The following is a 72,089-nucleotide window of genomic DNA, read 5'->3' as shown; positions in this document are numbered from 1 at the left end:
ATTTTAGAGAAAAATAGGAGAACTGCTTTGGAAAATAGGGAGAAATGTTCAGAAACATACAGGAAGTTTTAGAGAGAAATAGTGAAAATTTTATATTAAAACTAGAAAAATTATGACAATTTAAGGAAAAAATAGGAGTATTTTAGAGAAAAATAGGAGAAATGCTTGGGAAAATATGGAGAAATGTTCAGAAACATACAGGAAGTTTTAGAAAGAAATAGAGAAAATTTTAGTGTAAAACTGGATAAATTATAAAAATTTAAGGAAAAAAGCAGAAATTTTATAGAAAAAAAGGAGAAATGCTTCACAAAACAGGGAGAAAGGTTCAGAAACATTCAGGAAGTTTTAGAGAGAAATAGTGAAAATTTCAGATTAAAACTAGAAAAATTATGACAATTTAAGGAAAAAATAGGTGATATTTTAGAGATAAATAGAAATGCTTGTGAAAACAGGGAGAAATATTCCAAAACAGAGAGGAAGACTTGGCAAAAAATAGTGAAAATTTAAGTGTAAAACTTGAAAAATTATAAATATTTAACTAAAAAAGGAGAGATTTTAGAGAAAAATAGAAGAAATGCTTGGGAAAACAGGGAGAAATATTCCAAAACAGAGAGGAAGACTTGGCGAAAATTAGTGAAAATTTAAGTGTAAAACTTGAAAAATTATAAATATTTAACTAAAAAAGGAGAGGGAAAATAGGGAGAAATGTTCCAAAACATAGAGGAAGTATAGAAGAGAAATATTGAAAATTTTAGTGTAAAACTGAAAAAATTATGAAAATTTAAGGAAAAAATAGGAGAGATTTTAGAGAAAAATACGAAAAATGCTTGGAAAAATACGGAGAAATGTTCAGAAACATACAGGAAGTTTTGAAGAGAAATAGTGAAAATTTTAGTGTAAAAGGATAAATTATAAAAATTTAATGAAAAAGGAGAAATTTTAGAGAAAAATAGGAGAACTGCTTTGGAAAATAGGGAGAAATGTTCAGAAACATAGAGAAAGTTTTGGGGAGAAATAGTGAAAATTTTAGTATAAAACTAGAAAAATTATGAAATTTAAGCAAAAAAAAATAGAGATATTTTAGAGAAAAATAGGAAAAAAGCTTGGGAAAATAGGTAGAAACGTTCGGAAACATAGAGGAAGTTTTAGAAAGAAATAGAGAAAATTTTAGTGTAAAACTGGATAAATTATAAAAATTTAAGGAAAAAAGGAGAAATTTTAGAGAAAAAAAGGAGAACTAATTCACAAAATAGGAAGAAATGTTCAGAAACATATAGGAAGTTTTAGAGAGAAATATTGGAAATTTTAGATTAAAACTAGAAAAATTATGACAATTTAAGGAAAAAATAGTAGATATTTTAGAGAAAAATGGGAGAAATGCTTGGGAAAACAGGGAATAATATTCCAAGACAGAGAGGAAGACGGCAAAAAATAGTGAAAATTTAAGTGTAAAACTTGAAAAATTATAAATATTTAACTAAAAAAGGAGAGATTTTAGAGAAAAATAGAAGAAATGCTTGGGAAAATAGGGAGAAATCTTCCAAAACATAGAGGAAGTATAGGAGAGAAATATTGAAAATTTTAGTGTAAAACTGAAAAAATTTAAGGAAAAAAAGAGAGATTTTTGAGAAAAATAGGAGAACTGCTTTGGAAAATAGGGAGAAATGTTCAGAAACATACAGGAAGTTTTAGAGAGAAATAGTGAAAATTTTAGTGTAAAACTGGAAAAATTATAAAAATTTAAGGAAAAAAAGGACAAATTTTAGAGAAAAAAAAGAGAAATGCTTCACAAAATAGGGAGAAATGTTCAGAAACATGAAGTTTTAGAGAGAAATAGTGAAAATTTCAGATTAAAACTAGAAAAATTATGACAATTTAAGGAAAAAATAGGAGATATTTTAGAGAAAAATAGGAGAAATGCTTGGGAAAACAGGGAGAATTATTCCAAAACCGAGAGGAAGACGGCGAAAAATAGTGAAAATTTAAGTGTAAAACTTGAAAAATTATAAATATTTAAGTAAAAAAGGAGAGATTTTAGAGTAAAATAGGAGAAATGCTTATGAAAATAGGGAGAAATGTTCCAAAACATAGAGGAAGTATAGGAGAGAAATATTGAAAATTTAAGTGTAAAACTGAAAAAATGAAAATTTAAGGAAAAAATAGGAGAGATTTTAGAGAAAAATACGAGAAATGCTTGGAAAAATGCGGAGAAATGTTCAGAAACATACAGGAAGTTTAGAAGATAAATAGTGAAAATTTTAGTGTAAAACAGGATAAATTATAAAAATTTAATGAAAAAAAGGACAAATGTTAGAGAAAAAAAGGAGAAATAATTCACAAAATAGGAAGAAATGTTCAGAAACCTACAGGAAGTTTTAGAGAGAAATAGTCGAAATTTTAGATTAAAACTAGAAAAATTATGACAATTTAAGGAAAAAATAGGAGATATTTCAGAGAAAAATAGGAGAAATGTTTGGGAAAACAGGGAGAAATGTTCAGAAACATAGAGAAAGTTTTGGAGAGAAATAGTGAAAATTTTAGTATAAAACTGGAAAAATTATGAAATTTAAGGGAAAAAAAGACAGATTTTTGAGAAAAATAGGAGAACTGCTTCGGAAAATAGGGAGAAATGTTCAGAAACATACAGGAAGTTTTGAAGATAAATAGTGAAAATTTTAGTGTAAAACAGGATAAATTATAAAAATTTAATGAAAAAAAGGACAAATTTTAGAGAAAAAAAGGAGAAATAATTCACAAAATAGGAAGAAATGTTCAGAAACATACAGGAAGTTTTAGAGAGAAATAGTGGAAATTTTAGATTAAAACTAGAAAAATTATGACAATTTAAGGAAAAAATAGGAGATATTTTAGAGAAAAATAGGAGAAATGCTTGGGAAAACAGGGAGAAATGTTCAGAAACATAGAGAAAGTTTTGGAGAGAAATAGTGAAAATTTTAGTATAAAACAGGAAAAATTATGAAATTTAAGCAAAAAAAAATAAGAGATATTTTAGAGAAAAATAGGAAAAAAGCTTGGGAAAATAGGTAGAAACGTTCGGAAACATAGAGGAAGTTTTGGAGAGAAATAGTGAAAATTTTAGATTAAAACTAGAAAAATTATGACAATTTAAGGAAAAAATAGGAGATATTTCAGAGAAAAATAAGAGAAATGCTTGGGAAAACAGGGAGAATTATTCCAAAACAGAGAGGAAGACGGCGAAAAATAGTGAAAGTTTAAGTGTAAAACTTGAAAAATTATAAATATTTAACTAAAAAAGGAGAGATTTTAGAGTAAAATAGGAGAAATGCTTATGAAAATAGTGAGAAATGTTCCAAAACATAGAGGAAGTATAGGAGAGAAATATTGAAAATTTTAGTGTAAAACTGAAAAAATTATGAAAATTTAAGGAAAAAAAGAGAGATTTTTGATAAAAATAGGAGAACTGCTTTGGAAAATAGGGAGAAATGTTCAGAAACATACAGGAAGTTTTAGAGAGAAATAGTGAAAATTTCAGATTAAAACTAGAAAAATTATGACAATTTAAGGAAAAAATAGGAGATATTTTAGAGAAAAATAGGAGAAATGCTTGGGAAAACAGGGAGAAATGTTCAGAAACATAGAGAAAGTTTTGGAGAGAAATAGTGAAAATTTTAGTATAAAACTGGAAAAATTATGAAATTTAAGGGAAAAAAAGACAGATTTTTGAGAAAAATAGGAGAACTGCTTCGGAAAATAGGGAGAAATGTTCAGAAACATACAGGAAGTTTTGAAGATAAATAGTGAAAATTTTAGTGTAAAACAGGATAAATTATAAAAATTTAATGAAAAAAAGGACAAATTTTAGAGAAAAAAAGGAGAAATAATTCACAAAATAGGAAGAAATGTTCAGAAACATACAGGAAGTTTTAGAGAGAAATAGTGGAAATTTTAGATTAAAACTAGAAAAATTATGACAATTTAAGGAAAAAATAGGAGATATTTTAGAGAAAAATAGGAGAAATGCTTGGGAAAACAGGGAGAAATGTTCAGAAACATAGAGAAAGTTTTGGAGAGAAATAGTGAAAATTTTAGTATAAAACAGGAAAAATTATGAAATTTAAGCAAAAAAAAATAAGAGATATTTTAGAGAAAAATAGGAAAAAAGCTTGGGAAAATAGGTAGAAACGTTCGGAAACATAGAGGAAGTTTTGGAGAGAAATAGTGAAAATTTTAGATTAAAACTAGAAAAATTATGACAATTTAAGGAAAAAATAGGAGATATTTCAGAGAAAAATAAGAGAAATGCTTGGGAAAACAGGGAGAATTATTCCAAAACAGAGAGGAAGACGGCGAAAAATAGTGAAAGTTTAAGTGTAAAACTTGAAAAATTATAAATATTTAACTAAAAAAGGAGAGATTTTAGAGTAAAATAGGAGAAATGCTTATGAAAATAGTGAGAAATGTTCCAAAACATAGAGGAAGTATAGGAGAGAAATATTGAAAATTTTAGTGTAAAACTGAAAAAATTATGAAAATTTAAGGAAAAAATAGGAGAGATTTTAGAGAAAAATACGAGAAATGCTTGGAAAAATACGGGGAAATGTTCAGAAACATACAGGAAGTTTTGAAGAGAAATAGTGAAAATTTTAGTGTAAAACAGGATAAATTATAAAAATTGAATGAAAAAAAGGACAAATTTTAGAGAAAAAAAGGAGAAATAATTCACAAAATAGGAAGAAATGTTCAGAAACACACAGGAAGTTTTAGAGAGAAATAGTGAAAATTTCAGATTAAAACTAGAAAAATTATGACAATTTAAGGAAAAAATAGGAGATATTTCAGAGAAAAATAAGAGAAATGCTTGGGAAAACAGGGAGAAATATTCCAAGACAGAGAGGAAGACGGCGAAAATAGTGAAAGTTTAAGTGTAAAACTTGAAAAATTATAAATATTTAACTAAAAAGGAGAGATTTTAGAGAAAAATAGAAGAAATGCTTGGGAAAATAGGGAGAAATGTTCCAAAACATAGAGGAAGTATAGGAGAGAAATATTGAAAATTTTAGTGTAAAACTGAAAAAATTATGAAAATTTAAGGAAAAAAGAGAGATTTTTGAGAAAAATAGGAGAAAGGCTTGGGAAAATAGGGAGAAATGTTCAGAAACATACAGGAAGTTTTAGAGAGAAATAGTGAAAATTTTAGTGTAAAACTGGAAAAATTATAAAAATTTAAGGGAAAAAAAATAAGAGATATTTTAGAGAAAAATAGGAAAAAAGCTTGGGAAATTATGTAGAAACGTTCAGAAACATAGAGGAAATTTTGGAGAGAAATAGTGAAAATTTCAGTGTAAAATTATAAAAATTTAAGGAAGAAATGGAAATTCTAGAGAAAAATAGATGAAATGCTTGGGAAAACAGTGAGAAATATTCCAAAACAGAGAGGAAGACTTGGCAAAAAATAGTGAAAATTTAAGTGTAAAACTTGAAAAATTATAAATATTTAGCTAAAAAAGGAGAGATTTTAGAGAAAAATAGAAGAAATGCTTGGGAAAATAGGGAGAAATGTTACAAAACATATAGGAAGTATAGGAGAGAAATATTGTAGTGTAAAACTGAAAAATTATGAAAATTTAAGGAAAAAAAGAGAGATTTTTGAGAAAAATTGGAGAACTGCTTTGGAAAATAGGGAGAAATGTTCAGAAACATACAGGAAGTTTTAGAGAGAAATAGTGAAAATTTTAGTGTAAAACTGGAAAAATTATAAAAATTTAAGGAAAAAAAGGAGAAATTTTAGAGAAAAAAAATTAGAAATGCTTCACAAAATAGGGAGAAATGTTCAGAAACATGAAGTTTTAGAGAGAAATAGTGAAAATTTCAGATTAAAACTAGAAAATTATGACAATTTAAGGAAAAAATAGGAGATATTTCAGAGAAAAATAAGAGAAATGCTTGGAAAAATACGGGGAAATGTTCAGAAACATACAGGAAGTTTGAAGAGAAATAGTGAAAATTTTAGTGTAAAACAGGATAAATTATAAAAATTTAATGAAAAAAAGGACAAATTTTAGAGAAAAAAAGGAGAAATAATTCACAAAATAGGAAGAAATGTTCAGAAACACACAGGAAGTTTTAGAGAGAAATAGTGAAAATTTCAGATTAAAACTAGAAAAATTATGACAATTTAAGGAAAAAATAGGAGATATTTCAGAGAAAAATAGGAGAAATGTTTGGGAAAACAGGGAGAATTATTCCAAAACAGAGAGGAAGACGGCGAAAAATAGTGAAAATTTAAGTGTAAAACTTGAAAAATTATAAATATTTAACTAAAAAAGGAGAGATTTTAGAGAAAAATAGAAGAAATGCTTGAGAAAATAGGGAGAAATGTTCCAAAACATAGAGGAAGTATAGGAGAGAAATATTGAAATTTTAGTGTAAAACTGAAAAAATTATGAAATTTAAGGAAAAAAGAGATTTTTGAGAAAAATAGGAGAACTGCTTTGGAAAATAGGGAGAAATGTTCAGAAACATACAGGAAGTTTTAGAGAGAAATAGTGAAAATTTCATGTAAAATTATAAAAAAATAAGGAAGAAATGGGAATTTTGGAGAAAATAGAAGAAATGCTTGGAAAAATAGGGAGAAATGTTCAGAAACATAGATTAAGTTTTGTAGAGAAATAGTGAACATTTTAGTGGAAAACAGGAAAAATTATGAAAATTTAAGGAAAAAAAGACAGATTTTGAGAAAAATAGGAGAACTGCTTCGGAAAATAGGGAGAAATGTTCAGAAACATACAGGAAGTTTTAGAGAGAAATAGTGAAAATTTTAGTGTAAAACAGGAAAAATTATGAAAATTTAAGGAAAAAATAGGAGATATTTTTGAGAAAAATAGGAAAAAAGCTTGGGAAAATAGGTAGAAACGTTCGGAATTATAGAGGAAGTTTTGGAGAGAAATAGTGAACATTTTCGTGTAAAACTGGAAAAATTATGAAAAGTTAAGGAAAAAATAGGAGAGATTTTAGAGAAAAATAGGAGAAATGCTTGGGAAAATATGGAGAAATGTTCAGAAACATACAGGAAGTTTTAGAAAGAAATAGAGAAAATTTTAGTGTAAAACTGGATAAATTATAAAAATTTAAGGAAAAAAGGAGAAATTTTAGAGAAAAAAAGGAGAACTGCTTCACAAAACAGGGAGAAAGGTTCAGAAACATTCTGGAAGTTTTAGAGAGAAATAGTGAAAATTTCAGATTAAAACTAGAAAAATTATGACAATTTAAGGAAAAAATAGGAGATATTTTAGAGAAAAATAGGAGAAATGCTTGGGAAAACAGGGAGAAATATTCCAAAACACAGAGGAAGACTTGGCGAAAAATAGTGAAAATTTGTGAAAATTTAAGTGTAAAACTTGAAAAATTATAAATATTTAACTAAAAAAGGAGAGATTTTAGAGAAAAATAGAAGAAATGCTTGGGAAAATAGGGAGAAATGTTCCAAAACATAGAGGAAGTATAGGAGAGAAATATTGAAAATTTTAGTGTAAAACTGAAAAAATTATGAAAATTTAAGGAAAAAATAGGAGAGATTTTAGAGAAAAATACGAGAAATGCTTGGAAAAATACGGAGAAATGTTCAGAAACATACAGGAAGTTTTGAAGATAAATAGTGAAAATTTTAGTGTAAAACAGGATAAATTATAAAAATTTAAGGAAAAAAAAGGAGAAATTTTAGAGAAAAAAGGAGAAATAATTCACAAAATAGGGAGAAATGTTCAGAAACATGAAGTTTTAGAGAGAAATAGTGAAAATTTTAGACTGAAACTAGAAAAATTATGACAATTTAAGGAAAAAATAGGAGATATTTTAGAGAAATATAGGAGAAATGCTTGGGAAAACAGGGAGAAATGTTCAGAAACATAGAGAAAGTTTTGGAGAGAAATAGTGAAAATTTTAGTATAAAACGGTAAAAATTATGAAATTTAAGGAAAAAAAATAAGAGATATTTTAGAGAAAAATAGGAAAAGAGCTTAGGAAAATAGGTAGAAACGTTCGGAAACATAGAGGAAGTTTTGGAGAGAAATAGTGAAAATTTCAGTGTAAAATTATAAAAATTTAAGGAAGAAATGGAAATTTTAGAGAAAAATAGAAGAAATGCTTGGGAAAATAGGGAGAAATGTTCAGAAACATAGATTAAGTTTTGTAGAGAAATAGTGAAAATTTTAGTGGAAAACAGGAAAAATTATGAAAATTTAAGGAAGAAAAGAGAGATTTTTGAGAAAAATAGGAGAACTGCTTTGGAAAATAGGGAGAAATGTTCAGAAACATACAGGAAGTTTTAGAGAGAAATAGTGAAAATTTTAGTGTAAAACTGGAAAAATTATGAAAATTTAAGGAAAAAATAGGAGATATTTTAGAGAAAAATAGGAGAAATGCTTGGGAAAACAGGGAGAAATGTTCAGAAACATAGAGAAAGTTTTGGAGAGAAATAGTGAAAATTTTAGTATAAAACTGGAAAAATTATGAAATTTAAGGGAAAAAAAATAAGAGATATTTTAGAGAAAAATAGGTAGAAACGTTCGGAAACATAGAGGAAGTTTTGGAGAGAAATGGTGAAAATTTCAGTGTAAAACTAAGAAAATTATAAAAATTTCAGGATGAAATAGGGAAAATTTTAGAGAAAAATAGGAGAAATGCTTTTTAAAATAGGGAGAAATGTTCCAAAACAGAGAGGAAGTTCTGGAGAGAAATAATGAAAATTTTAGTGTAAAACTGGAAAACTAGGAAAATATTGAACATTTAAGGAGAGTTCTGAAACATAGAGGAAGTTTTGGAAAGAAATAGTGATAATTTCAGTGTAAAACTAAGAAAATTATAAAAATTTCAGGATGAAATAAGGGAAATTTTAGAGGAAAATAGGAGAAATGCTCTTTAAAATAGGGAGAAATGTTCCAAAACAGAGAGGAAGTTTTGGAGAGAAATAATGAAAATTTTAGTGTAAAACTGGAAAACTAGGAAAATAGGGAACATTTAAGGAGAGTTCTGAAACATAGAGGAAGTTTTGGAGAGAAATAGTGAAAATTTTATGTAAAAACTGGAAAAATTATGAAAATTTAAGGAAAAAATAGGTGAGATTTTAGAGAAAAATAGGAGAAACGCTTGGCAAAATAGGGAGAAATGTTCAGAAACGTAGAGGAAGTTTCAGAGAGAATTAGCGAAAATTTTAGATTAAAACTAGAAAAATTATGACAATTTAAGGAAAAAATAGGAGATATTTTAGAGAAAAATAGGAGAAATGCTTGGAAAAATAGGGAGAAATGTTCCAAAACAGATAGGAAGTTTTGAAGAAAAATAATGAAAATTTTTGTGTAAAACTGGAAAAATTATGAACATTTAAGGAAAAAATAGAGATTTTAGAGAAAAATAGAAGAAATAATTGGGAAAATAGGGAGAAATGTTCCAAAACACAGAGGGTTTGGAAAGAAATAGTGAAAATTTTAGAGTAAAACTGGAAAAATCATGAAAATTTAAGGAGAAAATAAATTTTAGAGAAAAATAAGAGAAATGCTTGGGAAAATAGGGAGAAATGTTCAGAAACATAGATGAAGTTTTGTAGAGAAATAGTGAAAATTTTAGTGTAAAACAGGAAAAATTATAAAAATTTAAGGAAAAAAGGAGAGATTTTAGAGCAAAATAGGAGAACTGCTTGGGAAAATAGGGAGAAATGTTCAGAAATATAGATGAAGCTTTGTAGAGAAATAGTGAAAATTTCAGTGTAAAACAGGAAAAATTATAAAAATTTAAGGAAAAAAGGGAGAGATTTTAGAGAAAAATAGAACTGCTTCGGAAAATAGGGAGAAATGTTCAGAAACAAACAGGAAGTTTTAGAGAGAAATAGTGAAAATTTTAGTGCAAAACTGGAAAAATTATGAAAATTTAAGGAAAAAAATAGGAGATATTTTAGAGAAAAATAGGAGAAATGCTTGGGAAAATAGGGAGATATATTCCAAAACATAGAGGAAGACTTTGAGAGAAATAGTGAAACTTTTAGTTTAAAACTGGAAAAAATATGAAAATTTAATCAAAAAATAGGAGAGATTTTAGAGAAAAATAGCAGAAATAATTGGGAAAATAGGGAGAAATGTTCCAAAACATAGAGGAAGTTTTGGAGAGAAATAGTGAAAATTTTAGTGTAGAAAAATTTAGTGATTCTGATGGACTAATTAGATTGAAAACTAAAATTACTAGACGAGATGATGAAGAAAATTTTAGATACCCTCTAGTATTGCCTTGTAAGCATCCATTAGTGGAGAGATTGATTTTCGAACATCATTTGATCTCTTCCCATGCTGGAGTTCAAGTTGTCCTACAGATATCCGTCAAAAATTTTGGAATCTGTAGGGCCGAAAAACTGTCCAGAAAGTGCTCTCAAGGTGTATAAGATGCAAAACATATACGAGCAAGAAAATTGAATCAATTCCTGCGCCACTCCCGGAAGATCGTGTACGGGAAGCCTTGATATTCGAAGTCACTGGAGTGGATTTAGCAGGGCCGCTTCATTTAAAGGATGGGAAAAAGGCCTGGATCTTGCTTTTTACTTGCGCTGCATATAGGGCCATTCATTTGGAATTAATAAAGAATCTTTCAACTAATGGATTCCTTCTAGGTTTTAGAAGATTCGTCGCAAGACGAGGGCGACCCAGGACTATATACAGCGATAACGGAACAAATTTTACTGGAACAAATAATTTGACGGGTTCTCTTGATTGGGACAAGATTGTCAATGACGCTTCCGTCTTAAGAATTCAGTGGAAATTTAACCCTCCAACAGCTGCTTGGTGGGGCGGATTTTTTGAGAGCTTGATTAAGATGGTGAAGAAGCTTTTAAGAAGAGTTTTAGGAAAGGCATCGCTTCATTACGAAGAAATGTTCACTATTCTTTGTGACGTAGAAGCCAACATCAATTCTCGACCTCTGAATTATCTATCGGAAGATCCGAATGATTAAATTCCCTCGATGTTCATTCAAGAGACTACAAAGGTAGGAGTTCCCGATTTGGATACTTTGGATAAAGTAAATATCTCCAAACGATATCAGTATCAACAAAAATTACGAGAGGACTTGAGGAAAAGATTTCGAAAAGAATATCTAAGCTTGTTAATCCAGAAGAAGCCAAAAAGAAAGGAATCTAGACCAGTGCAAGTGGGAGATATTGTTATATTTGAAAGTGATATCAAAAAGCGACTAGACTGGCCTTTGGGATTGGTAATCGAAGTGTTTCCTGGGAAAGATGGCTGCATCCGAGTAGTGAAGCTGAAAACAGCGAGTGGGGAACTTGTGCGTCCAGTGCAACGTTTATACCCCTTGGAATTAGACAATGACGATCCTGTGGGTGTGAGAAAAAGCGAACCGGTTGCTTCGTATGAAGAAATCGAAATCCCGAGCTCGGAAAATAACGACTATGAAACAAAAACTAGAAGTGGAAGAAGAGTGGTTAAACCTTCACGTTTTAACTAACTTTTGAACTTTATTATGTACTTTTCAAATATGTGCATTTCATGTTTTGATTTCTAAATATTTTGAATGCAATATTTTGTTAATTTTGATTTTGTAACCTCCTAATTTAAAAATCAAAAGGTGGGAGGATGTTACGAGCGCTTTTGGTTAAAAACTAGTTTTAACTTTAATCATACTAGAGCTATAACTTGCTTTTACAACTCTAAAATCAGAATTAACTGCGCGCGAAACCAATGTATGTTTTTGTATATGGCAACTAAATATAAATATAGCATGTAAATAGAATGGTAATATGGATAGATAATAAAATGGAGTCAGATTAATAACGAGTGGATTATTTCACATTACGATCCCACATCTTTGAATCTTATTAGCGGAGAAACGACTGAATGAAATGAAATTCAGGTAGAGTCTCAACACTAACAAACATTTAAGAAAGCAATGAGGTAAAATAAGAAATGCACAATTGAATATAAATACCATCTTGATAATAAGAAACTCACTTATCAGTTAATATACATTAATGTATATAATCACTTATCAACTAATAAACACAATTTATAATGAATAGAATCACTTAGTAAACATTTGTTGCTACTTGCGATAGGCGAGGATCGAACTCGCAACCTTTGGGTTCGTAGCCGAGTAACAAGACCACTAGACAAAAGAAATTTCTCATGTCTCGTAGCTGTTATCTGGCTTATAAAGCGTCACCACATTACTCCCCCTCCAGTGCGTCGGAAGTGAGACGAACGATTTTTTGTCCTGTTTTTGCTGTTATTAGTGGTGATATATTGGCTGTTGCGCCTTATCCATTTTTTTTTATTGGCTGATTTTTTATCAGCTGCATTTTTTATTGGCTGACTATTTATCAGCTTCATTTTTTTTTTTATTGGCTGATTGTTTATCAGCTTTATTTTTTTTTTTTGTTGTCATCGTAAATTGGTTGCGAGTTCGATCCTCGCCTATCGCAAGTAGCAACACATTAATACATAATTAAGAAAGGATTTCACTTGATAAACATTACTCAAGTGATATTGCAAATATAACCAAAACTGCTGAATGAAAATTTATAACAAACACTAGAAAAAGTTATATTCCTGTAACTAATCCTATTTCAAACAGTTTTGCACATTATACTCTTAAACTTGCGAATACCAATTATTCAACATATTAAGAAAATGATAATCAAAAAAAAACATTAAAACAAATATACATAATATCAAGCATAAATTATTATTATTTTATAGTCACTAATCCCATATTGATATATAAAACAGAAAAATGATATTAGTACTAAAAAAATGTTTTTCAGTCTATTTTGGTAATAAACGGGACAAAGCATCAGCATGCGGCATTTTAGAACCAGGGCAATGTTTTAATGTTATGTTGAATCTCTGCAAGGCAAATACCCACCTTTGTAGTCGAGATGACTGAGGAGCGCACTTGGTCACTAGGTCAGATAAGGAAGGGGGTTATGATCGGTAAAAATGTGGATCTCGGATCCAAACACAAGGGTTTCAAACTTTTTCAAGCTCCAAACTATAGCAAATGCTTCCCGTTCGATTGTCGGCCAAGATTGTTGGCTTTTGTTTAATTTTTTGACTTGCATAAGCGATAGGGCACATTTTTCCATCAACAGTCTGTGATAAACAGGAGCCAATCCCGATTGATGAGGCATCACAATGAATCACAAAGGGTTTGCTCATATTCGGGGTGTGTAGAGTAGGAGCGTGTAACAATGCTGATTTTAATTTTTCAAAAGCAACACTATGCATTTCACACCATGGCAACACATCAGGGTTTCTTTTCTTAGTTAGTTCCGTTAATGGAAAGGCAATCTCGGCGAAATTCGCAATATAATCACGATAATAGTTGAACAGGCCAAGAGCACTACGTAGTTGTTTCTTGGTTTCAGGTACGGGCAAACGAGAGATCGTTTCTAACTTAGCTGGATCAGCTTGATGCTTTCCTGAGCCAATTATATGTCCCAGGTATGAAATTTCAGATTTCGCGAAAGCACACTTTGAAAGATTAACAGTGAATTCCAACTCTTCCAATCTATCCAGCACCAAATGAAGATGTTTTAAGTGAGAAGGAATATCATTGGAGAAATGTTTATCAAGTGAAATCCTTTCTTAATTATGTATTAATGTTTACTAAGTGATTATATTCATTACAAACTTGTGTTTATTAGTTGATAAGTGATTATATACATTAATGTATATTAACTGATAAGTGAGTTTCTTATTATCAAGATGGTATTTATATTCAATTGTGCATTTCTTATTTTACCTCATTGCTTTCTTAAATGTTTATTAGTTATTCGAGTTAACTTTGCATTTGTGTTTATTTTTATTTGGATAATTTGATGTTATTAGATACCTTTTAAAATCCAATTCATAATTTTAATTCAGAGGTATGTTTATGTTTTCATATAAACACTACTCTTATGTTGGGGGTGTAGTGATTGGATTTTGAACCGTAAGAAAATAAACGTTCATAGATGGCGCTAGACAACTAGCGCGAGTGTAATTAAAAGAGTGATGTCATTCGAGTGTTTGCTCTTGGAGGAGGAGTTACTGAGCAGAGTAACTCGAACGAATCTGCAATAAATTTGTTCTTCTTTCTCTTTTCTATCCTCTATGATAACTATCATTTGTTTCTTCACAAACTCTTCCTCGTAATTTTCACTTCCAGTAATTAATTTTTTTAAGTTCACAATTTTCATCTCTAATGAAACAGTTTCACCCAGCTCTTCCGCCAACAACTTCAAATCTTCCTTTTTCGCACTGCCTAGGAAGGCCATATCGATACCAAAAGCACACACCTTTATCGAATAAAGTTCGATTTCAAGTTCGTCAAAAATAGCACTCGATTCTCAATCTGGTCGACTGCGCCAAATGTCGTGGCTGGTTCGTGAGTGCTTTAAAAAAAATTAGGCAAATAGAAAACTTAACAAATTTATTGCAGATTCGTTCGAGTTACTCTGCTCAGTAACTCCTTCTCCTCCAAGAGCAAACACTCGAATGACATCACTCTTTTAATTACACTCTCGCTAGTTGTCTAGCGCCATCTATGAACGTTTATTTTCTTACGCTTCAAAATCCAATCACTACAGACATAAAATTTTATTTTAAGAAGTATGAAAATTGAACGATTTTTTCGTAACATTAGAATTAGCATGGAGAATATTAATGAAAGAAAAAAGTATTTAAATCTATTCCTTGGTTTCAAGACTCGAACTCGAGACGCGCAAAAAGCAGCCGAAAGCAGAATCTCGTTTTATCCACCAGGCCACGCACAGCTCGGACAGAATTGCTGAAAAAGATTCTGAATTCTATTTACCCAGTTTCAACTGAGTTGGAAATCTGGTCTTAATGCACAATGCTAAGAATACGAATGATATCTGCGCATGTGCAGTATCCCGTACTTAGGTTTCAACTAAATTTATAGCTATTTTGACATAAAATTTTATTTTAAGAAGTATGAAAATTGAACGATTTTTTCGTAACATTAGAATTAGCATGGAGAATAATAATGAAAAAAAATATAAATAAAAAAATATTTAAATCTATTTATTTTTTTGAAGATTCGAACTCGAGACGTGCAAAAACCAATCGAAAGTAGACTCTCTTAGCCACCAGGCCACACATAGATTGGCCAGAACTATTGACACCGATTCTGAATTCTATTAACCGAGTTTCAAATGAGATGGAAATCTGGTCTTAATGCACAATGCTAAGAATACGAATGATATCTGCGCATGTGCAGGATCCCCAACTTAGGTTTCAACTAAATTTATAGCTACTTTGACGTAAAATTTTATTTTAAGAAGTATGAAAATTGAACTACTTTTTCGTAACATTAGAATTAACATGGAGAATAATAATGAAAAAAATAAATAAAAAATAAAGTATTTAAATGCATTTCTTTTTTTGGAAACTCGAACTCGAGACCTGCAAAAAGCAGCCGAAATCTCTCTCGTGTTATCCACCAGGCCACGCATAGCTCAGACAGAACTGCTGAGAAAGATTCGGAATTCTATTTACCCAGTTTCAATTGAGATGGAAATCTGGTCTTAATGCACAATGCTAAGAATACGAATGATATCTGCGCATGTGCAGGATCCCGTACTAAGGTTTCCACTAAATTTATAGCTATTTTGACGTAAAATTTTATTTTAAGAAGTATAAAAATTGAACGATTTTTTCGTAACATTAGAATTAGCAAGGAGAATAATAATGAAGCCTGGTAGATAAACTGACAGGATGCTTTTTGCTGGTCTCGAGTTCAAGTTTTGAAACCTACGAATAGTTTTATATATTTTTATTTCTTTCATTACTATTCTCTATACTAATTGCAGTCCGAAATCGTCCAATTTTCATAAAATGAAATTTGACGTCAAAATAACTATAAATTGAAATTTAAGGTCGAGATCCTGTACATGCGCAGAGATCATTCATATTCTACGTTCAGACGAGATTTTAATCGCTTATGAAAATTGGTTAAAGGTATTCAGAATCTCAGTACGCTGCTCTACCCGAGATATGTGTGGCCTGGTGGATAAAACGGCAGGTTGCTCTGCGCTGCTTTTTGAAGGTCTCGAGTTCGACTCTTTAAACCGACGAATAGATTTAAATATTTTTAATTATTATTTTCCATACTAATTCACCAGTTACGACGAAATAGTTAAATTCTCATATTTTATAAAATAGAATTTGTCGTCAAAAACCTATAAATTTAATTGAAATTTTACATCGAGATTCTGCACATGCGCAGGGACCATTCGGATTTTTAGCAATGTGCAATGAGACATCTTTTCCTCGCATTTGAAACTTGGTTAATCGTATTGAGGACAATAAAACAAATATATTAAATCATTTATTTGCAGGTCCAGGATAATATTTTTTTTTTTTAATTTCATTTTCAAGAGCATGTTATGTTTATTGAAGATATTAGTCGAACTACGTTTATCCGGAATTCCGAACTCACATTGTATTATTCATATATATTACATGTGGTTAAAAATTTCCTGACCATATACTGACTAGTCGTAATTCGTAAGGGACACTCAGGGATGGTCAACTATCTTACTCTTTTAATGTTGTAATTGCTCGATAATCCTTGTTTATTCACTGTTGGCATTTGTTTTTATGTGAGGAGGTCGCATATCTCGAGACCTATCAATGTCCTGCTCAGGTCAGACATAGCATTAGAAGTTTTCAATGTTTTAAAATGTACCAATGAAAGAAAGCCACATTGAACAGAAAATAGTTTATTACAAAATAGAAGAAAAGAAACAATGCAATGAAGAATAAACAAATTTTTCTTTAAACGCAATCAGTGGATTTAAAATGATCTTCATCAATGGTAGAATAAATGTGTCCTTCGTTGCTCAGGAAATCCAGAGCTTCCCTAAAATGGAAGAATAAATAAATAAATTATAATAATACAAATTACAAGGAATTGAAATCTCAAAAAGGAAAGTCACTATAGTTAAAGGCAGGTTAATTTGTTATCATGTAAAAGATTCTAACAAGGTGCACATGTAGAAATCATTGCAAAAATTAAGCACCTTTTTATATTCATGCATATATAAATCTGCATATTTTCTAAGCATAAAATGCTTTCTATTTTAAAATTATGCAATGTTTTAATTGAAATTTCTTTTGAAAAATTTAAGTGTGCATTTTTTAAATTTTAATATTTATTTCTGAACACAGTAGAAGCACTTCTTCTATTGTAAAAAAATTGTTTTTTGGTTTTGATAAATGGATAAAAATGAAAAAACTATTATTACCAAAAAGTTACAGTCTATAAAAGTAACAATTAAGATTCTCAACAGTTCTTAAAATTAACAAACAGCCATTTAATTTTTACAAATACATCGTTTCTGAAAATACTGACATTAATATAGAAGCAAAGACTGAATAAAATACATAATTAAATGTGCATCCATTAATAAAATGCGACATGGCTGGGACAGAAAGCAAATTTTCCCTCTTGCACTTACCATGTTCAGCAATTCTAGAACATTTTATTTGCAGCCTTCTAAAGATAAGGCAAATTTATCTCTAACAGAAAAGAGTGGCAGTGTTTAGAAAAGGTCAGATTATAAAAAAATTATCTTATTACTGCTTACTGCTGAAGTTTTATAAAGGGTCTTTTTGAACGTTTCACATTTAGGAAGTTTAATAAGCAACCTGCATGCAAAAATTAGTTTTTAACCTACATGTAAAACAAAATAAAATCCTATTCCAGCCTTAAAAACAATATCGGAAAACACGATTATATATTTTATGAAAAAATGAAAATGAGAAGTGTGATGTTTCAATTTTTTTTAAATTCTATTATTAATTATATGAAATGTTCATAAAATTAAAATATAAAATTTTGCAAGAAATACTGAATACTTAAGTAATAATCGATAAATAAATTTAATTAATAAATTTAAATATGAAATGCCATTACAAAATATGCATTTCATAAGCATTAATAATTAAGAGAAATAATTTGGTCCATATGCTTGTAAAATTAAACAATTACAATCATACAAGTATTTATTAAGAAATAAATTCTTATTTTTCAGTAATTTGTAATGTTTTATAATGAACAATATATGAGCTGACAAGAAAAAAATTCTAGGTTACCATACGGAATATAAAATATTCTGGCAATAGAAAACTTTTTAATGACATTTTTTACATATATTTTTATATTACAGAAACATGAAAAATGACATGTGGTTCAAGAAATACATGATCATTATCACTGGATGCCAAATAAAATGCCAACAAAATTTTGAAATTTGTGAAATGTATCATTTAGAGACAATACCAAAAACTAAATGAAATAGAAAAACTACTTGCAGGAATGAGTTGAGATTCTGCATGTGCCCATAAAATGGCCATACTCTTTGATTTGTGCCCAAACTTAAGTATGTTGCAATTTTAAAAATGTTTCAATCTAATTCCGACATTTTTATTCACATATTAAAGATAATATAGAATAAAAAAAATATGTGTGAAAAAATTGTAGAATACCTTATATTTTCTTAATAAAAAGAATTTGGGTCAATAACTATATTACTTCTTTAAAATATGAATAGAAGTTCTGATTTTTATTTTAAAATTAGTGGGTGAAAATTTTGTTTACTCCAATATTTTTTTTAAAACATATATAAGAAAGTAAAAAAATGAATTGCATTAATTATCAACTTAATTTTGGTAAGAACAGTCAATGAACTACAGATAACTTTGTAGCATTATAAACATTTTGCTATTCTTTTATTTTTGGAAGCCTTGAATCATTTAATGTATTCACTTTTTGAAGTCTACAATGAATGAAATACATAATTTCCTGTATATTTTAAAAAAGTTCTAAACTTTTGCACAAAAATTATTAAAAATAAAAATACATTAAGTACAAACAACTAGCTAACACTCAATCACTAAATGGTGTTGATATATTACTAACGAATGCTCTACAAACAAATAATCACAGGTATAAAAAGCAACAATGAGCTGTAGTTACTATTAATAACTAAGACACAATTTTTTTATGGATTATCTCTAAAAAGAAAGGATCCCCCCCCCCTAGCTAAACATGCATAGAAGATAGAAGTCAAGAAATGAAAAGGATTGATTCTTCCCAATCAAGTCAAGAAAATGAAAAGCATATTTTGTCCCTATACTATCAGTTTTTCTCTAAACAGAGATAAAACTGTTCCAGTGACCTTAAAATTCATGAAGCTCTGAAGGATTAGACATCACAAAGAATATACAGTCAAATAATCAGGCAGATCTAACAAGATGAAATGATTTTTCTTCTATCAGAAAGAGAAAAAAAATGTCACTGGATAAAAACTAAGCATTTTTGAGGTGCTTATATAAAGACCATAAAAAAAAACCCTCCAATTTTTGAGGACTATCAATACTACGCACCCTATTGATGCTTCCGAGAAAACTTTTAAAAAGTTAATTTGTTTAAAAAAACTTCAGAAACTGAACAAATTTCTTTTAGTATATTTCTTTGCAAAAAAATGTTATGGTTGTCTTATAAGAGCAAAAACAAGTTTTTTTGGTATCATTTAAACATTGACAGGGAGCTAGCTGTCATTAAACTTACAAGTCTCCAGTGATATGAGATGACTGATAAAATTGTCTTGAATGTCAGCATCTAGGTTATGAAACAAGTTGCGAACTGCTAATGCAATCAACAGGAAAACTACCCAGAGTCAACCATAAACTCTAGCACTTAGTGATGGAATTAAAAGCAAAGCTTTACAGAAAGCTAATAGCTAAAGAATTCTTTGTTGACACAGATAAAATAATGTCTAAGTAAGTTCATAAACAAAGCATTGATAAGAATTTTTATGTATGGAGATGGTGAAATCTATTGCCTTTAATATCCCATTTTAATCCAATTATAGCAAGTAACAATAAAAAAGAGTCATCTGACTTCTAAAAAGAGTTATAGTTGCATACAATAATTGCATTAAATAATGACAGTAATACTGAATTGAATAATAAATAAACTGCAGAATAATTTGTAACAGAATTGAAGATATGTTCTATAATAATACCAAAATTCTTCATATTTTGATATAAAAGAAGCAAATTTCACAAATATTTTTCAAAAACTAGTATCATAATGATATTAAACAAGAATTCATTTTACTAGAAAAGAGAAACTTTTTTTTATTTCAGAAACCTATAAATCTGCCATTGTGTTGTCAAATAATGGCCCTCAAATACCAAGATATTTTCTTTTTGTATTTGACATCCATTCTTACAAGGTTATGAATTCATTACTCGTGTTTCTTTTTGAAAACAGGAATTTAAGTAAAAGTGTTTACTTATGATAAGATGTTTAAACTATTTTCAAAAAAAAGTATGGGAATAATTTTTTTAAAATTTTATATAAATTTATATATTGATTTAGTCAACATTAATTAATTAAATAAATAATAATAATAATATATAACATTAGGAGAAAGCAATTTTTCTGTATGATATTTTTTAAAAGCTTGATAATTTCACTACAAATTTAATTACTCAGCAAAAGCTTAGACTATGTATCAATGCATTTCCTTAAAACAAAATATTAAAGGCAGTTTTCACAATTTTTATCCATTATCCATCTGACCATATTCATGTTTTTGGAAGATGTTTATAATTATTATTACTATTATTATTATAAAGAATATTTAATAGAAAAAATGACTACTTAAAAATGGGACAACAAAAGCTTTCTATTTTATTTTTAAGCAGTCATTATGATTGACTAAATTGTTAAAAATCTTCAAAAGTTCTCATTTGCATAAATGCCTTTTTTTTTTTTTTCACTTTTATACGAAATATATATATATATATATATTCTTACTGAATGGACTGACGACTGAGAGATTTTAAGCTATTATACAGCTCCATTACATTTATTCCTTGTTCATCTTTACAATTAATGATAGCCTGCTTCACCTGAAAATAGAAATAAATCACAATCAATACACTTTGTGGATAAGAACAAAATTGTTTTAAAATCACAATATAATTAAAGTAAATAAAAATAATGACAATTATTTACTAATCAGAAAACTCAATGAAATAATTACAGCAATTTTCAAAATTATAATTAATCACAAAAAAATTAAATAAATTTATAGAGATATTAAAGAATCTGTTAATCTTCATAGTTTGGATGCTGAACAAATCACATCTAAATTATTCCAGCTCTACTGTTGTAGCAGTGCATAAAAATAGACATTTCAATTGTTCCCTAAAATGGCAATTTAAGATAATCTTCAATTTTACAGAAAAACGAGGTGATGAAATTATTTGATTGGGGTTAAAATAGAAAGTGTTCATAACCCAAAAGCAGAATTCACAGCAATTAAAACAAATGTAATTATGTATTAAAGAAATGAACCTATTTGAAACTGTAAAAATAAAACATAAATATTTAACAAAACTATGAAGGAAAGTGTAGAAAATATATTTTCGAAGGATATCTTTAACGTAATATATAAATACTTTTCAAAATTGATTGAAATTTTATGAATATTGAAAAATAATTATTATTTTCGGGATAGATAAATGTATCATATTAAAGAAAATAAACTACATAAGATGAACTTTCAACAAATGCTATATTTCCATAGTGCATAGAGAAAATATAAATTTTATCCAATTACGAGCAGCTACGAAAAGTGCGATGTTATTGAAGGGATAACAATTGATGCTAAATAAAAATTACCTATGTGTAGATGGACAATTTTACAGTTTAAGAATTATGATAAAAATAAATATTTTAACAAATTATGTCATATTTCAGTGCTTACATTCAAATTCTATTTAAAATATTTTAAGAGAAAAAACAACTAAATACTTTACTTGCAGAAATTACTTTTAAAAAACAAGCATAGTAGCAGCATTTATTAAGTAAACATTTAAAAAATGTAAAAGCCATTACAAATGAAAGAGTAAAATTAAATTCTTAAATCAAATAAAAAATAAATGCAAATTTTGATAACAGAACTTTAGCTATCTCAAGTATATTACTAAAAAATAACAACAGCGAAAACTTCTTAGATAAATGTTATATATATATATATATATATATATATATATATATATATATATATATAATGTTTTTCGAATCCTGTCGGCTAAATAATATTTAACATATTTTTGGTTGAAGCAGAATGCAAGTTTGAAGCAGTGAAGAGACTTGATAGTTTTAATTTTGTTTTATTCTCTCTTTAATATCCATTCAGGGAAGCATAATTATTAAAAGACGCAGTGCGACACAAAAGCAGAAGTACGAAAGAAGTGAAAAAAGGGACGAACAAATGATCACTACTTTTATATAACATAGGATTTCTGGCCACGCGGCAATTCAATACACATGGTGACTTTTGACACCTTTTCAAGGGTACCGAAGTATGACTTCCATTTGAAACGTAGTTCTGATGGCACATTATTTTTTATAGAGGAATTAATTAAACCGAAAGTGGAATTGGATCAAGAAATAAGAGAATATTTTGGAATGAAGTTACAATGGGCTAAATCAAGATAAAGTTTTGGAAATTAATTTGGATTCAATCAAGAGTTAAAATGCCATTACATATATTTATATATATATATGAATCATTTCATTAAAAAAAAATCATAAATCAAATTTTGATCAAAACTAACTAATTGCTGAGGCTTTGTGAGTTTCCTGGAGTTGCCAGCATCAAAGGTGTCCATGGCTGATTCTGTCGTGCCAGAAGTCATCATAGAACTTGAACCAAGACCTGAGGTAGCACTCTGAAAAATAAAGTAAAATGACGCTCAGATTTAACGTCTATTATGTAGAGACAGTACTGTTAATTATTTTTTTAATGATGAATTAAAGGAACCATTAGTAATACTTCTTTTAAGAACATAATATTTTGTCACAACTTAAAAAATTTACAACCATCAGTAGATTTATAATTAAGAGTTAATATAAACTTTCAAATGATGTTAGATACATAATTATAGGGACATATGACTAGTGATCTATGGTTGACAGGAAATAAAATTTAAATTATTCACTTCACAATATTTTTGAATTTAAAAAGTGTATCCATTTCATTCACTACTATACTGCCACATATGCTATTAGTTATAAGATAAACATAAAAAAAATATTGCACACAAATAAGTACATTAATATAAGCAATTTTTAAATTTAGAAACAAATATAAATAATCCTTGCACTTTTAACAGCTTTTGGGATGACATACGGCAATAAAATATTATGACAAAATAAAGAACAATATTGGAAATTACAAAATAACATAAATCAGAATGTAAAAATAAGAGGAATTGTTACCTGTTTGTCCATAACAGCTACAGACATGGAAGTATGTATTACTTCTGCAATGTGCATTGTGAGTTCATTGAGATGCTGGATGGGTTGCACATTGAAGGCAATGACATGTCGTTTTCCTTTCATTGATCGCACAGCACCTGTCACTCTTGCATAAGACTCCTCAGGAATCTCGTCCACCTTCTTTTTCTGCTCCTACACATTGCAAAAGACAGAAGAAATAAATACATTTTCATTTTTATAAATGTATTTGTATGGGGAAAAAAATAGAACTAATATCTATCCATGTTGTCAAATAAAAAATATTTCATCAAAATGTAAACTAAAAAATCAATAACAAAGAATTAAAACTATAAAGAAAACAGGATATGTAAATTATATCAAATATTTTATAAAACAAGGATTGCATATGTTTTCAAAATTAACAAAGAACATCGACTTATAACCATTTACCACATTTATGGCAAAGAAAATGAAATAAAAACATGGTAAAATATCATTTATCCAATAAATAAGACATGGTAATATTGAATACAGGAAAAGTAGATAAAAAAATAAAGTGAGGGAGGACCCTTTATATATAACATCATATTAAACATCTGTCAAAAATATATAAGATAAAATGTGAAAATATATAGCCAATAAATAATCTTCCTTATAGTGAAGAAAAGCTAAGTAGTATTAACAAAATAATTAATTAATTAATGATAATAAGTCATACTCCCTACTTCTATGTAACATACCCAAATGAAAGACATTACATTTATGCTTAAAAAGGTTTCTCTGAAGCATTTAATCCATCTTTTTGAATCATTTTTAACATAACCATCTTTTTTAATCACTTTTAACATAAACAATCTCATTTCACCACAGAAATTACAGTTCTTTTCTAATAATAAATACCCAAACAGGTAAATAATTAAAGCAGTTTTACAAAACAAAACTAAGAGATAGAGAGAGGAGGGGGATGAAATACAAACTACAATGTTTACATATACAAAAGAAAACTTTACTTGGAGTTATCAGTTACACTTACTGCATAACATTCATATTTCTGATACTGATGCCTCTACAAATAACAATACTAAAACTCACACACACAAAAATTAACGTACCAAGTATATATCAGAAATTTGTTTTATTTTAGATTTATTCAGACAATTAAAAGAGAATTTTCTGAACTCACATTTAAGTACCACAACATAAAACTGTTTGTCTGATTTTCTAAAGATTCATAATACCTCACATGCTATAATTTTGCATACTAAAGAAAATCTCTTGAGATCAGAACATTTAAGACACCTTCATAAAAATTTATGGCATCATATATTTCTTAGACCAATTAAAGATCTTTCAATGTTTCAAATATACACTTATTGATACTGAATCCTCTTTCCACAGCTTCATTACTATGTGATAGTACAAGAATTATTTTTATGAATTCCCGAAAATAAGACAATTTTTGGAACCTCAAAACAGTAGAATAAAAATCATCCAAACCAATTTCTTTATTAAATGAATCAAGATATTCTCTGTACTTGCTTTTTAGTTTTTAGGAAAATTTCAAATTGGATCTTTGCACATTTGGAACATGCAGTGAAAATTTTTGCTTTGAAATAAAGAAGCTGAAGTAAATCAAAACTTCCACTTTTCACATAATACTGCACTGTTTTTCAATAAACAAAGATTTAAACAAGATGCGGCTTTTAAAGCAGCAAAATTTTTGAATATGCATCCAAATTTTCTTTGGTAAATTTTTCTCAAATATACAAAGCTGCTAAAAATTATCAATTTCAGTAACTCCACTTGTATTCATATAGCTTTAAATACAATTCCAATATCAGGATTTTTTTCAGTCTTGGAAATTGAATTATCCATGCAGAAAAAAAGGAGAGAAAGTAGAAAAGATATAAGCTTCCATTCATTGTTTAATAGTTGTGAATAGTGAAAAAATTTTTAGGCTTTTAAGGAATATTTCAAAATTTCCTGCATTTTCACTATTTTATTGATAATTTTTAAATTCCCTATTTTTCCTGATTTTTTTCAGTGGCAACTTAAATAATTATAAGTGCAGTAAAAATTACTTTCTAATTAATTTTTAATTAGAAATCTAGTTTTATTTATATCAATTATTGTAATAACTTGCTTTAAATTACTTACATCAGTTTCCCCCAACCACATCTGAACTTCAATGGCAGGGCCTGTATGGTCAGTGACTATATAAGTTATTTTAGTAGTCTGAATATCAGCACTCTTTACAAACCCAACAAATGTTATCTAAAATGAAAGAAATCCAGAAATAATAACAAACTGTTTTCCAACTGTAATTTTAAAGTAATATCAAAATAATATTTATATATCATTAAATAAAACAAAAACTTACAATTTTTGCACTTAAAGATCCAATTTTTAAACTATCATCGGATTCTGGCATAGAATGTATTTGTGCAATAGTGCAAGGGACAACATTCGTAATTCTATCAGGCTAAAACAGAAAGAAACATTGTTCTTTAATTTGAAATGAAGTAAATGGGGGGGAAATATCAGAAAAATTACAAGAACAGAAAAGTTTATCAATATATTTTCATTTTATATAATAAATGAAATACAAATTAAAAATAAAATTGTAACAGTAAATAAAAAAATTATTAAAAAAAATTGAAAATTCATACTTTTTTCTTATCTGAAGTACTGGGAGAATTTATAGCCGATGTATTTAAAAAGCCACCACCTGACTGCTGATCAAAACGACTTTTACCAAAGCCACCATCATCTGTAATTATAACAAATTGTAAAAATTAAAACAAAAGTGAATCAATATATTCATTATCATAAAATAAGGCTTCTTTAAACTTTTCCCACTTTAGCATCTTTTTCAGATTAAAAAAAAAAAAAAAAAAATTGCCCACAATCCCATTCCATATGAAAAATGTTTTGATTGTCATGCTGAGAATTAAATCAAGACAAATTTCTTAAAGTTTTATTTTTATTTCCTTCCGCTGAAATAGAAGGTTGTAACTGTATACTGGTGATGCTGCATGTGTGATATTCCTCTTTAAATTATTTGTTTCTTATAGCTGTCCACTTGAGGATGTTAAATAAGTACAAGGGGAAAACGATAAGCAAAAAATTTTTTTAAAAAATCAAGCGGTAATTAATAATAAATTTTTTTAAATGCAGTTTAAGTCAATAAATTTATAAATAAAACTCTTTAAGTCAAAATTTTCTTTTGTAAAGAAATACCAAAGAAATATAAACTACAAGTCAGGTTGTCCCAATATTGTTTTAGATAATTCCACTATGGTCTGAAATTCAAAGTTTAACCAGCAGAAGTGGTTTCCCCAAAACTTCCTCACACAGTCTTTAAGAGAGGTGTTATTCCCCTTTCCTGCATAAAACTGTGGATTTTGGATAAGGCCATAAATGCCTTTCATGGCATTGGCGAACAATAGTTACGAAATATTAATCAACATGAATTTAGCATTTTTGATGAATCTATAATATGATCCTTGGTTATTAATTACACGCATTTAGCAATAGGCACCAGAAAATCAAATTTGTGTTTTAGACGCATTGTTTCCAGCCCATTAAAACCAAAATTTGATATAAAATTACAAGTTGTAGTCACAAAATCACATACCAAATTTCCTGTATTGTGTTTACATGCTTGTGAAAGTATAGATAAAGGGAAAGTCATTTCTGTAAAATATATTATACCTTCTACCGTCTGTGAGAATTTTAAATTAAAATTAGGACATTAATCAAATTGGTCAATTTTTCAAAAAATGCCGATAATTAATTTCCTGCATAAGTTATTTACATTTGTTACATTAGTGATGCACATTTTTTTCATAAATGCTGAAATATAAAGTAGGTTTTAAAGAACAATTTGAGACAATTAATTAATTTATTTTCTATTAATATAAAACATGGAAATAAAACAAATCAATTGCTATTTTTGTTATAAATTTTAAGCAACTGCTTTTAAAATTTTCTTTAAGAATTTCACTAAGATCATTTAAGAATTTTCTACTGTGATCTTGCTCTTCAACAATTAAAAAAAAATCATTTGCTCAAGAAAGCTTTACTTTTCTTGCATTCATTTGAATCTGAGCGATTGACAAAGCTAGAGGCATTAATAAATGACAATTTTAATACCAATAAAACATTATAAAAAAATATGTATTAAAATAAAAGAGAAATTTGAAAAAAATAGTACTGAATTAGATCACAGTTTTGATGTTACTAACAAAGAAATGCATATATATATATTTCCTTATTTAAAAATTGTTGCATTAAATTTTTTTTTAAATTAATAGCAATTGAAGAAAAAAATTACACAAAAATGGAATTGGTATAACTAAAAAGGTAAAATTTTGAATTTTAAGATGATGTAAAAACATTTCTTGCGCTCTAAAGATAATGAGAGAAAAAAAAACCATAATTTCAATTAATTTTTAATTAACTGAATGTTTGATTTTTGTAATTTGAAAATTTGATAAAATTCTTTCTCTTGTCTTAAACAATAAATGAGCATAAGTTGGTCAAACTTAGCTCAGATATTTAAAAGTGGAACATATATAGAGAGAGAGCCATGGTGACTTTTATTTGTATTAAGATGATACACAACATTTTCTTATTGTCTGCAACTTCATTTCTCATGAGAATTATTGCACACATAAATTAATTTTTCAATCTTACAGCTTTTTGAAAAATTATAAACCGTACTGAATGTTTTTTTTAACTGCTAAAGGCTAACTTTTTCAAAAAATTACTAAAAATCTTTACAGAATTCTACTAGTCTTGATTAAATACTACAAATAGGAATTTGAAAATTAGTAAATATAATTATTTAAAATATTTATATTTACCTCAAAAAGACTGACAACAGCTAATAAATATTTTTAAAAAATTCCAATTATGTTAACAATTTTTAATTATTTTTTAAAGCAAAATTCAAGGAAATTTCTTTAGATGTGTGCATTTCCACAGTATAAAAATTATTTATGAATTTTCAACTTTAATTATACGAATATACATATAAAAAAATTTTAAGCTCTCACAAGATTTAGATATGAATAAAATTTATAAGATAACAAAAGTTGTCCAAATATTCTTTTGTTGCCAATTCCTCAACATTTGCAAGTATTAAGAGCTAAACAAATCATTTTAGTTAAAAATATTCCTTTACAATTTTCCCAATAGCTATTTTTAAAAGAATTTCTTAGTTATCATCAATTGTGGCTTCATTTTCTTATTTATAATCAAATTAAATCAGCGAGAAAAAATTTAAAAAAAAATAAAATCGAGATTTAATTATTGACTAAAAAGGAGTTGAGACAAGAAAAAAAAAAATCTCATGCATAAATGATCGGAGAAATCAGTAATGATAGATGCTATTTATAACGATGTACCTAGATGTCAATCGATAAACATTATAAAGAATTTCGTACAAATAGCAGTTTCTTGAATTGCAGATTTCAAGTCACAAACAGGTTTCTTCGAGTTTCTATCATTTTTTCCCCTTAATCAAACAACACTGCAAGATATTACGTTTTCAGTTTCATTTTCCAAGAAATATTTTTTGAAAACAATAATCGATTATTGGATCAAAACTGGAGGGAAAAAAAGAAAGAAAAAAAACCAAATGTGGCCTTCAAGTAACAATTTGAAGCGCAAGAAAAGTACATTGTTAATGGCTGCTAATAGATTGATTTGAATCAAGTCCGTTCAGAAATGACGAATAAGGCAATGCATTTAAACGTCGTTTACCAAGATTTTCTCCGTATGTAAAAATCAATAAAGAAAAAGAAAATATAGTGCTTAATGAGCGTAAATATTGCGCAAAATACATCGATGGAAAATTGCATAATGAAAATGCGTGGAAAGGCTGTTTAAATTAAATTCAAACAGCTGTTACGCTACTAAATTAATAACAAGCTATATACAGTGGGTAAAAAAAGTTTCCGTACGCAGTTATGACTGCTAATGAAAGTTTAATTTTTGACATATAATATTTTATTATGAAAATGAAAATTTGAAATTTGGTTTGACACAATTTAATTTATTATTTATGAATATTATAAAGAAAAATTATGGAGAAAATTAAATACGTAAATTGAAAGAATCAAAAAATGCCTCAAATAAGGAACAAAAAAGTTTCCGTACTCTATTTACAAAGTACATGAAAGATCTTTTTCATGTTGATAAACTTGCATTTAATGATCGGTAGGCCTTCCTCTGGCCTTTATCACTTCTCTCAAACGTTGTTGTATAACCCCCACAAGTTTTTTGTTCTTTCTGGAGAAATATTGCTCCAAATGTCTTAAATGACCCTTTTGAGTTCAACCTTGTTCCTTGTGTCATATTTTTTTTTAGTTCAACACTAAATTTTCCCCATAAATGTTCTTTAGGGATTAAATAGGGAGAATGGGGAGGGCTATGAAACTGTTGTTTAACATGATAAAGACATTACTCTTGAGAAATCTTTGAGATGTGCTTAGGATCATTGTCCTGATGAAAAGTAAAGTCAGTTCCAAGGGACAATTTTTCTGCATTAGTTAAAACTTTTTGTTTTATAAAGTCAAGATACATGTACCTTTCCATATTTCCTTCTATGAAACATACATTTCCGACACTAACGGCACTCGTATACCTCCATACCATGTTTCCGCCATTACCGTGCTTCACAGTTTCACATAAATTCTTAATTAACATAGGCTGCTTTCGTTTTCTCCAGACCATAACTCGATCATCTGACCCACGGTTATTAAATTTTGATTCACAACTAAAAAGGACAGATCCCCCAAAAGATCGAGGCTTGCTTATATACTTCTTTGAAAACTCGAGACGCTTTTTTCTGTTGCAAAGACTTATAACAAGCTTCTTACGGCCCGCACGTTCATTATAACATTTTTTAATATTATTTCTCACTATTAGAGATGCGACTTTAATGTTGTAATCAACCATTAAATCAGTTGAAAGTTGATGCGCACTAATCCGCTGGATTATCTTGCACCTTACACATGATATTTCTTTTATGCAAGCGATTTAACTCCGGGGGTTTTCTGGATTGCAGCTCATGGTATCTTTCAATAATATATTGCACTGTAGACTTTAGTTTACTATAAATTTCACTAATTCTTTACATAAATAATCCATTTTTTCACAACCGAATCACAAACTCTCCAATGGCTCTCAGAACTTCCATTTTAAGATCAGATGCAAATTGAAATTAAACAACTGTTGCTATGTCGTGTTCTTCACTCTGACAAACCATCATCAAAGTCCGAATATTTACTATGGGTCAGTTGTAAAACACGTCAGAAAGCATTTGCATATTGCGTACGGAAACTTTTTTTGCATGATACAAACTTTTTTTGCATGATCAAAAATTGCAAAAAGATTAGCTAAATTTTGTAAAAAAGAAAAATTAATTATGAAAACCCCTTTTAAAGATTCATATTAAACATATATAAGTAATTTATAAAGATGAAAAGAGAAGAATAGAAATTATGCTAGTTTATTTTTATTTTAGTCTTCCGTACGGAAACTTTTTTTACCCACTGTATATATAAACAAGAGTTTCAGAGTTTCGAGAAATACACCACCATAAGATGAATTAATTTGTTCGATTAGTTTAGTCTGTAGACATTTTATTGAATTTTGACTCAAATCCAACATTATGTTGACTGTCGGTCTGCACTTTCAGAAACATATAAAAAAGATAACTCAAAATCGCAGACTTAAATTCATCAAATTTGGTATGCGATTTTAAGATTACAAGTGTAGTTTTGAGTCAATTTTTTGTTCCAAAAGGTTGAGAAAAACGCGCCTAAAACATACATTCGATCTTCGGATACTATTAACCGAATGCCAGGAATTAATCGCCAAATAACTCGTTAATGATATGATAGGATTACACGATACACTTAGCAAAAGTACTAAATTTATGCCAAAAGTTAATATTTCGTAATTATTGTATGCCTTGACCATGCATAGCGTTCTCTAGAATAACACTTTTATTAGATAGTGTGTGCAAAAAAATTTGGTTAGACCACTCCCAAAGGTTTGAAATAAAGTTTTCTATAAAAGAAAATCTATATTGAAATAAATACTATGTTAAATGAATTTTGTCCAAAATCTCATGCATATCTATAATTCTGTTAAAAAGATAAAGTTTGATTCTCAAAAAGAGAATCGAAATTTTTTTTAAATTTAACATAATAAAAAAATTTTAAAATACCAAATTAATTGTTACAAAACTTAATACAAAGTCATAATTTCAAATAAAAATTTTGGGCAAATTCGGAAAACATCAGTCATTCAAAATATTTCATCAATAGATCCTACAAATGTTTCTTGAGAATAAAAAAAAAAAAAAAAAAAAAAAAATCGAGCAAAGCGATAAATGAGCACACAATTCAGTTATGACATCTGAATGAGTTTAAAACGATGGGAATTCCTAGGAACAAAATTATAAGAAATTGCACATTTTAGATCAAAAACGCACTTTTTTAAGGTTGGAAGGAAGTACTAGATTGTATAGTTCAGGAGTTAGCGAAAGAAAAATAGTGATACTTATTCTCTTGAATATACATTAGATAACTAAAAAAAAAAAAATCGAAACTTTTAATTGAATGGAATGATATATTATATTCAAAGCAATCTTTCAAAATAAAAATAATGTGCAAGGAAACAAAAAATTGAACCGATACCAAAAGAATCATCCATCTTATATCCCACTGCTTTTTAAAACCAGTTGACAAAAATGTCAATCAAATATATCACTTCCGGGCGCAACAAATGATGAATAAGTACGCAATTACAAGCCAAAACACATCCGGTAATTTCTATATTTATTTTATTTGGGTTGATGCCGACGAAAGATGCAAAATAAGGTTAAAAACATTTCGAAAGTTTATTTAAAATAACTTCGGAACTTTCGCTCTCGGTAAGCGGAAGTAGCAACTACAGGTGCGAGACACAATAGTTCGGTGGGTCGAAAGTGGGCCAAACAGGAACAAAGCAGCAGGGGAGATATTGGCTTATTTTTGTTTTCGATTTTTCTAACAGTCGATGCAGAACCGAATAAAATCTCTAGCTGGAAAATCTAAAATAGTCGAGGTGCCCAGAACCAAATGTTTTTATAAATTAAAACTCCCATGTTATCAACAAATGTCGAAATGCCTTTTAAGGCAAAGCAAAAAATTGTCAAGTGATGAAAATGCAACTTAATTTCAAGACCACCTGTTAAAAATTAAGAGAGAAAATAACAGATTATGTTCGTGTATATATCGCAAATAGCGATCAGAGAATCTAAAAAACTTCGTACATTGCATGAATTCATCATTAATAATTACTAATTTTAAAAAAGAATTTGATTTTTATATCTTTTTAACAAAAAGTTACATTAGATAAAAGATCAGTAAAAAGGCAGAGTTTATAAAATAATCAAATAAATAATTACTGCCAAACATGATATTATTACATGTATCAATTTGATAACCTTTAATTACCTTTAACTAAAACAAATTTATATATTGATATAGAAACAATCAAGAAATGTCTAAGTTTGATTACTTAATATTTTATAATAAATTTTCATGAGCAATAAGATAAAAAATGAGTAGTCATTTAGAGCATCATAATCAATCATATTGATTGATTAGCATTATAACAATAACAAATTTAATTTTTAAAAATGCTTATTAGATAATGATGATTAGAAGAAGCCCGAATTAATTTTCAGCAATCATTTCCTATCTTCTAAAATTTAAATATGTATATTGTTTACATCTTTAAAAAAATGCTACGAAACATGACATATTATTCAGGATTAGCACAGAATAAAATACCACCATACAAATTTTCTAATCAAAAAGTAACAAGAATCTAAAATGACTATTATCAGAATGTGTTGCATATCTTCTAATAAATTGTCTATGTATGTCAAAAAGCCCATGACTTCTAATACATTGGAAAAGAGTTTTCTTGATAATAAAGCATGCATTACGATGGAAAATTACAGAAATTATACTCAGAAGAATATGTAAAATTATAACCTAATTTCTATTTTTAAACTATAAAGATTTGAATACCAGAAACTAAATTAAAATGAAGTGTTCAATAAACAGCCATCAGGAAATAATTCTATCAACCATACATTTTTAATGAATAATTCATATTTAAGTAAGATATAACACTATTATTTCAATTTAAATCAAATTATAATCAGCATTGTTTTAAGCTCTGCTTGTTTATTTCTACACAGCTATGCTTTATTTAATGATATAGATCATTATACAAACCAATGATATTATCATTAATACAAACTAAGTGCAATAAAAGTATGCTGTAAGAATTTAAGCAGAAATAATCTAATCCAGAAGAAAAACTTTGATATACAACCATAGACAATCAAAATTTTCAGTTACTTATTTTGTGATACAAACCAATTTTATACGCATCAATAATAAAACTGGAGTAACCATTAGAGTAAATAATATGTAAAAAACAAATTAAAATTTTCAAAATGATTCATTTTTTTTTTTTTTTTCACCTATTAAGAACAACAAGGTCTTGTTATCTGAAGCATAATAACAGAGACTGAATAATTTCAACTCTGACAAAAAAAAGAAACATTTTAAAATCTTCTGTTACATAATATCATGTGTTATTCGAATTCAATGTGAATCTCTTACACTATTAAGAAAAACTGGAAAATAAACAATTTTTGGATTATAAAAATTGAACTATTGAAATGTCTACAAAATTGTCAATTGAATGTCACAAAAGTCTACCATGAAAGCATAGTTTCAGAATATCCCAATAAAATGCATTACTTGATAACCTTAAAATAAACAAAATATCGGAAGAAACTGTACAAGAGTAAATCAGAACATATAAGAGGCGACATCAATCCAATTATTGATGTTGTTTGAATGTTTCTAATAGCTTGAAAATAAGTATGTAGCAGCTCAAAATCAAATGAAAAATCCATAGCTTATAATAAGATTTTGTGATTATATCGGAGAGAAATAGTGTTATATTTCAGAGAGAAAATAATATGCAATTGCAATTCTATATATAAGAAATGGAATACAACTAAAGCATTGAAAATGGTAATAAAAACCTTAAAATAGAAATATTACATTAGTTTAGAGAAATTATTAGTTTTAAGCTTTAAATTTTAAAAGAAATAATTTTTCCAGCTAGAAAGAGTTAAGCAACTTTCACATGACACCTGCTATCATGACATAATAGACCACACCTATTCAGGAATATCACATGATCCTGATTGGAACAACCATTTACTACTGTTCTAACAACATAGTCTTTGCTCATATTAAGACAATACCAATACAGTAGCTTAAACACAACTATTGTGTACAATAGTTAGCCCTGTATGGACTCATCTTTAAAAAGAATGTTAAAACATTTATTAACACTTCTAATATCTGCAATCTCAATTTATTGATTTTATTTGTAGAACAAAAATACTCAGTTCTTCATTACTGTAGGTACAATGAATTATATAATTATTAATAATATTAATGCTCATAATAATTCAAGAGCTATAATCCCTATCCCATAACAAATAATATTGATATGTGATTAAATTTCTTTCATATCAAGAACTGAAATCATTAACAAACAGTGAATTCTTCAATTTTTAATACATTTTAAAAAGTCTTACTAATCAGAAAACTTTTCCACTGCTTTAAGTTTGAAGCTTAATTGCCCATTTTAACAGAACAATCAGACATTTTTTAATCCTTCATTCATAGCAATATAATAAAAATTCCAGAACATATTTAAAAAAATCAATTTGTCTACAAACTCAATTTATAAAATTTTGTAATTTAAAACTTGCCTATAATTAATATTTTTAATGAAGGAAGAGAAATTAGCAAAGATCCTAAAAGGATTAGGAATCAAATGGAAAAGTATTATCTATAGAAAAAAATTTGATATATATTTCTGATTGATCTTAATTTTTCTAGCGGCAGAAAATAATTGTTTCCATATTTGATTAAGCACATTATGGAGGGTACATTAGAGTTCATTGGATTAAGTACTGGAGTATCCATCATTCAAAAAGAAAAAGATGAAATTACTCATGCTACTAATGGAATAAAAATGAAATTTTAAATTGTTAATTAAATTTGTTTGTTGAGCTCAATAATAATGGCTCCCTACTGAAATTGGAAATAATATGTTGATCAGGAAAAATACAATTAATTGTGGCTTTAAAAATTGTAAATGTAACTGCGCAAAGGAAAATTATTCTCTGAAATGAGATATTCACTATCAGTAACTAAATTTTTAAAAAAAATTATGAATAAATCAAATTAAAATATTTAAATGCTTTGTTGAGTTTTAATTTTATGAAATTGAAAGATTGATTCTTTTTGCTTCTACTTTCAATTATGAAGCATTATAGATACTATAACTTTTAATTAATTTCCCTTTAAATGTATGTAAAACATTACACAAACATATTCATTTATTTTAAATAAAAAAATCTATACATTTAAAAATTTCTAAATATTTTTATTTAGAATTCTAAATAATGCATAGAATTTGGTAAAGAGCAGTAGTCTTAAATCATATATTTAAACCAATCCTACCAACTTTTAAAATATTACTTATGTATTTTATTTCAGAGATTGTGTATAGTTTGCAAAATACAGAAATATAAATAATTTTATGTATAGAAAATACATTTGAATTAAGGCACTGAATTTCTATTAATAATTTTATATTCTTATTCAGAAATTTAGTGGCGGAGGAGAAAATGAAACAGAGAGATTATTTTGACGATTTATAAACATCTTGTTCCTTGATAGTAGATAATAATCCTGCATCACATTCCTATTAATATGTTAGAATAAACACATAAGTAGAAGAATTTTATTTCTTTTGATGCAATAGATGGAGATTATTCAGAACACAAATTATTTTTTTAATTCAGGATAATTAATTAATTATTAATGTTGTTTGTTTAAAACTTTAAGGATCCAAATATAAAAATATATCATTTTCAATTAGCGCAAAATCTAAAATTTCTACCTTGCAAATTTATAGATAATATTTGATACAATCAGTAATACAACATAAAAATTCAAATGATAATAAAATTCTTTCTAAATATTACACTAATGGATATAACAAATAATACTACTTTATTTCAGAATTCAAATATTAATATGGTTCTAAAACTAAACAATTATTTTTGAAAGGAAAACTAGATAACACAATAAGCAAATTTAGTTTTGCTTTAAAAATTATTTATAAGTTTATTTAGTAAATATTTACATATAAATATTTTTTTAAAAATAAATAGATGGAGATTATTTAAGATTTAACATTACTTGGTCTTCTATAAAACATCCGATACATTATATGTTTTCACAGAAAAAATTAAAGCTGTTCAAATTCACAGATCTAATAATATTTATTGTAAATGGGCATGACAAACTTATGATTTTCCAATTCTCATTCCAAGAACTGAATAAATTTATAACTCAAGAAAGGATTAAAACCCACATTATAACTGGCTCAGAAATACAAATTCTACTATTAATTAACGTTTATAACTCTGATTCAGAGAACAAAATTTAATGTTGAGAGGAAGAAGTTGAATACTGATATACGATTTTTCTGTATAACCATTTGAAAAACATGGATTACGGAATATCAATTTTTTAAGTCCAGAACATAATTTTATAATATTTGCACGTTATTTAATATAAAATTTTCATTTACATTTGCGTTATAAAATATTTTTTGAACCAAAACGAGTAATATTCTTAATCCCCGATACCATCTTTCATTGATGTCAGCATAAATTTACATGAATTTCAAATAGAATTTGTGAATCATATCTTCAATGTAAGCAATAACTCTGAGTTTATAATTATATTAAATCCGATTCCAGTGTTTTTAATTTTCAACTTAACGTTGGTCTTTTTTTCTTTTAATTTAAACTTTGGTAAGTATTTACAAAATTACTTTTTATGTTGATTTATTTTTACTAAAAAATGCATTTTTTCTATGCCTGCATTGAAATAATATTCTTCGGAGACTATATCCTATTGATTTAATAACATATAATCTCCCAAGATAAAACAATACATCAAAAATATATGATAGTAAATATAAAAAGTCAATAAGATAGTAAAAATAAACCACAGATTTATACCCATTGAATTCCACATGTTCAATACACAAATTGATCGATTTATATAACCAAACTGTTATAAGTAAATTCCATACAGGAAAATTAAAGCAATACACAAATTTCTAAAAAACAAAACAAGATCAATCTCTTTCGTCAGAAGAAAGAGCGGGACTGGAACAACCAATCACAGTTTATCGCAACTCGTTGCCTACTTTCGAGAAAATCAACTCAAGTTATGGTGCAAATTCGCATTCATTTTTGCAGTAGTGAAAGATGAAGAAACTAGCGGCTCTATCTAACCATTCTGTACCCATCGTAAGAGAATACGTAGAATCTGATATTATTCCAGATATTCTTCCGGAATTTAATCGTCAAAAAAGTTGTGTTTTCTGTGATATTGCTCATGGAGATGATCTGAACACAGATCTTTTATACAAGGTATGTATGTATTTTCTTCCCCATATTCTGAGGTGTACTTCGAGTGCTAAAACTTAGAATAAGAAAGTAATAAATAGTTTATCTGAATAAAATCAACTCACAATTACGTAATAACAAACATATAAATTGTAAATTCAATTTAGCAAAATAATTTCCTGCTCTAAGAAATAAAAATATTCTCCATCAGGTTTTCAGAGAATGATTTAATTTATTCATAAAAAGTCAACTGTCTTTTTTTAGCGTAAGCACAATATAGCACTTTCTGTTTATATTCTTTTGAAACAAGCATAGTTTTAGGACTCAATGAATTTATTGAAGGGAACGTAAGCGAAGTATTTAGTATTATTATGGAGTATTTTCTGAAATAAACAAATAAAAAATGTGTATTTTGTTCATAAAGATGATTAAAAACAAAAGAATGATCAGGAATATCATTTTTACGGTGAGCTGATTTTAACATTTATTTGATTAATATTTTTATTTGATTAATGTATTTCTTTATTTTATCGTATTTAAGGTACTGAATTCAAGACATACTAGAGTTTGTGTCTGCGATGCAAAAGAAAATTTTTTTTTTTTTCAACAATCCATCTAAAGATTCGAAAAGATGACTTAACAGACCTTACATATTTTATACACACATGCATAATTTTATTAATAGCTTAATGCTTTTTCATTGTTAATCTGATGTGGATGCAGAAGAGTGTATGATTCAAAAAGTTAATATCATATAATATATATCAATAATATCACATATATAATACTATGTTAATATCTATACACGGGATATATTGCAGAATTGATCATAAATCCTTTATTTAGCATTAAAATTTATTGCAAAAGATTATGTCTTCTTAAATTTATCGTATATATTCACACAAAGAGGGCAGGTACTAAGTGACAAGACATGAAAAAAAATTCTCGATAATTTGGAAGGCAAGGGTAGATACCTTTTCATCTAAATTACTATTTTTAAATTCCTTTCAATTTTTAGGCGAAAACCAACTGGAATGGTGTTCCCGAAACATTCTTGCATATCCTCCAATTAATCCTCCCCCCCCCCCTTCCACCATAAAATTATAAATTTTGGATAAGGCTGCGAACACCTTGCATGGCTTTCACCAAGGCCATGCAAAGTAGTTACAAATTACAGAACTGTTGATGATACCAAAAAACAGATCTTTGGCAGGAATCTAGCATTTTTACAGACTCTGTTTTGAGAATACATGTTGTAAACGGGTATTTTTTTTTTTTTTTTCGCAGACAGATTCACACCAAAATTTAACATAGAACTACAATTATAATTGCAAGACAATAAACGAATTTCAGTGATTTAAGTTTATCAATTATCGCAATTTATGTTTATGACGTCGTTAGTTTTTTATACCTTACTATGCTTTCGTGAATTATCACATTTACAGAGAGAGTATTGTATGAGAAAGTGCGAACCAACATATTGACACCTACTTGACAGATTTGGTTCAAAGTTCAGAATCGCTATTTCAGATGTTAAACTTGTGTACCAAATTTTATTTACATAGCTATTTGCATTTGTAATTATTGCATCCATTTGTAGTCAAACAACCGTACAAACAGACTTCAGCTGAACACATTTGTAGCCAAACAACCGTGTAGACTTCATCTCAGCATATTTTTTTCAACATTTGGCAGAAATCTATAAATTTCGTGAAAAGACAGTATATAAAATTTCGTTTTTCTACCTACCTCAAATTTTTGAGTTAACTTTGGCACAGACAGACAGACAGCAATAATGCCAAAATTTTGTTTTGCGGACCCAGGACATCCGATATGAACATTTTCAGCAAAACATAGATTCTGTATGCAATCCTATGCAATTTTTTGTTTCCAAAATCAATCCAACTTTAATACAATCTGTCAGAATTTTAGTATTCTAAGCGAAAAATACAACTGGGACCAAATTATTAGTTGTATGATATTTATTCCAATATTATTCTGCTTTTTAAAATTATCAGTTATCTGATGTAAAGACAAATTCGTAGTTTTCAGGGAGTCCAGAGCTTTCCCAATTTAAATATAAATATTTTGCCATTTTCGATAGTAAATGTTTAGGTTGATCGTTTTGGGTTAGTGGAGTTAGATCCAGATTTGGCCAGGCTGCACCAAACATGTGATAAAGCAAATATTCAGTCCAATATTCAAGAAACTCATAATAATAGCGACGTTTCTCCTTCAATTTTGTATCAAATTATAATACAGCAAAATTTAAATTTCGAGTTTTCTAGGTACTATGAGCAATAATTTTATTTTTTGTTTTAGTCATGGAACTTGCTTTATTTATCGTTTACATTCGTCATTATTGCATTTAAACTATGCTAAAAACCTTGTGCTGGAAAGTTGACAAATATAATTTAAACAATATAGCAAAATTTTAAAGAAAAAAAGTTTGATCTTCAGAACATTGAATTCTATACTAATGATAGTTCTACAGCGTGAATTAAATGTAACTTACATTCTTATAACCAGGGTGGATTTTAAAAGCCGCCGACGTCCTGACCTAGGGGTAGTGCGTCTTCCCCGTGATCTAAGCATCCAGGGCTCGAATCCTGGTTCGGGCATGTTTGTTCTTCCACTGTGCTCTGTCTGTGAATGAGCCCCCCTCCCCGTAAAATGGGGTTGTGCAAGCGAGTGTGTGAGTTTCATCTCCTTATGAGCTTGGAATTAGGTTTCTGCTCTCAGAGTTCAGACATCTTTACCCTCAGAAGCTACTGCATCCCCCCCCTTTACATGGTAACGTGGACACGATATCATCATCACCTTAAAAGATACGGGGTCCAATTTTCGATTATAATTTTGTTCCTAGCGACTTCCACCCGTCATGTAAAACAAATTTATATAATTTAAAATAAACGCATTTATTTTAATCGTTAATTATTATTATACACGTAATGGAATATTAAAAGGAAATTTTTTCTCATAATCGCTGTCAAGTGGTACAATTAACATCGAATTTAAATCAAAGTAAATTTATAATTTAATTACTAAGTAAATTCCGGAAAAGCTTAAATTATGTATAATCAAAGAAATTACAAATGTATTTTACTTTCAAACCTCTATCACTTTAAGAAGTGGGTGAAAATTCCATTATAATACAAAGAAATTCCATTAATTACTCCCATTGGAAATTCCGTCACAAATGCTCTAGAAAGACACATAAGGTAATGAATATCAAACGTATGATTTATAAAAATAAATATTTTCCAGATTTAAATGAAAAATTTTCTTTTTCTTTAAATGACTCTGTAGAAAAGAGTTAAATCATAAAATTTTAGACCATTAAAATTGCTATTAAGGATTTAAAAAACATGATCTTGTTGTTTAAAAGACACTCTTTCGAAATTCAATTCAAATTGCATTTTCCTTCAACATTATCGAGTCTATGCAACACCTCCTGAAGTACAAAGCCTCCAGACAGCTGAAATGAGTCATCCAAAGAAACCTGCCGATCTCAACAGCCCAACTGGGAAAGCCATGTAGTTTCAAGCTTTCTCTAAAATAAACACATTGTTTGGTTGTTATAAAATACTGGTTCAATTAAATATAAAGCAATTTTTATCTTTATCGTTATTCTTAAAATTCAAATAAAATTTTTAAAATTTTATTCTAGAATTATATTACGAAATATCTATAAAATGCATGTTTTGAAAGTAGCTATAAGACTCTAAGAATATTCTGGAGAATTAATATATATTATTTCTCCCTTTAAAAAATGAGCACGAATAAGATAATTTAACAATTTATTTAAAAACATTTTTGCATGAGTTGTGTAAGCTCTCACAAGAAGAGAAACTCAAATGTACTTTTGGAGGTATTGGTCTATGTGGTATTCGAAAAAAAGAAAGAAAAGAAAAAGCGCTCTTCTTTCTCATCTCAATATCTGAAGAATATTCCCTTCTTTCTTTCTTTTTTTATTTTATCATGAATATCCAGTGGTAGTTTATATCTTCATACATTTTCAAATTAAATAAAACAAATAATACTTTTTTTAGCAAATAATCCTAAAAAAAAGCAATGCAAATTAAGGAAAAGCGCAGAATTGGATTAATTCGAAGCAGAAATAAAAAATCTCTATATAAAAAAATTTGAATTAAAAAAATCTACTAAGAAATGTAGTTAGAGAAAATGATGAATTTTAAAGTAAAGTTGACAAAGAATGATTGATTCATTCATTATATTAAAAAAAAATTATAAATTGTATATAATGAATAAATAAACTATGAAGTTTTGAAAAACAGTAAAATAATATTTAATGATAAAAACTTTAATAATTTTAAAAATTGCAATAAATTTATTAAAATTCTTTAAAAAATTAGAATTAATTAAATTTTTGCCTTTTTTTTATTGAATGTACTGAAAGGAAATAAGCCGATTTTCGATATATCGAGAAAAATCGATATTTCGAAAATATGGATTTTCAATATTAGCTTGAAAAAAAATCGATTTATCGATATCATGACGAAGAATCGCGATCCAATAAGTCGATGATCAGACTTAATTTTTCTTTTCAATACTTAAAATGTATTTTTTTACTTAAACTTTTATGTGTTAATCCCATGTTCCGAAAAAGGAAATTGGATTATAAAAGGATGGAATTTGATGCAAATTTCAGTTTATTTTTGTTTTCCTTCTTTTCCTTGGGATTAACATAACGGCTTGGAAAAGGTAAAACAAAGGAATCGAATATCCACATGTGAAGAACTTAATTTTTCTTGTTTTTGTAGCTTTTCTCTTTTCTACACAATTTTTGCTTTGATTTCCTTAAAAACCCTGTTATATTTTAGTATGTTGAAGTATTTATTTTTACAGCATAACATTTTGATATCAATTTTTTCTAGTTCTGAAAGTCAAGTAATTGATTGTTATTTAATTATGATGAAAAATAATATATTTTTATTATCAAATATATTTAAAATTCAAGCAAATTTCCTAATTTTATTGATTTTTATCGAATGAAGTATCTTCCTATATATAAAGATAAGGCAAAGATTCCTAAGATAACTGTAACAGTAAGGTTAATTAATCTTTTTTATAATTTAAACTTAAATGTCACACAAATAACTGAACTGAAAATGCATCTTCGGTGACATCTGATATTCAACACCTATTATAGCATTTGCATAATTAAAGGAAGATATTAATATTACCAAAATATTCACTTACTTAAATATAAGATTCAAAGCAGACATCCTCCCGTAAATATTCGAAAATTGCTTTATTTTTTATTATTTTTTAGCAAAAAAGTACGTTTATGTTTAACTATTTCTAAACGAGTTGGCATAAATCTAAATTTCGAAATGCGTTTTAAATATTTACTCAGATATATTTGTTGCAAAGCCCTAAAATTAAATTCCGGAAAAAACTGGTTTAAAAGATAACCCTGATCTTTTCTCTTTTTTTGTTTATATTTGTTTGCTTTTGTATTGTTTTTAAAAGTTTCGGGAAAATTCTAGTTAACAGTATAAATTATTTTTTAAATATCTTTATAATCACATAAGGAATTTATAAACATTGTATAGATACTGTAGGCTGCCAAGGGGATAGTGGCCTCGCTCAGTATATACAGTGGCTCCAAAAAGTGTTCGTACACCAACAAGAATCAATTAAAAACCTCGTTATTTACCATTATAGATTCTTATTTTTACATGAAAATTTTTTCATAGCATATTTTTACAGTTCTTAATAAAGCAGTGAAGAATAAATTTCAATTACGATGCAAATTATTTTTTTAAAAATGACAATAAATAAATTGCACAAAAATAGGACACAAAAGTGATCATACACTTTAAAAAAACATCACTAAATATGAAATTTTCTAAATTTTTATAAATGTTTAGTATTTAGTAGGATATCCTTTATTCTTTATAACAGCTTTTAAACGTTTGGGCATAGATTTAACTAAACGGTCGGTTACTTCTGCACCGATCTTGTTCCATTCTTCGATCATTACTGCTTTCAGTTGAATTTTCGATTTAATGTCGTGACTTCTTATTCGCACCTCTAATTCTTTCCAAATATGTTCTATAGGGTTTAAATCCGGTGATTGAGCTGGTGTTTTAAGGGTTTGAGGGCAATGATAGAGGTATAAAAGACGAACATTCATGGCCGTGTGCTTAGGATCGTTGTCTTGGTAATGCACAAACTTGTTTAAAATGCCCAATTTTTGTGCTGATACTTTTAAATTATTATTGAGAATATTTATATAAACTCTATGATCCATTATACCATCAATGAATAATAAATTGCCTACTGCAGCCGCTGACATACACCCCCAAACCATGACACCTCCACCGCCATGTTTTACTGTTCCAACTAAATTCTTGGGATTAAGTTCTCCGTTTTTTTTTTTTTTTTTTTTTTTTTTTTTTCTCTTCATACAATGATTTTCCCATCCGACCCAAAGATGTTAAACTTACTTTCATCTGCAAATAAGACACGATTTCAATAGCTCTCTGGCTGGTTTATCATAGATTTGGCAAATTTAAGCCTAGCAATTCTGTTCTTCTGACTTACAAAGAATTTTCTTCTTGCAGAGCGGCCATGTATACTAGCATTCCGAAGAATTCTACGAATAGTTTCACAGGAAATAGAAGTTCCATTTGATTCATTATATTGTGAAGTAAACTTGATTGCACTCAGACGTGGATTTTTTAGAAATTTACTCACAATATTTCTTTGACTTCTAGCTGACAGAATTTGAGGGCGACCATTACGAGGCTTGTTTGCAATTCTTTTTCCCTCTCTGTAACGTTTTATTATGCTCTGCACCGTTGAATGAGGTAGATTAGTTATAGTTTCAATGCCTCTAATTGATTTTCCAACTTTAAAATGAAATATAATTAATTTTCGAACGTCTAAACTCGTTTCTTTACGAATGCGCGTCATATCTAAGAATAAAGTAAATAGAATAAATAATTGTGATATTAAATACTGAAATCAAACGATTTTAGTGTATTTTTCAATTAGAAGAAAAATAAGCCGCAAAAGATATTTTTATGATGAATTTAAATAAATAATGTTTGGATGTACGAAGACTTTTGTGTTCTAATTTTGTCACATTTTTTATTTATTTATTTTTTTAGAACAATACTACTTGATTTCTTATAAAAATATTTGTTCAGTTTTATTAAGAACTATTTAAAGATGCTAATTAAAAAAACCCCAACTTATAAAATGCTTTATTAAGAAGTATAGAACACAATTTCTGCAAATTTCTTTAGTGTACGAACACTTTTGGGAGCCACTGTAAATAATTTGGTTAAAGAAACTTCAAATTAAAATGAAACTTCCTTTCATAAGGAATACAAATATTATATTTCACTGGAAGATCATAGATTAAGCTGAATATAACTGAAATTTAAAGAGGGATTTCTCTTTGAAACTGAATGATGTCTATCATATTCTATATTCAAGATATAAACCAATATAAAAGCTGCAAAATAAAATTAAAATGTTCTGTAGCCCTTTGGAATTAAATTTTGATATTTATTTGAAGCTGAATGTGTTCTCATTCTATCTGGAAAAGAAAATGCAACAGCTTCAAAGTCTTTCAGATCTCCTGACAATAACTCATAGCGCTATTTTTTGAAGACGTTCGTGAGAATTCTATTCTGTAAATGAATACTGTGAAAAAAGGAAGTAATGCTTAAATTTTATTGAAAAAGACAGAAAACATTGGTCCTGCTTGTAATGCTAAGATGGCATTACAATGCGACAATTCATCGTCATCCAAACGATTTTTTCTACGATGAAAGTAACAATATATGTTCTACACTTGTTCTAGAAAGTGGTTCGTGTGGTAATAACATATATATTAACAATATAATAACGAAAGCTTTATGTTGATGTCACTTTGGTGAATGGGACTCCCATCCCACTTTAACCCCTTCAGGGCCAGCGCGCGAAGAACGAAGGATCGAGGGTTCAGAAATGGAGCGTCGGCTACGAGCCCAAGCATTTTCGCAGTTGAACCTAATTTTACAAAAGAATTCGTATAAAATCAGCATTATAATATAATGATTTCAATTTTACAATTAATATATATCATATACTACTACTTAATAAGTATTAATTTAAAAAGTGTAATATTTATAGAGATGAATGAAATAAACATAATATTCAAATTTTATCTGTATCCAGGGAAACAAATGCTATGCACACGGTAACTAAGTTACAAATACCCTCCATACGAAATTTAAAAAAAGGCAACTAAGCAATAATAATTTGTAGCGATTGAAATTCCAATTTTAAAAATTCCAGTCTCGCGAGTTCTCACTGAAATGTTTATTTTCGGTCATTCTATTTAAAAGACCAACTAGCTGTAGGCTCAGAGCAAGCACCTAAGGGCATATTATAATTATATTCCACTGTGCCTAAGGAAAAGGAATCTTGTTATTATCAAAATCCTTATCTTTTCACTAATGGTCTCATACGCTTGTGCTTTCAGAGGCATGTAAATGCGATAACTCCATGACTTAAATATATCAAATCTGGTAAGGGATTCCGAGATGGAAAGCGTAGTTCTGTGTCAAATTTTGGCATCAATCGGATTGGGAAAAAGTGGGTGGTCTAAAGCACAAATTCGTTCTCTGACAGGCGGATACTCTTTACCGCCTGTCAGAGATTAATAGCCAAAAATTCGCCAAAGATGACATGATAGATTCAGTAAAAATGTTAAATTCACGACAAAGGTTAATATTTCGTAACTTGAAAGCCAGTGCATTTAAGGCAATCTCTGGGATAATACTTTTATGAGATAGTATGCGAGAATGTTTTGAGGAGACCCCTGTCAATGGTTCATTTATCAAATATGAAATGCGGAGCAGGTATTATAATCGTCAAAAACGCTTCGAGGTAGGCAAATGAAATTTCATATAGAGTTTTTACATCAAATTTGTAGATTTCAATGAAATTTTGAGTAAAATCCGCTTAGAAAAAGTCTGCTGTTGTTCAGCTGTTTGAGTACAAATGAATAATTACTAAATTCAAAGAATTATGTAAACGAAATTTCGGACACAGGTTTAGCATCTAGAATATGGATTACCGAATTCCTGAACCAAATCTGTCAAGCAGTTGATTATCTACCAACCCTACTTTCTCATACATGCAAACGCGACAATTCATAAACTCAATGACTTAAATCAACGAAATTTGGTATATTGTCACAGGGCTACAGTTGCAGTTCCTTGTCAAATGTTGGTGTCAGTCGGTTGGCCAAAAGGCTTCCAAAACACGTATTCTCAAAACAGATGGAGTAAAAATACTGGATTCATGCCAAGATCTAAATTTCATTACTGTAGTTCATCATGCCCATGCAAGATATTCACAACTTTGTCATAAGTCCACAATTTTAGAAGAAGGGGGGAAAAATAACTGGAGGTTTGCGTTTCGAAAGACCATTCCCATTTTTTTTTTAAACCTAAAGTTTGAAAGCAATTTCAATTAAGTAACTTAGATGAAAAGGAATCTATCTTTGCTTTCCAGCTGTTTCCAATATGTAAAAGATTTAAATTTACATTTAAAATATTATTAACATGAAGAAGAAAAATGCCAAATTTTTTTCACGTTGCTTTAGGTTAAAAATTAGATTACATTGTTAAAATATATCCATCTTTCACTTTTGTGAGGGGAATCCACAAAAGGGAAATATGGATGAACAGAACGACTTCTGTGTATAAATTATATATCTATCAAAATTTGAAACCTAAAAATATCTAGCTGAAGAAGCAATTAAGATCAAGTTACATAGAATATATATATTTTATGTAATATTAGTATATATATTCTATGTGTATATATTCTATGTATATTAATATATGTCATATTTAAAAATTTTAGCATCCATTCATCTCAGCGAACCAACTAGTCGCCAAAGGCGGTTCGTTTAAAATAATAAGGAAAACCAATGGACCTATTGCCCAGCACCAATCACTAGTCCGATTTTAATATTTTTTGTTTTATAAAGAAGATCTTGACCCCCAAGATATGTCATCAATAGTTACACATCCTCTACTACTCTCTATTTTGGAGAGCAATTGAAAAAGCACATTTTTTTCTATATTGAAAAAGTACAATTAAAAGCGAAAAATTCTCTTAAAAAACGAACGAAAAAGATCGGTGTTGATTTTCTCTCTCTTAGAGATAGTCAAATAAATGACAGAATTTCTAAAAATTGCGAGTGTAAGCTCGTAATACTGTCAAGTATAAAAATTTTTATTCATTCACTTTTATATGCTCACTTATTTTTGAGAATGAACTTACTCTCTTTTCTGAGTAAGAAAGGAATGCAGCGATATGAAACTCCTGAGGCTACAAGCAGAATGCAGGGTTAAGAGAGATTTTCAAGTAAATATCAATATATCACCTTGCATTTCATTTCTATTTAGGTCTTTTTTAATTCACATTTTATTCCACCTCTGAGTGCGGCTTGCATTTTGTACAGTGATAGAAAAAGAATGCGTTGACAACATGTATAGTTCTTACTGCCATCAATGGGAAGTCATCCTAAGAGCTTTAATTAAGTTAATCTGTACAAAAAGAGATGTTTTGCATCACGTGTTTTCTTGTCTATTGAAATATGGAACATGCATAATCGCCAGAAACATATCAAATATTTTTGTCAGATTTTTGTTCAGCACTAAAAACACCTTTTTCCGGAAAGTGAAGCTTCGTTCGAATGAAAAATATTATCTGTCGTCTCCTTTTTGTAAGTATCATCGTTCTGTTATTAATTAACAGTGAATTATGCTGTGTTTCTAAGTTGAAATCTGCGGATTTGTCATACAATTTCTTGATTGTGTAAACTGTTTAGGAAAAAAAGAGTGCTTATGTGTAGAAAAATTGACAGAAAGATATAATATTGATAATATTTTACTGTAAAGTGTATGCTATCTTTCCATAGTGGGTGAAGCTATGGTGCTTCGGACTGAACCTTTTTGGTAAAAATGCAATAAACTTTGATTTTTATTTTATCAGGATGACAACTTCGTCGCCTTTCGTAACATCACTCCTGCCGCCACCCACCATTACCTCATCATACCGAAGGATCACATCAAAGACGCCGTCAATCTCCGTCCTCATCACATCCCCATGCGTGAGTGTTCCTTCTCTCTACACTTCTGGAAGGTTTACTTAAAAACTGCAGTAAAAAAATGGCTTTGAATCAGATTCTTTAAATAATCATGCAATATAGAGAAGTAAAATGTTCATTAAAATTTATGAAAGGTGGTCTCCCCAGAACTTTCGAGCCTACCCTCCGACAAAGGCGTTATATCCCTCCTCACCCCCGTACTGTGGACCTTGGGCAAGTTCGTGAATGCCCTGATTTTTATTATGTGAATTCCTCACATGAGAATTGTGTTTCACAATTTAATAAAGAAAACTGGTATTGGTGTATTATTGATCCATTTGGCGAACAATAGTTACAAAAAAAACTATTAGCGACCTTTGGCGGTTTTTTTTTTTTTTTTTTTTGCTGTTAATCGCCAGGATTCTGTTAATAATGAGACGCCAAGAAACTGAATATATATTTTGGAGACCTTTTATCTATCGATTGAAATCAAAATTTGACACAGAACTGCAACAAGATCACTTACCAAATTTCATTTATATAAATCATTTCTTTTTTCAGTTATCGTTTTTATATACATGTGGAAATATTAGTTGCCTGATGCGATTCAAAATGTGATGCTAAATTGCGAACCATTCATCATTTACCTAAGTTGTTACGTTTTTGAATTATTGAGTTTACATGCTTGTCCTCCTCATACAAAATGTCCTCCTTCAGTCAAAGAGATTTTCTTTATCATGTTCATAAACAAACATAATTTCAAAAATGTGTTTTTGTGAATCGGGAGTTCTGAAAATGAGAAGATTTGTCAAAAATCTTGATCGAAAATTTTTTGATGATTTCACTATTCTCTTAGTGTACTTTATATAAGAGAAAGTAGAAACAACTTTAACAACAACAAAAAAAAAAAAAAAACTTTAAGAACGTTGAATATGACAATGATTCTAAACGAATTGCAATAAATTTTCGATTAATAGCTCACAAGACTGAAATATGCCCTTTTGAAGGCTTAAGCAAAGTATGTGCAGGGATTCCCTTCACTGCTTGAAACTAGCTATTCTTTTATAAATTTTAACTTACTATTCCCTGCTAGCAAATTTTTATGTAGGTGTTATTAGGGTAAACTGTACCAACAAAATTTAATTACAAGTCAGCTTCGAGAAAGTTGTTCCAGAATCTTAGGCATAAAAAATACAATATTATTTAAAAATAACAAAAAACACAAAAAAATTTGTTTAATATTTTTTAAACAAAATGGCACAAAAAATTTATTTTAATACATTCTAAAAGCAAAATTTGCTAGAGTAGCTGTTTACAATTCAGAAATCCCAATAATAAAAAAATAAAAAAATTCTAAAAACGCAATTTTTCTGCCATTAATGAATCTTCTGAACTGCAAGTCATGCAGCTGATTAGAATTTGAGAATTCAGCCGCTATAAAGAATAAATGTTATCGGAATTTTCTAATTTGTTTTTGTTTCTTTCCAGAATACTGGATATTTATTAAAAGTAATTTATCGTTGATAATTAAAATAATTCTCCAAATAAAATGACTGTTTTTATCTATACTTATAATAAAGCTCAATGTGTGTGTGTGTGTGTGTGTTGGCGCTCTACAGGCCAGACCGTTTGACATACAGCTACCAAATTTGGTACATGTATACCTTGGAGGTTGGGAATGTGCACCTGGGGTTTCTTTTTTCGAATTTTTAATTAGAATTTTAATTATTAATTAAAAACTAACTTTCCCGCCAAAAAATCTTCCATTTTCCCCACCGCCAACTTTTCCGCCAAAAAAATCTTCCATTATCCCCAGCGCCAAACGAGAAAGGCTTCAATTTTTTTTTCTCCCAACAGTAATGAGGCTAGGGTTAAAATTTTTCGGCGGATTATTTCAATCGGTTCTGTTTATTTTCTTAATGTTTGATGCATTTAAAATTAAACATTGTTAATGAATCGATCTTTCAGATTCATTCTGAAGTACTTTTGAATTAAAATAAAACAGAATAAAGGAAATTAAAAATTTCTAATCCGCATAGCGTAACCCCAACTGGCGTAGAAAAAATCACGTATTTGCGTTACGTAACCGGCGAAGAAAATTCACGCATGCGCATTCTGTTCTGATTGTTGCCATGACAACGTTATCAATGGATGATTTAAATTATTTTTGGGTTAGTTGCATGCTTTTGTAAGTAAATGGTATTTATGTTAGTTATATATTTTTTGTATATGCTTATAGTTTTAAGTACATCGTTTTTTAAGTAGTTTTTTAAAACCTGTTTTCAACCGTTTATTTTAAACTATTCGTTTTATTTTCTTAGTGTTTGATGCATTTAAATTTAAACATTGTTAATTAATCGATCTGCTCATAATGAATCTAAGAAAATTTTGTTGACCAACTCTTGAGATATTACATAAATTTAAAAAGATATTCTTTAGTGCACATAAAGTTTAAACGCTGAGTGACTCTATTTTCAGTAATCAGATTATAAAAAAATGCTTTGTTTCAGTAAAAAATATTATTATATTAATTGAAGATAAATTCTTTCCACTTTAATTTAAAGCATAAATTCTACGGGTGCTAACAGAAAATGAGAGAGATACATATTACGTTATGACTGAAGGCCTTTATAATATTATGAATGAATTATATGACAATCAAAATTTGAAGTTTTAAAATATTTTGATGAAGAAGCTATTAAAGTAGAAATTGCATAAAATATTTAATTATTAAAATTTTAACGAACATTAAGATTGGCGAACCGGCTGGTCGCCAAAGGCGGCTAGTTTAAAATAATTTTAACTTTTTCTTCAATAGTTAATGCTGATAATGAAATAATTAACTCTTTGAATGGCGATAGCTACAACTGGAAAGGATCGGACAGATTTTCATTGTTTTGTTGAAAATCAATTCATTTAAATCATGTGACAGATGTAAATTCGCATGTCGTCAAATATGAATAATGTATCGAATTGTATAATACATTATGAAATCGCCTGTTATCACACTGCGTTCACATTTTGTGCAAAGGAAAAATAATCTGATTAATAAACTTTTGATTGTGCGCAGATAGAAATGTCTTTCAATAATTCATTGAAGGAACATTCTGTAAGTATATGAAAGAATTTTTTTCAAATTAAAGTTCAGATTTCTGAGGAGATAACAAAATTAGGGAAATGCATAGTACAATGGGCAAAGCAGTGTAAGATTCCTAAAATTGTATGAATTATATGATTATTAAAATTTGATATTTAAAAATATTTTACTGAATACGCCATTAAGACCAAGTCATATAAAATGTGTATTTGAAGATTTTTAGTACCATTTGTCTCAAGAACTAGCTAGTCGCCAAAGGCGACTAGTCAGAAATATAAGAAAACAACATAATTTAACGAGAAATGTGTTATGAAATAGAGATGAAGCAATATTTATAGAGGTATTAAGTTCGAAGAATTATATATTTCAGAAAATTAAGAAACACATACTGTAGCAAAGAAAATAAATCAAAAAGAGAAACATTCTTTAGGTATGATTCAGAGCTGATTTCGAAGAAGAAATTTGTGATATTTGATCTGTATTGAAGTCTGATCTCCAGAAACATAAAATTTATTCATCAACTGGCGAGTAAATTTGTAACTTTTATTTTTTACTTTCAGATTTTTATTCCTTGATGCTATTTTCCTATTTTTTGTTGCCATCGTGCTTTTGCATTGCAAATAAGTCATCAAATTATTTGCCCAAAAGTTTTGTAAATTATCTCAAACAATAAAAACAATACAGATCTTGAAATTTTAACTCATGAGCATTGCATTTGAGTGATATAATAAATAGTTTTAAAAAATGAGCTCATCTTAATAAATAGGCATAAAAAAGAATGATGAAATTTATTGACATGTTTTAGTTTATTCTATAACAAATATTATTATATGCATAAAATTTTAAATATCTCAGTGAACTATACTATAGCTAGAAAAAAATTATTGCCTTAAATAATTTTACATATTTAAAATTAAACACGAAATCTTTATTAATTTCTATTTAAATGCTTGATGAAATTGGAGGAAATTTTACAATAACGGACTACCAATTTATTGAATTTTCAATTCATCCGTGAAATGAGCGTCGATGCAGTTTGCCGTACAAACTATTTCGGTGCACAACAAATTTTCCAAAAAATGCAATATTTGAAAAAAAAATGTAATTTTTCATCATATTTAATCATTTTATTTCATGTTTTTTCCTTTCAAAACATATAATTTCGAGTTGGTTCCTTATAGGATAATTAAATTAAAATAGGTTTTAGAAGGAAAATGTTAAGTCAAACATACAATTATTAAAACTCTGCAGATGTAGCAATGATAAAAATTGGAGAAATTGTTTGTTAAGTATCGAAAACAAAAATTAATAATAGGATTTTTTAGAGATCTTTGTTTCATGGAGGTGGAAACAGCAACAACGAAAATTAATTGTGTGGATAAACTCATTGAATCACAAATCATCGTGGATCATGATATAGACAAATCGATTTTTTTTTTCAAAAATTAATATTAAAAAAATCGATGTTTCTGAAATATCAATTTTTTTTTTTCGATATATCGAAAATCGGCACAACCTTACTCAGGAGTGTCTGCTTCATGAAAATCTTGACATTTGAAATACTTCCTCTTTGTATGTTTCTTATATGAGGAAGTGAAAAAATATTGAGACGGTTATCCATATTATCTCTACAATAATCCTGATCTTAATAATGTTCAGCTTTGTATATATACTATATACAGGGTGATTCGAATTAAAGTATCCCTGTTTGGGACATCCTGGCGAGAGAATCAGTGGACGTAACGCCTTCATATTTGGAGAATATAGATTTCAGGCAATGAGAAATTGATTGGTGCTATAAAAAAATGTATTCAAAAATAAAGACAGCTAGGTGAAATGTGACGCTGCGATCTGTTTAAGGTAATGAATATGAAACATGATACCAACAATGAAGGACAGAATACGAGGTAAAAATGTAATAAACTTTATTATCCTACACAAACTTTCGTTACTACATAAATTTCAATGATAGTAACAAACGAAGACAGAAAAAACAAAAGTTTCACAGATGGTTTTCAATGTGCCCACCTTGCAGCAAAAAGTGGCACCCGGTACATAATATTATTTTTAGCGAAGTTCATATTGTTTGAAGAATTGTTTGTGAATCATATTTTGTCTGTGAAATATATTTTCTGTGATGTTTTATAGCATGTGTAGATTTTCTTTTTGCCTACTATTCATGTAATATATTTTTTGTCTGGCAGTTCAACAAATGGAAACTATTGCCTATGAAATTCTAAAGCAGCAAGGGGCCGGATGTATGCCTTCCAGGTAAGGACACACTTGATGAAATTCAAATGTTAAGAAAACAACTATACTTAAATTGACTTTATATTGTTATTTTTTTAATTTAAGATATTGTTATTTGTAGAGCCACTAAAGAGAAAAATTAATCGAATGTAAATTATTGCTTTATCAATTTGACATAAGCATGCTCTTATAGAGCGAATTTCTACTTATTGTGTAATCAGTAAATAAGTGAAGTACTTACAAAAAAAGAAGCATGGTGGATTTTCGGTAGTGTCATCTTTCAAATTTTCTTCAAGGAAGTCAAAGCTCCTTAAGTCATTCTTTTAATTATTATATCCTAAGTAGGTTGCTTTAGGTGTAATATTTGCACTAATACATTAAACCAAATTTTACATCAGGTCATCTTCCAGTGTTCCGCAGATCGTTTCTATCGTAAACGTCCCCACATTCTAGGATCGATCTTTCATCACAGTGCGATCTCCTCGGTTCGGAAAAGACATTTCTTTTTTCTATACCGATCTGTTCTCGGGAGTGGAGAGGCAAGCTTACATGCTTCTGTCTGATCTTAAAGAAGCTCTCAAGATGAGCCAAGGCTATTGAGACAGCTCAAGGGGAACGCACAAAAAGTTACGTTTTTCCTTAGTTGTCTTGTCTAATCACTAAATTTGTTTAATCAACATACAATCAGCAAATTACGGACGCCAGATCCATTAATTTGCCGAATTTAATCCAAAAGAGAAGGTTGTTGCTGGTTTTCAATTGCTACTCTCCCAAATACCATTGGTATCTTCGTTAGTCCATTCTGCAAGGATACAGTAAAAATTACTAACTATTTCGCCTGATCTGGTTATTTTTTTGTTGTTTGAATCCTAGATCATTCATATGTTTCTTTGCGATTTGACATCTGTTACGTTTTGCAATACTTTGGTTTGCTAAACTAAATAGCTTGTGCTCTTAGAGGATTTTGTCCATATTTGTCATCTGCTGTATTAAAAACAAAGTACATTGATGAATCTAAGCAGAGAAAGAAACAATCATAAATTCTAGATACTAATGGTGGAGATTTCAAAACACAGCTGATCAAAATACTTTATTACTTATATATATATTTTTTTTCATTTATCGATTTCAGGCTGAAAAGACAATATAACATTGAGAGACAGAAACATATGAAAGGTAACATACAAAATTTTATGACTGCAGTTTTATAGCAATAAATATTGAATTTGATTCACATTTTCGACACAACAGTAATCAAAATATGTTTAACCATATGATTCTTTTAAGCAATCATCAATTAATTTATGTAAAAAAATTATTCATTGGACAAAAAAAAAAAATTAAATCAAAATTTTAACAAAAAAAAAAAAAAAAAAAAAAAAAAAAAAAAACTATGACTTTCGTTTGAATCGAATTTTATAACAAATTTAGTTTTGTGCTTTGCAATGTAAATGCGTGAGTTAATTTTTTAAATACATAGCGAAATTTAGACGTGTATAGAAAGAATTAATAAAAAAAAAATTACTGCTTGGAAAATTATCATAACGTTCAAATTCTTCGTTAAATGTATTTTCTAATGACAATAATAATTAATATCTTAGTGTCTTAATTAGACAGTAATATCTTATTTAATTAATTGGATAAAGGCTGTAAAGCTTATTTAAAATTAAATAATGTTTAACATCTGTTACTGAACATATACTTTTGGAGTTCAGTTATTTGTATGATTTTTAAATTTAATTCATAAAAATTTTGAAAATTACTACAAAACTGCATTGCCATTATTTGTAGAAGGTATTTCACATGTTTACAATGAATAAAGGGTAAAAAAAATTAACTTGAATTGTAAATAGAAATGAAAATAAAAGATACATAATTCCTTTAATATATTTAAATAGAAATCCATTGCTGGTATCTTCCAATTTAGGGAACAAAAAAACAATTTATTCCAAAATGACATGGTTGAAGCAAGTACTTTTATATCTTAATTTTGCACTTTTTTTTTGTTAATGTTTATAGAAATATTAACAAAAATTACGTACAAAAAGGAGAAACAATGAATAGCAACAAAAATAAACACTAACGAAAGAGAAAATTAAATTTTGACTATCGATTTACTGCATCGCGATTCATTGTGAGCTATGATTCATAGTATTTTTCAAAACCTGATATCGAAATTTTTTTTTCTCTCGACGATTCGAAAATCGGCCTTAATAGGGTTTCCACTAAAATTTTTCCACTTCACATTAACTTGAGAACGGCGACAAGTATTGACACAAACTTTTTTTCTAATGATAGTAAAGTGACCATGCGCTACGCGGTGAAGTCATATCACTGACTCTCCGACCCGCCCGAAGGCACACGGATAAAATACTAAATGACCGGACCGCCACTATAGCAACACTGGCGGGAACTGTGGTTGAGTCCTAAGGGACTCGCCGGCCACGGTACAACCCTTCCCTAAAGAAGTACGTCCCGTCACGAATTTCCATCTTTTCGTGTAACCTCCAGGGTGGGCAGAACCAATCACCATGCCGGAGGCTTGTCATGCTCATTTCGAGGTGCTCCTCGGGGTATGCTACACGGTGAAAATCGCACAGCGCCATCTGGCATCACACATGCTAGTTACTGTTCCTATCTCGAAAATAATGCAAGATATAGGGGAAAAGTGAATTGCAAAATTGTGGAACATTTTCGATTTGTGCGAAAAGATATCTTGAAACCATTAAGGTTAAACACAAATCGCGCATTTGTTAGGTCGCCATTTCCACACTAATATACCAGAAAAGTGTTAAAATTAAAACAGAGTAATTAGGTATCATAAGTGTCAGCTATTTTCGGTATTCAAGATGCTCTTTTTCAGCTCCGCCATCGAATCGATGTTTATTGTTCAAAAAATTGTCTTTCCTCCCGTCGTCACATGTTGTTAGATCACATGGGATCTGAAAATCGCATCCAAATAAATGCGCGTTCAACGCGTTTTGCTCTTAGTATTGTTGTGCTCAAGGTCTCTTTTCATTCTAAATAGGAGAAACTTTTGTAAATTTATTTTAATAACTTTTTAATTATTATTAACAATCCCTCCCCCCCATATCTTATAACATTTTTGAAATAGGGGCGCTAACTCCGTTAAGCTGCGTTCCTACGACCAGTGGCCTTACGGATTTGGTCATAAATCTGAAAACAGACCAATTGTTGGTCTGTTTTCCCCCATCTGTAGACGTCTTTCCTTCTTCTCGCAAACTGTCGGTAAAATGAACAGATATCAAACGGCAACGTCGTGCTGTTTCGGAGTTCCGCGATGTGACAAAGTGGTCACGAGTACCTCCACATCATAATTTGAAATAAATACTTTCATTTGTTAATTTAGGGAAAAGTTAAAATTAATTGAAACTAGACGAGCGCAATAAAGCTCTAATGTCATGAGATTTGGAATTTAATTATTATTATTATTATTTATGATATAATTAATTTATTAAAAATAATATAAAGATTATTTATAAGGTAAAAAGAACTTTAATGTATTTACGTTGCATGTGCCTTTTCTATGGGGGCTGGATTTAATTCGGCTGTTTTTAAAAAAAAAATTCCAGCATCGTAGCTATCTAAGGCCTAATAATTTTGAGAATTTTAAGCCACCAGATTGGCAGAGACATCAAAGAACCCCAGAAAACCACAAAAGAGGGGGAAATATGCCAGATTCAAAACGGGCATAGATCGTCGGAAAGTGGCTGCACTTGCCTCCAAATGAATCTGTAACAGTCACTTTACTATGACCAGGCGCCAAGTTTGTGGTCATAGTTTTCAAGTAATGTGGTGGAGAAGGACTTTAGTGGCTGCTTGACTCCTGTATACATAGAAATCAAATAAAAGATATATGACTAACTCACACGGATGCAAGAGAAACTCTGTTTTCGTGCTATTTTAATTTGAAATGAATTTTGTAGGGTAGGATACCACTGGCCACCTTTCATTTCCGTCGCCCACCTGCACCTGCACGCCATCGCACCCGAGAAAGAGCTCTCTATTAGGCCAAGGATACTTTTCCAGCCGGGAACCAGGTGGTTTCTGACGGTTAGTTCTGATCCTTTTTTTCCTCGCGAAATGATTTTTAAAAAAAATTTTAAGAAGTTCTGCATGCGATAAAATGAGTGGCGCAAATGCACGCAGTTTTTCTATAACCGGTTCAACACATTGATTGCTGTACATACAGTACATATTATCTGTTCGCTACAGATAATATGTAATTGTACCAAACCATCTATATTACTATTAGACGAGCCCTTCTCTACTGCAGTTAATGAAGAACAAAGAAGGGGTCATCTGACCAGATAGATGATCAGAATATCAGGCGAGAGTCTTGGTAGCGAATGTGTCGACTTGCAGAATATTAATGCTGCATCCAAACATTTTTAATAATTTTATTTATTACTAGCTACCCCTGGCGACCAGCTGGTTAATATCAGTTAAATCCTTTATATATAACTTAAAATATATAAAAATTAAGCATAACTTACGTTCCGTCAAATTCTTAGATATTAGAAACATTTTATTTTACATATTTTCTGCTCATTGTGCTCATATGTTTTCCCACAGACTAGTCCGACTATATTAAAACACTATTAAAAACGCAATTGTATTGTTCATTTCTTTTTTTAATTTTCTCAAAATTACATGTACACAACATCGATATTAAACAGAATCCTTCTTCCTTGACTTTCGATAATGGAAGAAAATCATGCAATTAAATATTTGATGAAACAATGAAGACGATTTGAATTTCAGGTCAATAATGTATTTTCGGAAAGTAGGCAACAAGTATTTTTAAATCATTTCCAAAGATCAAGGAAAACTCGACTGATTATTAAATTAATATCATTAAAAAGATATTTTGTGCATAATATTTTTGGAAATTATTGCAGAAAAAAATACTATTGGAGAGAGAATGTCTTCAGAAGAATGGCAACAGCCAGATGTTTAAAATTAAAAAAATAATAATAATAATGCAGAACGAAAATTACGATGTATATGTTATGCTACGACTTTTTTATGCCTAATAAATGTTTAGTCTTGCCCCTTTTATTTTATAGAAATGCCTTATGAATCATGCAATTAAATAGCTAAGTACACAAGAAGTTAGATAGTTTATATCTGGAATTTTGTCATACTATTTTTTCAATAAATACTTTAAGTTCTGTAAAAATTCAAATTTTGAATTAAGATAAATCCAACATTCTTTTCTAAAAGTGAATGAAACAAGCCTTTTCTTTTTAAAAAAAATTCGTCAATCCTTTTTATAGTGCGGCAGCCTGTTTAAAAATTCGTTTTATTATTCTTTTACCAACGAACTCTACCACATATTAATGGCCCTGTTTCCCCATTTTCAGACAAAAGAAGTGATTGCGAAGATCAGAAACAAGCGGATGATATCTTCCTTATGATTCAGTTAATGTTTACAAAACTCTATTGTACGTATGCACTTATCTTGTGTTATATAATTTTTTTAATGTTTTTTGTTCTGTTAATTTTTTAATCACCCATAAAGTTAAATCTTTGCAACAGCAAGATTTGGGAAAATAAATAATTACAGTTTGAGCTTAACAATGTGGCGTAGCTTATTGCGAATTTTTCTTTTTAATAATTGAAATGATTTTCATTTATGCTATCAGAGAATTTTTTAAAATGTGATTTCACCTCTTTCTAATAATCAAAATGGTGTTTTTACTATATATTTATTTTTATATCTGTTTTCAAGCTATATGAGAATTACATTAAGACTGACTTTCTTAGTCTAAACAGCCTAATCTCGAAATCAGAACGATGTTGCACTGTCCAAATTCCTGTACCACGTCAATGTGGGGATGTACCATAATCACAAATAGGATGGATTAAATTTCAAACTTGCGATCCTTCAATCAATAAGCTCAAATTCTACGACATAAAAGAACCGATCTCTTTAAACTTTAAAAACATATTATGTGGGGAATTAATATGCAAATGTGCAATATAAATTTAACGAAATCACTGAATATTGGAAAAGAAATATTTTACTGAAAATTAAACAAAACCTTTTTTTCTTTTATATAAAAACACATCCGAATTTATGAAATATACATTACAGCCCACAATTTATTATTTCTTTAGCACTATTTATAATACAAATAAGCGAAGAATCTTGAAAACCGTTTAGTTTAATGACTTATAATTAAAACGAACGCTTCTCTAAAACTTTGCTGTTTATTTTATTTTTATAATAAATGGACAGATAATAAAATGAAATGCATTTGGCTTGAAACTTTTTATTTAAGTTAGTCTTGGTTCATTTTATTATGAGTAATTTAATCAAAGATAAATTATTATGCATTCTAAAATTATTAAACAACTGGCACAGAATGCGAAAATTTTAAACTGAATTAGCAATAACATAAGATAAGTTTCTAGAAGAATTTTCAAGCAAAATTAATCACTGGGTTGTTTCTGAATATTTGCTCATCCTACCACTCACAATTAATAATACTGATAAAAAATAGTTTTGCTAACAATTACAAATGTATTTCTTGCTGCAGTGTTCCGGTCCCATCTTCGGACTCGTGGCGCAATGATCACCGGCCAACAGAGATGAATGGAAAGGAACAGGCCACCTGCACTGCATCACTGCACCGATTAGGGATGCTTTGTGGTTTCAGAACAGCATCTGAAACTCAAATGGAATTATTCCTCAATAATAATAATAATGTTTTATATTAAAGAAATTTTGACAACTATTAAATGAAAAATATAATAAATTATTAATAATAATAATATAATTTTTAGAAAATTCATTATATTAATTAAGTTTAATTGCTAATGTTTCATTAAGATTAATGAAAATAATATTAAATAACAATTTTCTTAAAAATAATTAATATTCTATTCCTCCAATACTTCTGATTATGAAATTTTATATGCTACTTGTTATAGTTTTTAGTATTTTGGCGAAGATATGCCAGACGCAGCGGTGGAAATTTTCTATCAGGGGCAAGACATCACCAACGAGGAGGAACGCAAACAAAATTTCTCTGATTTTACTTTAAAATAATACCTAGCAATTAATTTAATATTTATATCAAGGTAATTATGCCTTTAATATCTAATTTAATTGCTAATAAGTAATTATAAGCAATAATTAACTATTTGTATGGTGTCGGGAAAAAAGACAACGAACGACGAGAAATAATAGGCAATGAAGAATCAATAATATAATATTATATCAAATGTGTCGCAGGAAACACATTTTCACATCATCTAAATGTTATAATAAAATAAGATATTAGCGGAAGCAGATGAAGATAATTGTTAACTTATCATTAAATTTGACTAATGATCGATATGCACATTAAGAATTAAACTTAAATTAAGATTGAAATTAAATTTATATTATTGGACGCTACATGAAGTCAATCAAATAAAATTTTGAAAAGTTGTCAAACATTTCAGATTTAAATTTGGATTGTTCACTACGTATCGATCATAGTTATTGTTGCTATTTTGGCAAAACTTAAAGTATTAATACCAAATTTTTTAATTGAAAAGTAATTTTGGAAAAATATTAACTAATAACTTTACGCTATAAGATTATGCTGTTTGTAGCAAGCAAGCGCCAACACCTTTTAAGCTAAAAATTTTAAATGCATTGGAAATGAAAGTTGTACAGACATTATAATACAGTACAACGTCACAGTCCGTAATTGCGCATCTCCGAAATGTGAATATGCAGACTAAAATCGTCATACATCGATTTCGGACATTTTTGGGTACACAGACGACAATTTATTTTATCTTTGTGAACCAAATGTCGTTTCGTACTAATTAATTAATGTTCTAAAACTTTCTAACTGGAAATTTTGCCCTATCTCTTTTCGTTTTCGATTTGCAATGGCTATCTTCCAGATTTCACCACTAGGGTCGGTGCTGTTGTTCTCATTTGGTCGGGCGTAGTCGCTTTACTATAACAATTACCACACTTGCCCAGTTATAGCTCTCTCCTTTCGCAAGTATTTTCAGGTTAGATTTCCTATGCACCCTAGGTATTGGCCTTTTATATAAAATTCAGTCAAAAGAATTTTTAAATAAAAATTTTTACTTGGAAAATGTGAAATTATGGAATCATTATTCTGGAAAGAATTATTCAAGAACAAGAAATCTTCTTAAATTTGAACTCGCCTCTTTATATCTTTTAAATGTTTGGGATTATTTTTAAAAACTTTTTTCCCCAGAACTATTGCAAGCTCGAATGTTCTCAAAAATAATATTTTTGCTCAGTTTAAAAAACTTTTTTCAGTTTAGTAGATATGGATATTTTATCAATATATTTTTCTTAGTCATCATTTTAATAAGACACATTTATTCATATTTCATTAAAATAAATATTTGGATTAATATAGTTTTTGTCATGAAGTAATTAGCAGAAGAGGGAAAAAAATCACGTACCAATTTCATACTTATAATATCGAATATGGTAATTGAATATTCTTGAAATGATTTACACTGAAGTACCGGAAAAACTGGTACACCAATCTAATATCGTGTATATCCCCCATGAGCACGCAGAAATGTCGCACCACGGCGTGGCATGGATTCAACTAATTTGTGAAGATATTCTGTGGTCAGATCACACCATGATTCCTGCAGGGCAATTCACAAAGTCATGGGAGTGCGAGGTGGTGGAGATCTCCAAAGGACAGCACGTTGCAAAACATCTCAGATATGCTCGATGATATTCATGCCAGGGGAATTAGGTGGCCAAGAGAGGGAATGAAATTCAGAAAAGTGCTCCTCAAGCCACTCGGTAGCTACTGTAGACCTGTGGGGTGGCACATTATCTTGTTGGAATTGTCTATGTCCGTCGGAATGCACACAGAACATGAATGGACGCAGACGGTCAGAAAGGATGTTAACGTACCGCTGACCTGTCTTGGTCGAGTCTAGACTATCAACGGTCTCATTTCATACCAACTGCATACGCTCCATACCATCAGAGACCTTCCACCAGCTTGAACAGATCCTTGCATGCATGAGGGATCCATGGATTCATGGGGTTTTCTCCACACCCGTACATGGTCATCAGTTCGATACAATTGGAAACGTGACTCGTCAGACCAGACAATGTTTTTCCAATCATTAATGGTCCAATGACGGTGTTGGTGAGACCAGGCAAAGCGCAGAGCTTTGTGTCGCTGAATCAACAATGGTACACAAGGTGGTCTGCGGCTGCGAAAGCCCATATCAATTAGGGTACGTTGCACAGGGCATGCCCTGATGGGGGATACCCTTTTGATGGGCCTGCATTCAAATCAACAGCAATCTGAGGAAGTGTTGAACATTTATCTCGTGTAACAATTCTTTTCAGCCGTCGATGATCCCATTCTGTCAAGGTCTGTTTCCGGCCGCACCGCTGTTGGAGATTTGAAATTTCATCAGAAACGTGATATTCGTGGTGCACCCTTGAAATGGTCGTACGCGAAAATCTAAATTTCATCACTACTTCGGAAAGGCTGTACGCCATATCTTGTCCACCGACGATTAGTCCCGTTTAAAATCACTTAAATCTTGATAACTTGCCATTGTAACAGCAAGAATTGATGTAATAGCCTCCTGAGACACCTGTTGTCTTATATAAGCATAGTCAACCGCTTCGCGTTAAACTGATTGGGTGACCACTTCCATTATTTGCATATTACATGCTATACCAGTTTTTCTGGCTCTTCAGTGTAATTCAACAAATGTAATGTGTTCTTGTATAAATTCTTTAATTGCGGATAATAGATTACCATGTTATATATTCTTATATTTTGTCGCCAAACTGTCATTGGTAATATTTTATTAGTGAAAAAATTGTGATATAATAAATTAACCCTTATGTTCATTTTGTATAGTATACCTTACATACAACTTTATAAAAATATACTACCACTATAAAATAATTTTTAACTTAGTTTTATTAAACACATGACATATGTATGTTTATTATAAAATACACATGCCTAAATGTTTGTTCTTACACATTTTTATATATACATACCTATATACATTTTTTTTATATATATTTCAGTAATTCTAATTTCCAACTATACATTTTATTTACATCATTGCTGTATGCTGAATTCATATCGTTTGACAACAACAAAGCAATTCTTCTTAGCAGGCCTATATTGCAAGAGAATGGTGACTGCAGCTGCCTCTGTTTTTACTAGATTGAATTTAACCATTCAACAAACAAGGAAATATCATTAAGAAATTAAATATAATAAATTATAAAATCTTGAATATTTATTCATAAAAAAAGAAATGATTGGACAAATAAAATACAGCCTCTTTTCTTAAGTAATCAGTAAAATTTGAAACTGGAAAAAAGAATCGGGGAAAAAAGAATCGGTTTTTTTCGAACACGATAGTCTTACGTAAAACTGACACCCTCATTTTCCCTAATGATTTCGCCGAAAGACGATAAATGTCAATTTATATATAATTTCACCCGTCGTATTGATTTCCTAGTCGACTGACTAAAAACAATCGGCAAAACATGAAATCTGATTCACCTTGCTGCTATGTTAGTGCAAACTGCAAGTGACTCTTCACCATGCAATAACTTTAAGATGAGATTTGAATTATCAATATCTTTCTATCAACAACTCCCTTCCGAAACAACGAAGATTTTTGTGGACGGAAACTCTTTATTTTGTGCCGACTGGAGGGGGGGGGGAAGCAATTCATTACCGACAGCTATTTGCCACACTTTTGAATTGTTTTAAATGGCTTCGAATTTACCTCTTTTTATGATGTTGTTATTATTTTCTGGAGACATTGAAGTGTTCAATTATGAAACTGCACTTCAAATTTCTAGCCAAATTCCCATTGCTTATTAGTTTTATACTCTACTATGTCTTATTCATCATCAGGAAAGAAAATTTAAAACACTTCTTGTAATTATTAGAGATTAAATATCAATATTCGAAAGTTTTACTTTACTGAAACTCCAATGATAAAATTTTATTTTCATTAACTTGCCTGGCAATTTAACTATCATTGAAATTTAATCAAAATATAGAGCTTATTTTAACACATCCTGAAATCGCATGGCGCAAAAGCATGTAGCATGATTGGGATAACACCACCGCTCCAATCTTGCTGGCTCAGGATATGTTATCGTTTAATTAAATACCATTTGCCTTTCGCAACCAGCTGTTTTGCTGGGGATAATTAATTCGATTATATCATTTATATGTAACTTCATATCCACGATTTCGTGTAAGTGTCAGATATGAAAGATATCATATTTTAATTGTTTTACATATGCTCCATTCTTTGTGTCTTTCTAAAAAAGACAAGTCCTATGAAATCATAGCACTATTAAAAATATGAACATGGGATCTTATAAATTTAGTGGTATTGTGACTTATACACTTTGTAAACTATAGCGAAAGATGCTTCTACTTTAACTTTCAACAATGTGAGGAAATCACGCAATCAAAGAAAATGACGAATCATTGAAAAACATTCATTCAAATAATCATTGAAATTCAAATGATTCATCAATCATTCATGATGAATCATTTGACTTTCAAGGCAGTAACGTAATCTATTGTTGAAAATTAGACAAAAAATATTTTTATAAATTGCAAAAATTTGTGCAGTTATTAAATTGGTACCATTAAGAAGGCAATTTTTTAAATGTTGAAATAAAATTGATTTTTGTGCGATGATATTTTCGAAAATTATTGCGAAAAATTACCAAAATTCAGCTTAATTTTTAAGTAATTAAAATTTCAAAATATGGCTCTGAGATGCACATGACCACATTCAAAGGAATATAGGTGCCAAATTTTGTAATCTATTGGTCAAACGGTTTGGCCCCTAAAACGTGAATACACAATCATATTTATTATAACTGAAGATGATCAATCTTTTCGAGAATATAAGAAGGCCGCCGTGACGGTAAGGTCTCCCCTTCGCAAACGGAGGCTTTCAGATTCGAAACCCGATTCTAACGAAGAACCGTCGTGTAAGTGGTTCTAGTGCATTTTTTGGTAAATCCATCGGGGCCAACTGGTTTGGTGTGGAAGTTTAGAGAGGGGATTTCAGCTTAAGCAGCGTCTTCGTCATCCGACCGCGGTTCAAAATTACGAGGTCCGTCCCAAAATAGTCCTGGTGTTGCTCTGAAACGGGACGTGAATATAATTAAACTAAGCTAAACTCGAGAATTCAAGTTTCAGATAATCCTTTGAAAGTTTTATCATAAAGTAATTATTTTAAAGTATATATATTTTTTTACTCTTGTTTCAAAACCAAGAATATTATTAGGAAAACATAGCGTTATTCCTATACTAACTTAAATACTCACACTTAACATATTTTTCAAAGCAAAGACTATAAATATTCGTTTCGTTACATTCTAATGAGAAAATGCTAAAGGGAAACAGAATTTGAAATGCCAGCAAATAAAGTTTTGTAATAATGTACAATATCAGCAAGCAACACTTCCATTAATAATTCTTTGTACATGGCATTTTTCGTACTTCTTCCTATACAGATAAAAATTTCTAAACTGATGGTCAACCGACTTGTTGGTATATTTTAAATTAGTATATCAAAAAAAAAAATTCTATTATTTAAAAAAAATACAGAATTCCTTATTCTATCCAAATTTATTCACTTCATTTTATTTTATCCAAATCTATTAATCTTATTTTATCACGATTTTATTAAAAGAATCTGTTTTCGGGTTCGTTTAATTTTTCATTTAGAAAAAAAAAAAAAAAATTGCTGCATGTTTCTCATTTACTGAAACTTATTACAAAATAGTAGTAGTATTAGTAGCGTGTGTGAAGTGGGATAGTTAACTTGATTTTTAGGTTATTCAATTTGATATGTTCGGTCAGAAATGAAATAAAAACAATGTAATCTGACGAATAAAACAAGAGTTAACAACAATCTTTAAATTAGAACCATCCTTTATGTGAACATTATTATATTTAAAAATATCGCTTAAAAATGACTCAGCCATTTGAAGTTTCACCAGATTTGCAGTTATGATACTCAAACCATGCATGACAATATGAAATAATGATAATTTGCTTTACCGCAAACGATAAGCAGAATTTTTAATAAGTAGAAAAATTATTTTGTAACGAAACAAAATCTTTTTCTTCGGATTGAAAATAAGAATTAATTTCTTTGAACTTGTTATACATTTAGAATTCTTACAATACCAATTCAAAAAGAAGAAGAAAAAAAAATCTACATTGAACCATTTGAGAAATGAGCTTCTAATTGAAGGTTATTAAGGAGGAAAATTTCGCAGTTGTATGTTTTTGGGAAGTCTTGCTTTTCCAGGCTACACGCCTACTCGAAAAGTGTTAAGGTGCATTTTACAGCGATAGGCGTGAAGAATACGGGCGAGAAATTGCGACGCTTACGCTGAAGTTAATGATGAGGTAGATTTAGAAAGGCAAACAAATGCGTGCATACGCAAAATAAGGCTCGAAGTATATTCCGAAATTTCCTGTTTTCTTTAAGTGTGATGTTCATTCCATAGACGAATTTTTATTACTTGTACTCATATTTTCAGCAACTACTTCTATTTATGTTTCTAAAAGTAATTATAGGGCCGGTACGAACAAAATGGTCTTGAAATGAATTTGAATAACAAAATAATCATTTGTTGCATTTTGTTATTTTTCACACAGCACAAATGGATGCAGTAAGTATCTAGAGATACAAAAAACATGATAGATTATTTTATCCTGCCACACATATTAATAATTAATGAATCAAATAACAAAAGTATTTGTTTTAATTTCATATAATGCATTGTGGTTTGTGATTTATTTCAATTCCTACTATTAGCTCACTCTCTCTCTCTCTCTCTATATATATATATATATCTTAATCAAATTTCCAATCGTTAATAAAATACTTTTTATTCATCCACTCAAGTTCAAATGCATTTTTTAAAACTTGTAGTGGATGGCACTTGATGTTAATACAGTTTTTTTAAATATTAATTAATTAATTAAATTTGTCCAGTCATTTCTATTTGGTCTCCAGAGTCGCCAAGCTCTATTTTCCCACTTAATATTGCAATTCTGTCATATGTATGTATATATTTATATTAATTGTAATTATTTAATAAAATGTAACTAAAATAAAGAATTTTTTGTTGTCCTAAGTAGGAATTGACTTAATTTTTTTTATATATTACTTGTTGGAATACAGTATACCATTTTTGCTTTATTATCATATATGTTTGATTTATGGCAATTTCCTTGATAATATCATCAAAATTTATGGGGTGTTTTTTTAATTTATAAGTATTCAACAGAAAAAATGTTTAAAGAAGTCATCTACATTCTTTATGGCAATTGCTAGATTTCAAGCAAGTTTTATTTTTTCTCTTCAGTCTTGAGAAAGAGCGATCTGCAGATGCAACGGTAACTGGCAAGGTCAGTATTAAATTCAGAGCAATAACAAAATTTGGATGTAGCTCAAATAATATTTTGAAATAAATATCGTTATACTGTGATACCCAAAAACAAAATTAAATGACAACTTTTGATTTCATTAAATAAATCATTATCACATTGCAAATTCGCATTTCAGTCTCTGTTCGTAATAAAAGGTCGTTTTCTGTCAATTTGTGAACATTGATCGAGTCATATGAGAAATTCAAAAACCATGTGAATTTTCGTGTTCGCTATTAATTTTGAATCTTTTTTAAAAGAAATAATTAAACTATTACATGGAAATATTGAATTCTGAAAAAAAACTTTTAAAAATAAAATCGGCTTCCGTTGACCTTTCCTTTAAAAACATTTTTTTCTTTTATTTTCCGTACAGTTCTTTTATTTTAAAATTCAAGTATCGCTTTCAACTCCCAACTATTTTCCTTGTAGCTGTTAAAGAGGATATAACATAGGCAGGAAAACTTGAATTCAAAAATCCGAAAGTCAACGGTTCCTATGCTGTAGGTATAAGATGAAACAGTACTATAGGCTTAATAACAAATAACTTACAGTAAACGGCAGCGCACAAGCCGCAAATTGGTTATAAACAATTGTAAGAACAGAAAGAATTCTGAGAGAACTCAGAAAAGACGTTTCACAACTATTCACGTTTCTCCAACGTCAGCTATTCTTCACTCTTGAGCTGAATTTGATTGCCGACTCACTATTCATTCAACACTCGATTTGATACTGACTCAGCCATTCGTCGACTTATTCAATCTTAACAGCACGCGACTATTGCAGTTCTGTTTCTTGGCTTTTTATAATTTCCGTAAAAGCGCAAAAAAAGTTCTAGAAAGATTGTCATAACTTGAATACTAATGCATTATCGCCAAAATTCTTGTTGTTTCTAGAATCTTTAGTTTTGTAGACAAGGCTGGGGAACACTAATCCTGCATTCGTTCAAAGCACATTACAAATTTTTAAGATTTTTTTAAGAGATTGTTGAAAAAATGGTCCAATAAAGTACCAAGTTTTTGAACGACCCAAAGTGCATTTTATGACTATTTCACTATCAGCGAATATATGTGAAAATATTTCCATTACTGAATGCATTGAAGGACAAATGTGATGCAACAAGTTTTAATGCCCACAAAAGTTCAGCTTTAAACAATTGCTCTCGAACTAAAAAGTTAGAAAGCGGCTTATTTTCGGATATCTAATTTGATGGGCATATCATTGCATATATGGACAGATTTGGCATATCATCTTTCCCTGTATTCGTTTTATGTACTAAGTCCGGTATCAATTGTGATTTTTTTTTTAAACTTGAAAACAATTTTGTAAATTCTTGCGCGTCCTCATTAGCTGCAATCCGGGAAAGAAAACAAGTGCCGCTGAAATCGAAACTAGATTGATTTATACAGAAAAAAGGATGGTATGGTACTATGGCTACAATCTTGCAATGTTCAGATATCAGCATTTTTTTAGATAAAAGGGAAAGAAGAAGCTAAGAAAATTCCCTGTATATTCCCGGTTTTTATTGAAATTTTCAAATTTCCCTGCATTTTTCCTGTTTTTTTAGACGATTTTTGAATTCCCAGTATTTTCCCAGTGCCATGGCAACCCTGCTTAAATTCAGTGGACAAGAATTATTAATCTAAAACATACAATATCACATAAAAAAGCATATATTTGGAAATATATACAACCTTTTTACAGTTTATATAATAATTGCTTTACATTTTTTTAGCAGAGAAATTCAGTAAATTTTAAGATAATTAAAATTTTCTTTTCCACTGGGTGCAATTTATATATGGAGTTCCATTCTAACAAAATAAATTGATTATTTTTATGCAAAGGTGATATTTAACACTCATTATATCTGTTTGAAATAATAAAAACTTCTGACTGAATTCAATAGCTCCAATTCATTCATTCATCCGATGAGCGGCTATAAAATAGAATAAAACCCACATTAACCTGTTTGTGCATGAGTTCAGTCAAAAAGGATTTTCTAAATCAGAGCATAACAGCATCAGGCTTCAACCTCCTATGGATATCATTAAATGGCGCAAGTATTACAAAACTGGAGAGTTGACAGCTATTATAAATAAAAACTATTTTTGGCAGCAAATATAATGCATTAAAGCCACACAGGTATGACAGATCAACATATTTGTAAATAAAGCAAATTAGAATTTCTATAAATTATAGATTACAGAAATTTATTTACAAAATTCCTGAATTTCAAAACATTTTTAACTTATCTTTTATTTTCAACTGGTGGAAATTAATTTGATCAAACTCTTGCCTTATCTTTCAATATAGTCATTTTGTATGATATAACAATTACACAACATTGTGCCTATCATGTAGTAATTAAATGCACAATGGATTAAATTAGCATAGTACACTGCACATGTATCATTTGTACAAGAACTAACACCATTAATACATCTTCATATCCTCCAACATTAGTTACCCCAATCATCGGTAGCACTTCTTACAGATATGTTACATATAATGAATATCCACAAATTATTGAAGAATAGATATTTCCAAAGAATTTTAATTAATTAAAACATCGCTCGAAATTATTCAACAGACATTTATTACTGACTAAATATATAAGTGAAATAATTTTACTTAAAAAATAGAAGATTTTTTCACCAACCATTAACACCACAAAGATTCGGGAAGAGGGTATTTTCGATGTTTTCTGTAGTTTTTCACTGTATATTAGTAATTCTGTAGTTCTTACCGAATTTCCATAGTAGATGGAGGATATGCATCGCAAAAATCATTAAATTAAAAAATATTTAAAACTTTTATTAATTATATTTTTAGCAATAAATATGTTTTAAACCATATAATTAATGATGCTAGTGTAAAAAGAGATAAATTCCAAAATTATAACAAAAATTTCAAATGCTAGAAACCCGAATTATGTCAAAAATAACTTTCAATAAATAGAATTCCTACTATTCTACAGAACATTTTTTTGCTTGCATACCTCTATATTTATCCTCGATGCTCCTTGTACTCCAAGTCCCCTTTTTCTCACATTTCAATCCATCAATGTCCACGATTATACAATTTTTTTTCTATGTACCAGCAAGATCAGGGATGGGAAACTACGGCCCGCCGGAAGGTTCTATCCGGCCCGCGGATATCAATTTAATTTTGCCG

General features: G+C 29.1%; 2 protein-coding genes across 2 annotated transcripts; one reads left to right on the top strand and one right to left on the bottom strand.

Annotated features, from left to right (window-relative positions):
* Window positions 1-16,746: 16,746 nt before the first annotated feature.
* LOC129963447 (replication protein A 32 kDa subunit-A-like) lies at window positions 16,747-37,701 on the bottom strand. The gene is made up of 8 exons (XM_056077821.1): window positions 37,550-37,701; window positions 26,016-26,116; window positions 25,727-25,828; window positions 25,504-25,620; window positions 23,347-23,538; window positions 22,683-22,796; window positions 20,872-20,966; window positions 16,747-16,902 (listed from the first exon to the last, which is right to left on the bottom strand). Exons 1-8 carry the CDS (start codon window positions 37,563-37,565, stop codon window positions 16,818-16,820), a joined length of 822 nt encoding a protein of 273 aa, XP_055933796.1. The 5' UTR covers window positions 37,566-37,701; the 3' UTR covers window positions 16,747-16,817.
* Window positions 37,702-37,787: 86 nt separating this feature from the next.
* On the top strand, window positions 37,788-61,086 carry LOC129963448 (adenosine 5'-monophosphoramidase HINT3-like). Its single transcript, XM_056077822.1, has 6 exons — window positions 37,788-37,966; window positions 48,977-49,094; window positions 54,372-54,438; window positions 58,365-58,491; window positions 59,805-59,885; window positions 60,984-61,086. Exons 1-5 carry the CDS (start codon window positions 37,802-37,804, stop codon window positions 59,856-59,858), a joined length of 531 nt encoding a protein of 176 aa, XP_055933797.1. The 5' UTR covers window positions 37,788-37,801; the 3' UTR covers window positions 59,859-59,885; window positions 60,984-61,086.
* The last annotated feature ends 11,003 nt before the right edge of the window (window positions 61,087-72,089 follow it).

This window comes from Argiope bruennichi, chromosome 3, assembly GCF_947563725.1.
Source record: "Argiope bruennichi chromosome 3, qqArgBrue1.1, whole genome shotgun sequence".
Lineage (NCBI taxonomy): Eukaryota > Metazoa > Arthropoda > Arachnida > Araneae > Araneidae > Argiope > Argiope bruennichi.
This window is presented reverse-complemented; position numbering and strand designations above follow the sequence as displayed.

Coding starts and splice junctions, on each gene's coding strand:
- LOC129963447 (XM_056077821.1), bottom strand. Junction 25,621..25,726: donor GATCTTTAAGTGCAAAAATT/GTAAGTTTTTGT, acceptor CTTTCATTTTAG/ATAACATTTGTTGGGTTTGT. Junction 20,967..22,682: donor TCACAAAGCCTCAGCAATTA/GTTAGTTTTGAT, acceptor TTCTATTTTCAG/GTGAAGCAGGCTATCATTAA.
- LOC129963448 (XM_056077822.1), top strand. CDS start 37,802: ATGAAGAAACTAGCGGCTCTATCTAACCATTCTGTACCCATCGTAAGA. Junction 49,095..54,371: donor TCCTCATCACATCCCCATGC/GTGAGTGTTCCT, acceptor TTTGTCTGGCAG/TTCAACAAATGGAAACTATT. Junction 54,439..58,364: donor GCCGGATGTATGCCTTCCAG/GTAAGGACACAC, acceptor TGAATTTTGTAG/GGTAGGATACCACTGGCCAC.